This window comes from Bos taurus, chromosome 4 (genome assembly GCF_002263795.3).
Source record: "Bos taurus isolate L1 Dominette 01449 registration number 42190680 breed Hereford chromosome 4, ARS-UCD2.0, whole genome shotgun sequence".
NCBI classification, from domain to species: domain Eukaryota; kingdom Metazoa; phylum Chordata; class Mammalia; order Artiodactyla; family Bovidae; genus Bos; species Bos taurus.
Genome location: NC_037331.1, coordinates 88,321,097 through 88,393,185, shown reverse-complemented (window position 1 = coordinate 88,393,185; position 72,089 = coordinate 88,321,097). Strand labels below are relative to the sequence as shown.

The 72,089-nt window shown below is 38.6% G+C and overlaps 1 protein-coding gene across 1 annotated transcript; it reads right to left on the bottom strand.

Annotated features, from left to right (window-relative positions):
- Positions 1-15,076: 15,076 nt before the first annotated feature.
- LOC509761 (hyaluronidase PH-20) lies at positions 15,077-49,930 on the bottom strand. Its single transcript, XM_002686914.6, has 4 exons — positions 49,813-49,930; positions 21,631-22,787; positions 20,831-20,920; positions 15,077-16,287 (listed from the first exon to the last, which is right to left on the bottom strand). The coding sequence occupies exons 2-4, from the start codon at positions 22,579-22,581 to the stop codon at positions 15,676-15,678; spliced, it is 1,653 nt and encodes a 550-aa protein (XP_002686960.3). The 5' UTR covers positions 22,582-22,787; positions 49,813-49,930; the 3' UTR covers positions 15,077-15,675.
- Between the last annotated feature and the right edge of the window lie 22,159 nt (positions 49,931-72,089).

Sequence of the window (72,089 nt, the reverse complement as noted above, 5' to 3'; positions counted from 1 at the left end):
AGCTCCTAGTGACTGATATCCCTGATAACTCAGACAGTAAAGAATCTGCCTGCAATACAGGATACTTAAGTTTGACCCCTGGGTCAGGATGATCCCTTGGAGAAGGGAATGGCAACTCTGTCCAGTATTCTTGCCTAGAGAATCCCATGGACATAGCAGTCTGGCAGGCTACAGTCCATAGAGTCACAAAGAGTCAGACACAGCCAAGCAACTAAGCACACGCACAGCACACACACACACACACACACACACACACACAGAGTGACTGATGTGGGCTTCTCTGGTGGCTCAACAGTAAAGAATCCACCTGCTACAGGAAACTTCTTGCAATTCAGGAGACTCGGGGTTCAATCCCTAGGTCAGGAAGATTCCCTGGAGGAGGAAATGGCAACCCACTCCAGTACTATTGCCTGGGGAGTCCCATGGACAGAGGAGCCTGGCAGGCTACAGTCCGTGGGGTCACAAGTGTATGGCATGACTTAGCAACTAAACCACCACCACCATCAGTGAATGATCTGCTTTAAAAATAAAGCAATGAAAACCAAAACTGATGCCACATGAGAAGTAATAGACAGAAGAAATAAAATTTGATTTCTTTGATTTCCTGTTTCATATTGTAATCTATTGATATCTGAAAAAGGTATACCTTACTTTTCAGAAATGGCAACATCTCCTAAAAATAGATTTTGAGTAATATGAGAAACAAAACAAGATTTACTCTTATGAAAAAAAAAATTGTGAAAAGAAAAACAGAATACCCTTAACAAAGTATGAAAAAAAATGTGTACTTTACTTTGTAAGAACCTAGTTCTTAAACTGGGATGCCATTTTTACTTATGGATAACAATACAGAATTTGGCAATCCCCAGCAGTCCATGGGGTCGCAAAGAGTCGGACACGACTGAGCGACTTCACTTTCACTTTTCACTTTCATGCATTGGAGAAGGAAATGGCAACTCACTCCAGTGTTCTTGCCTGGAGAATCCCAGGGATGGGGGAGCCTGGTGGGCTACTGTCTATGGGGTCGCACAAAGTTGGACACGACTGAAGTGACTTGGCAGCAGCAGCAGCAGCAGTGCTGGTAAGGAAAATTGGCCCTCCCATTTACTATTGGTGAGATCCTTAATAGGAACAAACTTTCAGAAGAAAATTTGGCAATAACTCTCTAAGTTAAAATGTATACATCCTTTGCATTAGCCATTCCATTTCACCCTGGCAAGAACATGTATCATCTAAATACAAATACAAATTTTTTCTAAATACAGATCTATCAAATCTGCATTTTTGACACAGGGGGGGAAATTCTCCAGAACGTGAAATATCCGTCAATAAGAACTTTCAAAAACTTTTTCATCTGATATAGTGGAATGTAGCGTGATCACTACGAAATGTCCTGATGTGGACAGACACCTAAAATATATAGTCATGTGGGAGATGTAGATATAGACAACTATGGACTAGGAAAAGGAGTTCGTCAAGGCTGTATATTGTCACCCTGTTTATTTAACTTCTATGCAGAGTACATCATGAGAAACGCTGGACTGGAAGAAACACAAGCTGGAATCAAGATTGCCAGGAGAAATATCAATAACCTCATATATGCAGATGACACCACCCTTATGGCAGAAAGTGAAGAGGAACTCAAAAGCCTCTTGATGAAAGTGAAAGAGGAGAGTGAAAAAGTTGGCTTAAAGCTCAACATTCAGAAAACTAAGATCATGGCATCCGGCCCCACCACTTCATGGGAAATAGATGGGGAAACAGTGGAAACAGTGTCAGACTTTATTTTTGGGGGCTCCAAAATCACTGCAGATGGTGACTGCAGCCATGAAATTAAAAGAGGCTTACTCCTTGGAAGGAAAGTTATGACCAACCTAGATAGCATATTCAAAAGCAGAGACATTACTTTGCCAACAAAGGTCCATCTAGTCAAGGCTATGGTTTTTCCTGTGGTCGTGTATGGATGTGAGAGTTGGACTATGAAGAAGGCTGAGCACCGAAGAATTAATGCTTTTGAACTGTGGTGTTGGAGAACACTCTTGAGAGTCCCTTGGACTACAAGGAGATCCAACCAGTCCCTTCTGAAGGAGATCAGCCCTAGAATTTCTTTGGAAGGACTGATGCTAAAACTGAAACTCCAGTACTTTGGCCACCTGATGGGAAGAGTTGACTCATTGGAAAAGACTCTGATGCTGGGAGGGATTGGGGGCAGGAGGAGAAGGGGACTACAGAGGATGAGATGGCTGGATGGTATCACTGACTCGATGGACATGAGTCTGAGTGAACTCCAGGAGTTGGTGATGGACAGGGAGGCCTGGCATGCTGCGATTCATGGGGTCGCAAAGAGTAGGATACGACTGAGCGACTGATCTGATCTGATCTGATCTGATGGACCATAGCCTTATTTGTGTTAAATATGTTGTTTAATAATTAAACAAAGAGGCCATTAGAGTACGGTGGTTCTTAGCATATATAAGCAAACCAAAAACCTAAGCCTGTAAGTGCCTCCGTGTTACACAGCCAAGACACTAAGGACAACCAATCACAAATAGCCATCTAGGCGTTAAGCTCCAACTTTAAAAGAATAAAAAAGCTTTAAACCAACATAATATAAAATACTATATGTGTTTCTGGGTTTCCATTTATATATTGGAGCTTAATATTTAAAAAGGGTGAACAACAAAGTCCTAGTGTATAGCACATGGAACTCTGCTCAATGTTATATGGCAGCCTGGATGGGAGGGAGGTTTGAAGGAGATTAGATATATGTATGGCTGAGTTTCTTCTCTGTTCACCTGAAACTATCACAGTATTGTTAATCGGCTATATCCCAATACACAATAAGAAGTTCAAATTTAAAAAAATTATTGGAGATTAAAAATGTAAAATAAGACTTTGAATCATCTTGATTACTCCATCTCAACTCAAATATTAAACAAATTTTAGACATAAAAAGACAAGTTCTGTAGTAAAACTTTTTCCTCACAGGAACTATAATGCCTCAAAGAGTTGACTTTTTAAATTTTTATTGGAATAGAGTTGCTTTGCAATGTTGTGTTAGTTTCTGCTGTGCAGCAAAGTGAACCAGCTACACGTATCCTCTCTTTTTTAGATTTCCTTCCCATTTAGATCACCACTGAGTAGAGTGCCTTGTTCTTTATAGCAGATTCTTATTAGTTATCTATTTTATACATAGTACTGTATACATATCAATCCCAATCTCCCAGTTTTTATTAGTTATCCCAATCTCCCAATTCATCCTCTTCCCTACATTTGTGTCTCTGTTTCTGATTTGCAAACAAGTTCATCTGTACCAGTTTTCTAGATACCAGATTCCACCTTTGTAAGTGATATTATACAATATTTGTTTTTCTCTGTCTGACTTACTTCACTCTGTCTCTAGGTCTATCCACATCTCTGCAAATGGCACTCTATGACTGAATAATGTTCCATTGTGTATAGGTACTTTTTTTTAAATTAACTTTAAAAAAATATTTTATTTGACTGTAAATCTTAGTTTAGGCATACAGGGTCTTAGTTGAGGCCTGTGTGGGATCTTAGTTCCCCTGCATTGCCAGGCAGATTCTTAACCACTGGACGACCCAGGAAGTCCCCATGTGGACCAATATTCATTAGCCTTTCCTCTGTTGATGGACATTTAGGTTGCTTCCATGGCCTGGCTATTGTAAATAGTGCTGCAATGAACATTACAGTGCATGCATCTTTTTGAATTATGGTTTTATCCAGGTATATGCCCAGGAGTAGGATTTCTGGGTTTTACAGGAGTTATATTTTTAGTTTTTTTGAGAAACTTCCATACTATTCCCCAGTACGGAGATTGTACCAATTTACATTTCCACCAACACTGTAGAAGGGCTCCCTCTTCTCCACATCCTCTTCAGCGTTTATTGTTTGTAGATTTTTTGATAATGCCATTCTTATCGATGTAAGTGAAGTGAAGTCGCTCAGTCGTGTCCGACTCTTTGCGACCCCGTGGACAGTAGCCTACCAGGCTCTGCCATGCATGGGATTTTCCAGGCAAGAATACTGGAGTGGGCTGCCATTTCCTTCTCCAGGGGATCTTCCCAACCCAGGGATCAAACCCGGGTCTCCTGCATTGCAGACAGATGCTTTACCGTCTGAGCCACCAGGGAAGCACTTAATTGTAGTTTTGATTTGCATTTTTCTAACAGTTAGTGATGTTGAGCATCTTTTCGTGTGTCTGTTGGCCATCTGTGTCTCTTTGGAGTACTTTTAAGATCTTAATGACTTTGTACCACAACCTGCAAGTATAAGGCCCCTTGTGAATTTGGTACATCCCAAACAGCCACCACTTTGTGCCTTCATCACTTTTGCCTCTTAAAGGAAGTCTGCGGCAAGGGAAGAAGGAGACATTTATTCAGGTGAGCCCAAGTAGGGCATTCAAGTACAACTACTCTTGGCTTTTACAGGGAATTGAAGGCTGATTGTGTCTGTATCAGATGTTTCTTTTAATCCTGTGCAAATTACAGTCCTCAGTAGAATCAGAGAAAACATTCTAGCTCTTTTTCCTTATCTCTTCTCTCCTTTTATTTTCTTCTCTCCCATTCTTCCCCACCCCCTTCCTTCCCTTACCCTCTGTCTGCAAGCAGAGGAGAAAAGATAAGAATCCAGGTTCTCAATTTTATTGATGGGTTTTATCAATAGATTTTTCACTTTCCAAAGTTTAAACACACTATATGAAATTTCAGTGTCATCAAAATGTCAGTATCTTGTGCAGGATGACTGTGTTGGCACAATCCCAGCAGCTTTGCCTGTGAAACAGATCATGTAAGTCTTAATCCTCTAAGCTGGGGCCACTGGTGGGCAAACTGCTGAGTCCTGAAATATCAGTCCTGGACCCAGGGTTGAGATTGCACTGCTTGTCAAATTCAAAAGGAAATTGCCATTCACCAGGTATAGTAATTCAAAAAGTCTTTCCAAAAATGACCTCTCCATGAGAGATGATCCTTTTAGAGTTAGTCTACAAAGAACACTTTAAAATGGGCATATTGTTCATTTACTCTGATAGGTAGACTTACGAGTTTACACAGAAGAACGAAATACTACAAAGAGATAAAACATTTCTGCTTCCCCATTTGTTCTGTGAGTCTTCATTTATAAAGGTGACTGAGTGGCTATGCAGAGAACCATGTGAGGAACACCAGGTTTTGGACAAAACACAGATGCAGGAGTAGGGCAGAACTTATTCCAGGGTCAACTGGCTCATTTGAATAACTTTAGCAGGCTTTGGGCTGCATGGAGGAAAACATTCTATTTGATCCTCTTATTGTCCTTGCGTGTGTGTGTGTGTGTGTGCATGTGTGTGTGCGTGAATGCGAGCGTGCTTAGTGGCTCAGTCGTGTCCAAGTCTTTGTGATCCTATGGACTGTAGCCCACCAGGCTCCTCTGTCCATGGGGATTCTCCAGAGAAGAATGATGGAGTGGGTTGCTATGTGCTCCTCCAGCTTGGAGTCCTTCAGTTCAGTTCAGTTCAGTTAAGTCGCTAAGTCATGTCTGACTCTTTGCCACCCCATGAATAGCAGCACGCCAGGCCTCCCTGTCCTTCACCAACTCCCAGAGTTTACTCAGACTCACGTCCATCGAGTCAGTGATACCATCCAGCCATCTCATCCTCTGTCATCCCCTTCTCCTCCTGCCCCCAATCCCTCCCAGCATCAGACTATTTTCCAATGAGTCAACTCTTCACATGAGATGGCCAAAGTACTGGAGTTTAAGCCTCAGCATCATTCCCTCCAAAGAAATCCCAGGGCTGATTTCTTTCAGAATGGACTGGTTGGATCTCCTTGCAGTCCAAGGGACTCTCAAGAGTCTTCTCCAACACCACAGTTCAAAAGCATCAATTCTTCGGTGCTCAGCCTTCTTCACAGTCCAACTCTCACATCCATACATGATCACAGGAAAAACCATAGCCTTGACTAGATGGACCTTTGTTGGCAAAGTTGAGTCTAAAAATTAAACTGACAAAGGCAGATTAGCAGGAGAAAAGCATACAAATCTGTTTTATGTTTAATATGTTTTATGGGACACCAGTGCCTTCATCAAAAATATGAAGACCCCAAGAAAACAGTTCAACCTGTGTAGTTAAATTCTAGGCTGGATGAAGAAGGGCAGTGGGGGAGAAATATGATGAGTTAAAAGGAGTATGAGGTAATTGTAGGAAACTGGAGGAAACAGCAAGGTGAGTTGGTTAGATCCTTTTTGGCATTCTTTGGTCTTCAGAGAAAAGTCTGCTTCTTTCCTCCAGGTCCACAGGGGACACCTTTCACATGAAGGTCTTTTGGCCTATTCAGGGAAGAAAAGTGGAATGGGGAAGGACTTATAGTGATCTTCTTGCTTCCACTCTTTTTCAAACTCTTTCAACTTAAAATATTCAGTAACCAATGTGCCATAATTTGGGGTTGTGTGTCCAGAACCCCAACAGGGCTAAAGAAGTGCTCTCCAGTTCTCTGGAATCAGGCCCTAGGATGATGAAGGCAGAAGAGTATAGCCTCCTGGTGTGTGCAGGTCCATAGAGGAGGTAGGACTTGGATTGGTTAGTTTACATATCAAATTTCACGCTTTTTGCTATTTGTGAGAATTGACTAGTCCTGGAAAGTGCAGTCCATTTCCTGCCAGAAAGGTGTTTTAAGATGTTAGAACATCCGCAGACACAGAAAATGAATGACTGTTACTATTATTATTAAACAGGAAGATAGGAGTAAGATCATTTTCAACATGTACCCCCCCAAAACAAAGAAGAGTGATGGGGAGCATTTCCAAAGTTGAAAATAATTTTAAATGAAGTGTTCCAAAATAAATACCCTCTGGCAAAGTAAAGCAAAAATGCATTCAACACAAGGTAGCTAAACAACTGAATTAAAAACATCAAATTTACTTTTAATCTGTAGTTATTATATTCAATAGTCACTACAACCTTTTTTATACAACTTTTATTGAGCACATATTCTGTGCCAGGAATTGTGCTGTGTCATAGGATCCCAGCATGTGGTTGTCCCTTCGCTAAGCTTATCTGGGAGTGGGTTAGAAAGAATACAGGCTGGAAATCACTTTAAAAGTGCAGCATAAAGATACATGGCAAGTAAATGTCCTCACAGTCCTCAACTATCTAGTCACACAACAACAGGGCATACCTAATAGTAGTCTTCCTCATAGAAGGTCAAACATCTTCTAAAGATCAATTAATTTGCCAACAGCCAATTTATTAAAATTTGAGAAATTCATTTTTTATTACTACTACATTACCAAATAAAGAAATGAAGAAGCTCTATATAGTCAGCAAAAACAAGACCGGGAGCTGACTGTGGCTCAGATCATGAACTTATTGCCAAATTCACACTGAAATTGAAGAAAGTGGATAAAAACCACTAGACCATTCAGGTATGACCTAAATCAAATCCCTTATGATTTTACAGGGGAAGTGAGAAATAGATTTAAGGGACTAGATCTGATAGACAGAGTGCCTGATGAACTATGGATGAAGGTTCGTGACATTGTACAAGAGACAGGGATCAAGACCATCCAAAAGAAAAAGGAATGCAAAAAAAAAAAACCAAAATGGCTGTCTGAGGAGGCCTTACAAATAGCTGTGAAAAGAAGGGAAGCAAAAAGCAAAGGAGAAAAGAAAAGATATTCCCATCTGAATGCAGAGTTCCAAAAAACAGCAAGGAGAGATTAAAAAAGAAAAAAAAAAAAAAGCCTTCCTCAGCAATCAATGCAAAGAAATAGAGGAAATCAACAGAATGGGAGAGACTAGAGATCTCTCCAAGAAAATTAGAGATACCAAGGGAATATTTCATGCAAAGATGGGCTAGATAAAGGACAGAAATGGTATGGACCTAACAGAAGCAGAAGATATTAAGAAAAGGTGGCAAGAACACACAGAAGAACTGTACAAAAAAGATCTTCATGACCCAGATGATCATGATGGTGTGATCACTGACCTAGAGCCAGACATCCTGGAATGTGAAGTCAAGTGGGCCTTAGAAAGCATTACTACAAACAAAGCTAGTGGAGGTGATGGAATTCCAGTTGAGCTATTTCAAATCCTGAAAGATGATGCTGTGAAAGTGCTGCACTCAATATGCCAGCAAATTTGGAAAACTCAGCAGTGGCCATGGGACTGGAGAAGGTCAGTTTTCATTTCAATCCCAAAGAAAGGCAATGCCAAAGAATGCTCAAACGACTGCACAATTGCACTCATCTCACATGTTAGTAAAGTAATGCTCAAAATTCTCCAAGCCAGGCTTCAGCAATATGTGAACCATGAACTTTCTGATATTCAAGCTGGTTTTGGAAAAGGCAGAGGAACCAGAGATCAGATTGCCAACATCTACTGGATCATGGAAAAAGCAGGAGAGTTCCAGAAAATCATCTATTTCTGCTTTATTGACTATGCCAAAGCCTTTGACTATGTGGATCACAATAAACTGTGGAAAATTCTTAGCGATGGGAATACCAGACCATCTGACCCATCTCTTGAGAAACCTGTATGCCAGTCAGGAAACAACAATTAGAACTGGACATGGAACAACAGACTGGTTCCAAATAGGAAAAGGAGTACGTCAAGGCTGTATATTATCACCCAGCTTATTTAACTTATATGCAGAGTACATCATGAGAAACGCTGGGCTGGGAGAAGCACAAGAAGAAATCAAGATTGCCGGGAGAAATATCAATGGCCTCAGATATGCAGACAACACCATTCTTATGGCAGAAAGTGAAGAGGAACTAAAAAGCCTCTTGATGAAAGTGAAAGAGGAGAGTGAAAAAGTTGGCTTAAAGCTCAACATTCAGAAAACTAAGATCATGGCATCTGGTCCCATCACTTCATGGCAAATAGATAGGGAAACAGTGGAAACAGTGTCAGACTTTATTTATTTGGGCTCCAAAATCACTGCAGATGGTGACTGCAGCCATGAAATTAAAAGACACTTATTCCTTGGAAGGAAAGTTATGACCAACTTAGATAGCATATTTAAAAGCAGAGACATTACTTTGCCAACAAAGGTCCATCTAGTCAAGGCTATAATTTTTCCAGTAGTCATGTATTGCTTTGAGAGTTGGATAGTGAAAAAAGCTGAGCACTGAAGAATTGATGCTTTTGAACTGTGGTGTTGGAGAAGACTCTTGAGAGTCCCTTGGATTGCAAGGAGATCCAACCAGTCCATCCTAAAGGAGATCAGTCTTGGGCGTTCATTGGAAGGACTAATGTTGAAGCTGAAACTCCGATACTTTGGCCCCCTCATGTGAAGAGTTGACTCATTGGAAAATAGTCTGATGCTGGGAGGGATTGGGGGCAGGAGGAAAAGGGGATGACAGAGGATGAGATGGCTGAATGGCATCACCTACTCCATGGACATGGGTTTGGGTAGACTCCTGGAGTTGGTGATGGACAGGGAGGCCTGGCGTGCTGTGATTCATGAGGTTGCAAAGAGTCAGAGATGACTGAATGACTGAACTGAACTGAACCAAATAAAGGCTACTGTTTTGGAAATTTTTCTTATTTCACCTCTTTCTGCTTTTCTTTTTTTTTCCTATATATTCCTGTGGGCTATTTCCTGTTAGTCATTTTTGCACTTGCATAATATCTGCATAGATTAAGAATCCAAGAATTAATTTTCCTAAATGGACATATTGATGCAAAGTTCACTGGCAATAGCTTTTTTAAAAAAATAATTAGTTTTTTAAATTTTTCCTGTGCTGGGTCTTTATTGCTTTGCGAGGATTTTCTCTAGTTGGGGTGCATGGGCTTCTCATTGTTGGGGCTTCTCGTTGCGGAGTACAAGCTCTAGGCATGTGGGCTTCAGTAGTTGCAGCACACAGGATCACAAGTCATGGCTTGCAGGCACTAGAGTGCAGAATCAGTAGTTGTGGCACACGGGCTTAGTTGCTCGGTGGCATGTAAGATCTTCCCAGACCAGGGAACAAACCTGTGTCTTCTGTACTGGCAGGCCATCCGTGCCCACTGCACCACCAGAGAAGTCTTTAAGGGCATTTTTTAACACCACTTTTCATGATTTCATTATTGCTTAGCAAATATCCTTAAATCATTTTTCAGCATCTCTTAGAAATGTCTATTTAATTCTCATGAATCAGTTCAGTCACTCAGTCATGTCTGACTTTTTGCTACCCCATGAACTGCAGCACACCAGGCCTCCCTATCCATTACCAACTGCTGGAGTCTACCCAAACCCACATCCATTAAGTCGATGATGCCATCCAACCATCTCATCTCTGTCGTCCCCTTCTCCTCCTGCCCTCAATCTTTCCCAGCATCAGGGTCTTTTCAAATGAGTCAGCTCTTCATATCAGGTGGCCAAAGTATTGGAGTTTCAGCTTCAGCATCAGTCCTTCCAATGAACACCCAGAACTGATCTCCTTTAGAATGGACTGGTTGGATCTCTTTGCAGTCCAAGGGACTCTCAAGAGTCTTCTCCAACACCACAGTTCAAAAGCATAAATTCTTCAGTGCTCAGCTTTCTTCACAGTCCAACTCTCACATCCATACATGACTACTGGAAAAACCATAGCCTTGACTAGATGGACCTTTGCTGACAAAGTAATGTCTCTGCTTTTTAATATTCTGTTTAGATTGGTCATAACTTTCCTTCCAAGGAGTAAGTGTCTTTTAATTTCATGGCTGCAGTCACCATCTGCAGTGATTTTGGAGCCCAAATAAATAAAGTCTGACACTGTTTCCACTGTTTCCCCATCTATTTCCCATGAAGTGATGGGACCAGATGCCATGATCTTCGTTTTCTTAATGTTGAGCTTTAAGCCAAATTTTTCACTCTCTTCTTTCACTTTCATCAAGAGGCTCTTTAGTTCTTCTTCACTTTCTGCCATAAGGGTAGTGTCATCTTCATATCTGAAATTACTGATATTTCTCCTGGCAATCTTGATTCCAGCTTGTGCTTCCTCTAGCCCAGCATTTCTCATGGTGTACTCTGCATATAAGTTAAATAAGCAGGGTGATAATATACAGCCTTGATGTACTCCTTTTCCTATTTGGAACCAGTCTGTTGTTCCACGTCCAGTTCTGATTTGTGCTTCCTGACCTGTATACAGGTTTCTCAAGAGGCAGGTCCAGTGGTCTGGTATTTCCATCTCCTTCAGAATTTTCCACAGTTTTAAATATTATTTAAATATTGAATATATGTGAAGAACTGACTTATTAGCAGAGATTCTGATGCAGGGAAACATTGAAGGCAGGAGGAGAAGGGGCAACAGAGGATGAGATGGTTGGATTTCATCACCAACTCAATGAACATGAGTTTGAGCATGTTCTGGGAGTTGGAGATAGACAGGGAAGCCTGGCATGCTGCAGTCCATGGGGTGGCAAAAAGTCAGACATGACTGAGACTGAACTGAACTGAATGCAATAAATCCAGTGGTCTACTATATGTTATTCTCCTTTCAAATTCACTTACAGAAATAAAGGCATATGTTTTCTCTAATAACTTTGGGACTGAGCCCTCTGCTGGTAAAGAGACAGGTTTTGTATGATACTGAAAGTTTAACAATGTTATCTGCATCTAACAAACTAATTCCCTATCTTTTAAAACTAAATTACTCAGGTCCTTTAGTGAGTGCATGTGTATGTGCCAAGTTGCTTCAATTGTGTCTAAATATTTGCAACCCTATAAACCATAGCCTACCAGGCTCCTCTGTCCAAGATTCTCCAGGTGAGAATACTGTGCCCTTCTCCAGGGGATCTTTCTGGCCCAGGGACTGAATCCACATCTCTTATGTCTCCTGCATTGGCAGGTGAATTCTTTACCACCAGCACCACCTGCAAAGCCCCAGTTCCATATACTACTCTCTGTTAATTCAGACTTAAATTGAAGAAAGTAGGGGAAACCACTCGGAGAAGGCAATGGCACCCCACTCCAGTACTCTTGCCTGGAAAATCCCATGGATGGAGGAGCCTGGTAGGCTACAGTCCATGGGGCCGCTAAGAATTGGACACAACTGAGCGACTTCACTTTTCACTTTTCACTTTCATGCATTGGAGAAGGAAATGGCAACCCACTCCAGTGTTCTTGCCTGGAGAATCCCAGGGACGGGGCAGCCTGGTGGGCTGCCGTCTATTGGGTCACACAGAGTCGGACACGACTGAGGTGACTTAGCAGCAGTAGCAGTAGCAGGGGAAACCACTAGACCATTCAGAGATGATCTAAATCAAATCCCTTACAATTATACAGTGGAAGTGACAAAAAGACTCAAGGGATTATATCTGACAGAGTGCCTGAAGAACTATGGACAGAGGTTCATGACATTGTACAGGAGACAAGAATCAAGATGATCCCCAAGGAAAAAAAAATGCAAAAAGGAAAAATGGTCATCTGATGAGGCCTTAAAAATAGCTGAGAAAAGAAGAGAAGCTAAAGCCAAAGGAGAAAAAGAAAGACATATCCATTTGAATGCAGAGCTCCAAAGAATAGCAAGGAGAGATAAGAAAGTCGTCTTCAGTGATCAATGAAAGGAAATAGAGGAAATCAACAGAATGGGAAAGACTAGAGATCTCTTCAAGAAAATTAGAGATACCAAGGGAATGTTTCATGCGAAGATTGGCTCGATAAAGGACAGAAATGGTATGGACCTAACAGAAGCAGAAGATACTAATCAGAGGTGGCAAGAATACACAGGAGAACTATACAAAAAAAGATCTTCATGACCCAGATAATCACGATGGTGTGATCACTCTCCTAGAGCCAGACATCCTGGAATATGAAGTCAAGTGGGCCTTAGAAAGCATCACTACGAACAAAGCTAGTGGAGGTGATGGAATTCCAGTTGAGCTATTTCAAATCCTGAAAGATGATGCTGTGAAAGTGCTGCACTCAATATGCCAGCAAATTTGGAAAACTCAGCAGTGGCCATGGGACTGGAGAAGGTCAGTTTTCCTTCCAGTCCCAAAGAGAATGCCAAAGAATGTTCACTACTACCACACAATTGCACTCATCTCACATGCTAGCAAAGTAATACTCAAAATTCTCCAAGCGAGGCTTCAACAATACCTGAACCATGAACTGCTGGATATTCAAGCTGCATACAGAAAAGGCAGAGGAACCAGAGATCAAATTGCCAACATCTACCGCATCATCTAAAAAGCAAGAGAGTTCCAGAAAATCATCTATTTCTGGTTATTGAGTATGCCAAAGGCTTTGACTGTGTGGATCACAATAAACTGTGGAAAATTCTGAAAGAGATGGGAATACCAGACCATCTGACCTGCCTCTTGAGAAATCTGTGTGCAGGTCAGGAAGCAACAGTCAGAACTGGACATGGAACAACAGACTGGTTCCAAATAGGCAAAGGAGTAGGTCAAGGCTGTATATTGTCACCCTGCTTATTTAACTTATATGCAGAGTACACCAAGAGAAATATCAATAACATCAGATATGCAGATGACACCACCCTTATGGCAGAAAGTGAAGAAGAACTAAAGAGCCTCTTAATGAAAGTGATTGGAAGGACTGATGTTGAAGCTGAAGCAGAGTACATCATGAGAAATGCTGGGCTGGAGGAAGCACAAGCTGGAATTAGGATTGCCAGGAGAAATATCAGTAACTTCAGATATGAAGAGGACACTACCCTTATGGCAGAAAGTGAAGAAGAACTAAAGAGCCTCTTGATGAAAGTGAAAGAAGAGAGTGAAAAAGTTGGTTTAAAGCTCAACGATACTGGATGCTTGGGGCTAGTGCACTGGGACGACCCAGAGGGATGGTATGGGGAGGGAGGAGGGAGGAAGGTTCAGGATGGGGAACACATGTATACCTGTGGTGGATTCATTTTGATATTTGGCAAAACTAATACAATTATGTAAAGTTTAAAAATTAAATAAAATTAAAAAAAGAAAAGAAAAGAAAAAAAGAATTAAAAGCACTAAAAAAAAAAAAAAAAGCTCAACATTCAGAAAACTAAGATCATGGCATCTGGTCCCATCACTTCATGGGAAATAGATGGGGAAACAGTGGAAACAGTGTCAGACTTTATTTTTGGGGGCTCCAAAATCACTGCAGATGGTGACTGCAGCCGTGAAATAAAAGACGCTTGCTCCTTGGAAAAAAATCTATGACCAACCTAAACAGCATATTAAGCAAATATACTACTTTGCCAACAAATTTCCATCTAGTCAAAGCTATGATTTTTGTCTTTTATTTGTTCAACAAATATTTAGTGGGCACCTATTAAGTCTCAGACGCTACCCATTACTCTGTGGATACAGCAGCAAGAAAAACTAACACCTGTCCTTTGGATGTTTACCTTATAGGAAGGTGATGGGCAGTTAAAAGAGAGAAATTTTTGTGTGATAATTGTGCATGGGGAAAATGGGGCAGGTCAAGAAGTTTGGCAGCATCTTCCTTGTAAGGCCCAAACTTTTTGGTATGGTCTACAGCAGCCTTCACCATGTGGCCGTCTATTGAATACAACTCTCATCATCACAATCAGCATTCTGTTCTAATAAGGTTTCCTCTATCTCATATCTCCAGATGCACTAATTGCTATTCGGCCTTCAAGGTAATGGACACTTTATATCTCTCATGGTATCTTTGAAATCCTTCCTCAGTCTCTTGTTTGTATACAAGAGCATGCTGAACTATAGCACTTCTCACACGTTTTGCTATAAGTTTCCACTTTCAGTGTCTGTCTTTTTCAAATATACAACAAGCTCACAGATAGCAAGAAGCATGCTGCTTCACCTTGAACCTGCTTAATATTTAGCCTAACAGAAAGAAACACTCAACAAAGGCTATATGAAGGATGTGAATAACTGCTTAGATGAAACAAGGCATTTTAGGTACACAAGATTGTCAAATTTGACATCAAGAATTAAAATTAGAATAATTTATATGTGAACTTTGAAGACACAGTAAACTGTGTACAAAAGTTAACAGGATTATTTGTAGTTTATCTTTCTATAAAACACAACTCGAACAAATTATCAAGATGAAATAGCTAAAAAATATAGTTCTGTGCTGACATAGACTAGTACACTTAGGATATTACTTAAAAAAATATGATGTTGAGCTTTAATATTTTTGATATTTTTATTGAAAATTACCCATAAAGACATTCATTTGCAGTAAATTGACATTATTCAAACTTTTACTTTTTGCAGAAGAACATAGTATCTCTAAGTATCATAGGCCTTATAATCAGTCTCTGATAGAACCAAGAATATAACAGGCATCTCTCAGTATGTATTAATCACACTATGTGAAATATTTGCCATAATTTTAAAAAATGGGTATCATCTTACAAAGTAAATTCTATGCTATCTTAATTATCAAAAGTCTACTTTGACTTTCAAAAGTAAAATGTAGCATCAATGGATTTAGTAATAACACTGCCCTATGATTTTGAATATTAAAGGTGCTGATCACAATTCTTTATCAATCAATACTAACTTCAAGTTAAATTTGATCATGAAAATGCAATCTTTGCTCAAAAAATTAAAATACTATCTTGGCCATGAGTTTTGATTCACATTTCAAATGTAAAATTTCAAATATATAGGTATCATTATTTGCCTAAAAAGTCATTGAAGTTATAAACTATTATAATGTAAAAAAAAATCAAAACATAAAACATGCAGATAGGAAACCTAATAATCACTGAATTTATATTTTAATAGTTTGTTTCATTTTTAATGTTTTGAAAGTATAACTGACGGAATATATTTTTCCAGTCAACACTCTTATGGCCCCTTTGGATGGTGTTGGAGAGGGCTTCCCCTGGAAGCCTGATTTTGAGGGACACATGATCTTTCCCAGGAACACGTGCAGACACTTTGGCAGTCGGTGTGGAGGATGAGACAGTGCTAAAAGTGGTAGAAGATATATCTTTCTGGCTAGAAGAGTGCTTACTGCGGTCTGAGTTTAGAGAAGCGTTTATACAAACATCTTCAGCAAAACATACATTAATAGTATGAATGTTTTTTATATCTCTTTTTTTACAGTGGATGTTGGCATAACAACTGCAATAAAAATTTTCAGAAAATTGTAGCAGGTCTTCAAGTGTGGGTTTCCCATGTATGGTGTATTTTCCATATTTCCGCCTTTGAATAGCAAAATTCATTGGGTTCAGGTGAAGATAGTCGGTTGAATTCCAGTGTTTCCTTGTACACACTCCTTCCTCGTGGCACAACACTTGGCTACACATTTTGGCTGCTAGAGTGACGTTGATTATATAAGGATTCAGTATAGTATTCAAGTAATTGCTTAGGTTCATGCAAGATTGCTGTAAAATCGTAAGAAGATCAGATTATTAAGATCCAAGTGAGTTCATATGTGAATTAATTCACTATGTTAAGCAATTTTTTTCATGGAATTCTCCAGGCAGGAATACTGGAGTGGGCTGCCATTTCCTCCTCTAGGGGATCTTCCCAACCCAGGAATTGAACCCAGGTCTCCTGCATTATAGGCAAATTCTCTATCATCTGAGCCACCAGCGAAGGCCAAACAATTTCTAAAGAGGCATACACATAAAAACCAGACTCAGTGAGAGTAGGAAATATTTTTATCTTTCTTTACTTTAATAAGCAAGACAATTCCAACTGTTCTTTGTAACATTTGTAAGTTTCACATGCTATTTCATGTCACTAAATAACTAATGAGTTGAAGTTTAATATACCCAGCCTTGGGCTTCCTCAGTAATTCCTACACTAACAGGGGTGGAAGTGTGGGTGGAGGGATTAGAGCATGGGGTCTGGAGTCCTTCTGCCCAGTTTGGAGTCACAGATCCATGAATAGCTAGCTGTGTGAGCTTGGGAATCCCTTGAGCTTTCTTCATTTCCTTTCTGGGTGACCTTGTAGAAAGTAATTAAACTGGCTATGACTCAGCTTCATCATTGCAAAATACAGATAATTATAGCACTTACCTCATAGAGTTATTGTGAAGATGAAAGGATGCAATGTATGTAAAACAGCTAAGCACAGAGCCCAAGATATCATTGATTACCTCTCAAAGTATAATCAATATAAAGTACAAATAAATGTAATAAATATCACATTTGTCAGATATGTTCGGGCATTGTGAAGAGTGGTTTCTAAACTGCTAGCTCAAAACAACTAAATAGGTTCAACTGAGTTTTTTGTTGTTAGTAGCCAAGTTGTGTCCCATTGTTTGTGACCACATGAACTGTAGCCCACCAGGCTCCTCCGACCATGGGATTTTTCAAACAAGAATAATGGAGTGGGTTGCCATTCCCTTCTCCAAGGAATCTTCCCAACCCAGGTATCAAACACATGTCTCCCTTGTCTCCTGCATTACAGGCAGATTCTTTACTACTTAGCCAACAAGGAAGCTCTCAACTGAGTATATCTTAAGTGTTATGTATAATTCAAGTATGGTTGAACCATGACAGCTCTTTTGAAGATATACTTATTTGGCAGAGTATGAGTCACTAAAATGATTCATCTTGAAACCGATATTTTCCAAAACTGGAAAACTGTCCTTTTCAAAACATGGAAGGTAGTTGCTTTCTTTCAAGATCAACAGTTCCATTGAGTGAATTGGCCGGTTTGTTTGTGGTAGGTTGGCAGGCAAGTTGAGGAACCTTGGCAGCTTCCACTTGAATCTATTTCTTGTTACCTTCTTGAAATGACACCATCAGTGGCAGGCAGAATAAGAGCCTTCCAAGGATATTCATTCTCCAGTCCCATGGAACCTGTGGCTGTGTTACTTTACATGGTGAAAGGGGCTCTCCAGATATGATTAAGGTTGTGGATCTTGAGATGGGGAGAGTCTACAGCCAAACCACCCTGAACGTGACTGATCGCGTCTGATCTTGGAAGCTGAGCAGGGTCGGGCCTGGTTAGTACTTAGATGGGAGGAGATGGGAGAATATCCTGAACCATCTGATGGGCTCAATCTAACCACGAGTCCTTAAAAATGTAGAAACTTTTTATATTTGGATTTTTAAAATGAGCTGGGAGAAGGAGGACAAATACAAAGGTAAGGGACACTCAACCTGGCATTTCTGGCTTTGAATGTAGATGAGAAGACCAAAAACTAAAGAATACAGTGACCTTTTGAAGCTGGAAATCGCCGTAACCATAGCCAGTCAGAAATAGACATCTTGATGCTACAAACACGAGGAAATGAATTCTGCCAGCAACTCAAACAAGTAAATGAGGGTCTTTCCGTAGAAAGGAATGTAATCCTGCTGATATCTTGATTTTAGTGCATTAAGGTCCATGTTGGACTTCTGAAGTACTGAATTGTAAGATAATAATTTTCTGCTGTTTAAACCACTGTTGCTATTTTTATGGCAGCAATAGAAAACCTCTTAATTCTCCAGTAGCTTTACATAGCATTTAGAATACAATTCACTTGTATACTGCCTGCTGGGGTGAAACCTCTCCTTCCTCTTGTCCAGCCCCCTGCACCCGCTCGGCCTTGTTTCACAAGCACTGCAGGTACTAGTTGTTTCTCAAGTGTGGCAGGTCCATTCAAACTGCGCTTACTGTCCCCTCTGTCTAGAATTCTCTTTCCTCCCATTTTTAACATAGCTGACTACATCTTGTCATTCAGATTGCAGTTTTAATTAGATAAGATCCTTTTCAGACACCTTTCTTATCCAGTTTCTCACAACTATTTTAATTTTCTGCATAGTACTTATCACATAAAATATTTTTGTTGTTTTGTATTGTTTCTATCCCTCCAAGATTCACAAAGGCAGGGACTTTATCAGTATTATTCAACATAGTAACACCAGTATCAAGAATATATAAGGACTTATTCCAAGATCAGATGATATTGGAGTTGGGTACAGAGACAAGAACTAGATGAGAAGAGGAGAAAAAGAATGAGAATGTTGGAGAATCATTAGCCTGCACAAGATGTAGTCTTTGGAAAGATCTAAACCTGGCTCTCTAAGAGAAAAAAAATCTGTTTTATAGCGTTTCTAAAGACCCATGGTGTAAATACTCCTACCATGGCCCATTTTAAGCTACCAACCTGACATCACTGAGTGCAGAGTTAGGAATCAGGTACCCCACCATTACACTGATGGAAGTATGGTGTGAACTACATATCACTATATAATACCATTTCCATTTATACAGGCACAATAGATGTAAATAACCCTAAAAGTATAAATAATAGGAAAATAAATAATCGATGCATTTTTAGTATTTATTACTTTTGTTTTTAACATAATTTTATTCTAAGCTTTCGTAATTTAATTTTTAATAATGACTGTGTTTAACAAACAGTTCACAAAATTTCTGAATATTTATCAGGTCTCATGAATTGGGACCAGGAGAAGCTGGCCCGGTCATAGCACTGGATCTACTAAGATGGAATGGAAGGAATGGTTTGCCTACATTCAATAGCCATTGTTTTAAGTCAATTCCAGTCATTGCAAGTAAACCTGCAGTTACCAGTTTCTCAAGTTGTCAGTGAATCAGAGGAAACACAAGCAATCCATGATTCTATTGATTTCCAATGACATAGGAAAAAGCAAAGTAACGCCAGAATTAACTTTCAAAATGATAAATTTGGAAAAGTAGCAGAGATGTGCAGCATAAAGTCCATGGGGAACAATTTCCAGACAGTGTTATTTCAATCCAGTAGAAAATCATCATATTAAAACTGAAGGACTGTCCCTGGGTAAATAATACTGGAGGTGATTTAAGAATCATAGTAGAAGAGTGTGAATCTAAGATTAAAGTGCAATTAAAAACAAAACAAATGTGACAATTGACTAGTTTGCCATGTCATCCTACTAATCGGAGAATGCCTGATTTATTCCTCATCAGAGTTCTTAATTTTAAAAGAAGGAGTTCTTAATCTTTAAAAAAAGGAAGTCGTATAGGGAATTTATAAATTGTTCCATCATAGAATTACCAGGATCCTGAAGAAAGAAGTTTATAGATTTGAGAAAACAACTAATAAAAGTTAGAAATATTCTTAGGAGAATTATAATTCTTAAATAATTTTCTGACATGTAAAAGATTTTGCAAAAAGGACATATACCTTTCTCTGAACTTAGTTTCTATTACTTCCCTTAACTGGTGATCAAACCAGAGACAATAGAATCTACTAAATGGGTTGTATGGCTCAGATAACCTTGAAAGAATTTCACAAAGCCAAATATCTTTATAAATGAAGGGAAAATATGGCTAGTCTATCTGAAGGACAAGATATCAAAAGATCTCTTCTGGTCTTTAGAGTATAAGGTTTGTTCTCTGTACATCCTAGGATAAAACCTCTGAGCCAAGAGCTTTATTAGACACCATGGCACCCACATCACCAGTATTCCCACATTGATTAGAGAAGGAAAAGTTTAGCTCTAACTCAGCAGTGTCCATGTAATAGCTTTACTCATGCTTTGAGTCAAGAATATTGAAGAGGTGAAAGATTAAAACCTGACATGGAAAATTGTTTTAAAAAGATGAGAATAAAGGAAGAGAGAAAAGGATTAGGTTGTGATAGTTAAAAGCTTTTTGAATAAAATGCATTAGGAGAAAAGTAATACAATTATATAGTAGAGAAAACACCAAAGACCACATAAGGAAACCAAGACTGTAGTCCTGTTTTTGCTACTTCTTAGTCATGTAGCCTAGGCAATTTCAATCTCATCAAACTTCTGTTTCCTCGCTGGAAAACAGCCTTACAATACAACCACACAAATGGTAGTTTGATTTAGCCACTATTAATTGAGCACCTACTACTGTGTGCCAAAGATCATGTCTATTTTATTATTCAATCCCACAGAAACCCTGAAAAACATTAAAAGCAAAAATATTTTCATCTATTTCCTACCATTTCAACTTACCTTAGTTAGGCTTAAGTTGAAGCTTCCCCACATTATAATTCCAGAAGCACCTAGAGCAATGCTCTCACCAATTGTACTCACAAGGTCATCCTGGCAAAGGTGAAGAGTTAACAGGGAGGAATAAAATGAAGTGTTATACGTCAGACAGTAACACCAAAGCCAAGAATGCTGACCCTACAATAATTATGTAAATATTTCTCCACTATTCATTTCTATCTTTTAAGCCACCACTGCCTACTATAACAAAAATTCAGATTTTCTGCTATTATTTTAATTACTTCTGACAAGAGAGTAGGTCTGTAAAATAAAAAAATAAATAAAAAGAACTGAATTAATACATTATCTATATTATGAAATCCTCCATGGTTGCTAAGACATTATATGATTACATTAAAATGAAATATAGTCTTATTTATTTTAAATCCATATAATGAGGCAGAACTACCTGAGTGCATATTTCCTAAAGATTGAAAAGTGAAAGCGAAAGTGTTAATGGCTTAGTTGTGTCTGACTCTTTGAGACCTCATGGACAGAGGAGCCTGGTAGGCTACAGTCCATGGGATTCTCCAGGCAAGAATACTTAAGCGAATTGCCATTCCCTTCTCCAGGGGACCTTCCTGACCCAGGGATCAAACTTGGGTCTCCCGCATTGCAGGCAGATTCTTTACTGTCTGAGCCACCAGGGAAGCTTAAAGGTTATTAAACCTAAATTTCACTTCTTTCAAAAATGATGTTCAATTCCACTAAATGCCACTAAATGCAGACAATATTCCATAGCCTTCTCTCCTTGATTTTCTTACCTGAGAAAGGAATTTTGAAGACATATCACTAAAAACTGGACGGGTATATACAAAAACCGGAAGTGGACTTTTAACATTGGCAACTTTAGACAATCGAATGGCTTCCTGAACACGATTACGAACAAAGAGTCTAGCTTGTGGAGAAGATTTTAGCTTGGTATTCAAATAAACAGAGGGGTAAAGGGCAGTGCTTTCCTTCCACAACCAATTGAGTGCATCATTTCTTCTTTTCTCTTCATCAAAGCAACTTCCATTGTAATTAGCTTGGTTATAATGATGATTGTAACAATCAGGAAAAAGATAATAACCCCATAAGTGGTTTGGCCGAAGAAACTTTCCCAATTTTAAAGTCTCTTGCATGAAGCTCTTTGCTGCCTTTTCAAAATCCGCTTTCGCTCTCTTGGTAGCCTCTTTCAAAGTAAAGTGTCTATTTTGTTGCAGAACCAACTCAATAGACGCCTTCTTGTAAACATCTTTAGGTTTCCAGTTTCTTACCCAGGTAGGCCTCCAGTTTTCCCAGTCAATGACCGCCAAGCCCACGTTGTCGATTGGCATGTAATAGGCAATGTCTTTTTCAGCTTTGTCCAAATGTTTTTTTAAGGAAGCCACCTGAGGAATTCCACCATTCTTATGGACACCTGTTCTTTCATTTATCTTAGGATAGTAGCCAAGCCTATCAGCATAAAATAATGTAATAGGTTGTCCTGTAACATCTTTTTGGGGGCTTCCTACTAAGGAGAAGAGGCCCAGATCTGGAGGCATGCTAAATATTTCAGCACAATGGTTAGTTGGGGCATTCCAGGCCCACAGGAAAGGAATATTTGGAATGAGAGGGGGTGCTGTAAAGTTCAAAGCCAAACAACATGGAACCAGAAGGAAGGTGAACACTGCCTGGGGTGCTCCATTGGACCCAACAAAGTTCCTAAAAGAGATATGCTGGTGCCTTAGCATTCCCACTGCAAAAAGTAATGATTTGCACTTTTTTTCTCCTACACACTTTGGTTTATCTAATATTTGATGTAAGATATAAACACAGAAGAGAAAGTATGGAATGAAGCCACTTTGATGGATAAAAATGTATAATGATGATATGTATTTAAATATTATTCTTCTTGCTTCTTGTTTTAGCAATGTTTTGCAAGTTGCTTCATCTGTAACTGAAAAAAGAAAAAAAGAAATGTAGAATATATTGTTATACTCATTTCTGCATAAGAGACTGTACGCTTTACCAAGTTCTCAGCTTCAAGTGCAGGGAGTTTAATTCAATGTTTGAAAATGGAAGACTCCTGTGTTTGAATCCATAAAATCATTTTCTATGCATGATATAGATCATTTCTTATGTATGATACAAAACCTATAATAGCTAACCATTTTCTAGTTGTTCCAATCATTATTGAATCACAGAGAAGTGAATGAAGCTATTTTTCCTTTTGCTTTCCTAGTTGTGAAGAATGCTGTATCAAGCAATGCCTTAGCAAAAGACTGTTAAGTAAAAATAAATTCCAAGTTGAGCCTCTTAAGCTTGTTTGTTATTTCCTGAAAGACCACTTTATAGTGGTCTGCCAAAAAAAAGTAAAAACAACTTCAGAGAATTTTGAGGTTTTATATATATATATATATATATATATATATATATATATTTGCTTTTTAAGGGAGGAGGAGGCAAAAATCACTTCTGCCAGAGGTAATAATGCTAAAGTTTGCTTGAAACTATTAAATCAAACAACACCTCCCACTGAGGGGTAAGTTGAAGTGCTATTTAGAATGATGCTCCATCAGATGTCAAAGAAAGTGAAAGTCAAGTCCCTCAGTTGTGTCCAACTCTTTGCAACCCCATGGACTGCAGCCTACCATGCTCCTCCATCCATGGGATTTTCCAGGCAAGAGTACTGGAGTGAGTTGCCATTTCCTTCTCCAAGGGATCTTCCCAAAAAAGGGATCAAACCCAGGTCTGCCGCGTTGCAGGCAGACACTTTACCATCTGAGTCACCAGGAAAGCTCACTCTACTGTATGTCAAAGTAATGTCCAATCATGTTTACAGTTGATAAAATATCTTATGAGATTATATCTTCCACTGAAAGAACTGGTTCTGGTCTTGCTTAATAAAAGCGACATATGAATTTTGTTATTTTATAGCCTTTGATAATTGAGATTATAGTGTCATTCTTATTGTCACAGCATGAAATGTTAAGGTATATTTTGTGGTAAAATAAAATAGTCAAGGACAAGAAATTAGCTATGTGTTATTTAAAACTTAGTATCTGCAAAAATTACCTATAAGAAGGCATATTTAAATATGCTACATTTCTAGGAGAAAACTAGAATGTCTATTTTAATTAGATTAGTAGCATATGCTATATAAAGGTACAATGAGAATTGTACCATTTTTTCCCACAAACATTTGACCTTACCATAGCAAATTATCCACTTATCCCCATTTCTATAAAAGGAATTACTCTAAAGAGGACATCATAAACAGAATAAAATAAAACCCTAAGAATTGTTATAGTCTCATTCTTTGAAGATAATGGATTTTTTTCCCCCTTAATGTTTAGAACATATAAAGGAACTAAAGATTTTCACAGTTTAAGCCCTTCTAAACTTCCTTATTTAGGACCTAGATAATCTTCACCTAAAATAATGGTGGAGGAAAAACTAATTCCTTCCAACTACCAATTACCAACACAAATGCCTGAATGGTAGCTAGTGAAACAAGTACATGGAACTAAGAAAGGATCAGATGTCCCTATATCTCAGTGAAGGAGTAAGTTAGGCTTATTGAAATAATTAACATTCAAACCTAATTTCCACATGGTCATTTTATATAAGGAAAACATGGGACAGAATGAGCCTATTAGGAAGAATTCTACCCACAGAAATCTTCAAAAAAGAATGGACATGTGTGTCTTCCTTATGAAGAAATAATGAAAGAGAGCAGATTGTTAAAAAAAAAAAAATAGACACTTCTATCCTTGAAAATTGTGAATCTAAAATTTAAAAAGTAATAATGTTGTTGACATTTAAAGAAGGCTGGTACTTTACTGGGTTTAACATGCCCCTCCCAACCCAAATACACTTCCACCTCAAACCCCAGAATGTGACCTTACTAGAAAACAGAGTCTTTGCAGATAAAAATAATTAAAGATATTAAGATGATATCAACTTGGATTTAGAGTTGGACCTAAATCCAGTGACTGGTACTTAAATAAGAAGAAGAGAGGACACAAAGATAGAAAGATACAGGGAAGAAAGCTGTGTGACTATGGAGACTGAAATAATGCAGTTATGGACCAAGGAATGCCAAGGATTTCCAGGAGCCAACAGAAGCTAAGAAAAACCAAGGAAAGGCTATTTTCTGGAGTTTTGAGAGGAAAAATGGCCCTTCTGACTCCTTGATTTAGAACTGCTATCCTTCAGAATAGTGAGATAATAAATTTCTATTGCTGTAAGCCACCAAGTCCTTGGCAATTCATTATGGTAGCCCTGGGAATCTCATTCTAATCACCAAATGTGAAGAACAGATTGTAATTTCTATAAGTCTGTTTTCTCAAACTGGTTTCAAGAGAAAGATTAGTATATTTATATGTATCAGGAAGTAACTCATTTACCCAAACTGACCTAAAAACAACAAACCAGTGACAGATCCAGAACCTGCATCTTTCAGACTCATTTTGTGGAATAAAACCTTCTTGAAGTCTTCAGAGTTTAAGGGGAAAAGGAGAATTCCTTCATCCTTTGGGCCACCTGATGATTGTCAACATAACCTCCTCAAATGTCACTGTTTCACACATAGCAAGGCAACTGGTATCTGTGTGAGCCAAGGTAATGATCAGAATCCAAAGCACACAAGGCCAGAAGACTCACTTGAACTTGAATGCAGGTTTGAGTCCCAGAGATGAGAAGAGTTCTAGAGAAATTTAATATCTCTGGGCAAATAGACAGACAGTTCAGAGACTAGGGTGTTAATATATAAGTGAGAGAAAAGAAAGGAAGCAGAGATAAACAGTTTTAGGTCTAAAGTACAAAGCAAGATCTCAAAATCACAGATCATAGATTTGTAGTCAAAGACTTAAATGAATCCCAGCTAAACTGTTAGCAGAATCTTAGGGATTCTCAACATTCATTTCTGAGGCCCAGTTAGAAGAACCTGCATAATTCCAGAGCAATATGAGTAGGAAAGGTACATTTGGGCTGGCTGAGGTTTTAATTGTCCCAAATACCTCTCAACATACTCAGGGCCTTATTACCTAAAGATAATAATAAAATCAGCCAATCATGCATGCAACATTCACTGAACCCCCATAGTATGCCAGGTACTGTGGCAAGCAGTAGTAAGAAAGAAGAAGAAGAGGGGTGAGGGGAAGGAGAGGGAAGAGGAAAAGAAAAAGAAGGAAGATGAGATGAAGAGAAAGATGATAGCACACACTTGCTGACAGGTATTAGGAATGCAGAAATTGATGGCCAGATGTGAAAAGCACAATAGTGCTTTAGGATATGTCTAAAGCACCAAGAGAGTCAAATACCAAAGATCTCTGGGTAGGTGAGCTATGGCTCCACACAGAGAAGAATGCTCAAGCTGGACAAACCCAAGTAGGAGTAGGGGCTGGGAATGGAAGCAGGGATTAGATACAGAGGAGTAGTGTTCGGAGCAATATATTCAATAATCCAGTAGGGAGAAATTTGAGGACCTGAGAAAGAAAGATAATGTTGACAATGAGGAGGCTCAGATATCATACCAAGGGTTTCTGACTGTAGCCCTTAGGCAAGTGACAGAATAAATGAGAATGCAAGATGTGTGGAACTATGGCCAAAGTCAAAGGTCATATCCTGTTCTAAATGAACATCTGCTATTTGGCTTGAGTTGTTTGGAATGGTGCCAAATCCTTCAAGGTTTAATACGAAAAATTTTTAAATGTGGACATAATTTTACATTAGGACAAATGTCTGTATGTATAAATGTTGGTAGTGTTCAAACATTGTGGAGAGGGGGTAAAATATATCAGCTAACAGAGCTTTGGGTTGTCTATCCGGGATCTTTGCTTCAAAATAGTGTTTTGTTAGGGTAGTGACATGATCAGATTTGTTTCATAACAATTATTATAACCATGCTATATAATAATAATTGTTACGAAACAAATCTGATCATGTCATTACCCTAGAGATGCAAGACAAAAGGAGTAGAAATAAGTTAGAGAGTAGAAGAGTAATAGGGGGATTTCCCTGGTAGTCCAGTGGTTAAGACTGCACTTCCAATGCAGGAGGTGAGGGTTCAGTCCCTAGTTAGGGAGCTAAAATCCTGCATGCTTCATGGCCAAAACATTAAACAGAAGCAACATGGTCACAAATTCAATAAACACTAAAAATGGCCCAGATCAAAAAAAATCTTTAAAATTTTACATTAAAAAAGAAGAGTGACTCTGGGGGAGAGGGAGAGGGTGGGAAGATTTGGGAGAATGGCATTGAAACATGTATAATATCATGTATGAAACGAGTCGCCAGTCCAGGTTCAATGCACTATACTGGATGCTTGGGGCTGGTGCACTGGGACGACCCAGAGGGATGGTATGGAGAGGGAGGAGGGTTCAGGATGGGGAACACAGGTATACCTGTGGTGGATTCATTTCGATATTTGGCAAAACCAATACAATATTGTAAAGTTTAAAAATAAAATAAAATTTAAAAAAATAAAAATAAAAAAAAATAAAGAGATAATTTAAATCATCTGGGATAGTGTCAGGTATTAAGCAGACACTCCATAAATGGAAGCTACTGTCATTGTCATTGATATTTACTTGTACGAAACCCACGTTGACTTCTCTGTGGTGAAATAAACCCAAGAGTTTAATGATGTATGTAGAAATGTGTGAAAACTGTCAGTAAGGGTCCAACTGAGCCACCAGGAGGGCTTTGTAAGATGCAACAGGGACTGTTCACTTGCATGTCTGGTGTGGCACAGTGTGTTCAGCTCAGTTCAGTTCAGTTCAGTCACTCAGTCGTGTCCGACTCTATGCGACCCCATGAATTGCAGCATGCCAGGCCTCCCTGTCCATCACCAACTCCCGGAGTCTACTCAAACTCATGTCCATCGAGTTGGTGATGCCATCTAGACATCTCATCCTCTCTCATCCCCTTCTCCTCCTGCCCCCAATCCCTCCTAGCATCAGAGTCTTTGCCAATGAGTCAACTCTTCGCATGAGGTGACCAAAGTATTGGAGTTTCAGCTTCAGCATCAGTCCTTCCAATGTACACCCAGGACTGATCTCCTTTAGGATGGACTGGTTGGATCTCCTTGCAGTCCAAGGGACTCTCAAGAGTCTTCTCCAACACCATAGTTCAAAAGCATCAATTCTTTGGTGCTCAGCTTTCTTTATAGTCCAGTGTGTAGCCACAAGTAAACCAGAAGATATTTCCTTCCCTTTTTTTTCTTAGATGCTCAGCCCTCAAGTGGCTTCTGGCAATCGCCTCCTCTGAACCTCAGTGATAGAGATGTTCTTCTTTAAAAGTTCAAAAATCTAAGAATAGTTTTAACTACAAATAAAGTTTCCCTTTTACTAAAAAAAAAAAAAAGAAGAAGAAGAAGAAGAGTTATAATGACTGGAAAAGAACAAGACAACAGCCATTGGTCACCAATTGCATTTGGAAGATTAAGGAAGCTGGTAACTTGAGACTCCTTGGTTTCTGGCTTGAACAGTTAGAAGGGATCAAACTGAATCAAAAAGAGTCACTCAGTCTCTTTATCCCCATAATTCTCCGTTTGTTAGAAAAATAGTAACAAACTTGATAAAGATAATGGTAGTGAAATTTCCTATAAAAAGTAAAATATCTTAGATATCTTAAATATTTTAAGCTGTTTTTTAGATGTCATTTTATGCCCTGTTCAGATCTGCTACAAAATAATTTGGGTTGGGGAAGGGTGACTAGGTGGGAAGGAGAAGATTTGAGTTTAGGTGGAAATGATTGGCCATGGATTAATAATTGTAGAAACTGGTGATGAGGATATGAAGGTCAATTTTTTCTACTTCTGTGTATGTTTGAATTGAAGGAGATGAGGATGTGCCATCTTCAAATATGCCCCTTCAGCGTATTGATGATTTTGAGCTGAAGATACTTGAGAAAGAGCAAGTATAGGAAAGCCTTTCTGATCTCCCTATTTCTACCTAAAAGCAGGACACAAAATTTTCCATAAGAAAGATGCCCTCTTTGGTACCAGAAAGATAACATTCTTATCACTGGCAATGGGGAAACAGTGCCAAGATGAAAATCTCCTATATTGTCTATGGGTTTCCTTTTATGTCTTCTTTCCTTAGGACCTCCTCAGTCTCCATTACTCACAGTCCCCAGATCAACCAAGCATGATAAAGGCACTGTTACAATACCCAGCAAACAGCCTCTAGCCTCATGATACTAAAAGGGATTTTATATATATATATATACATATATACATATATGTATATATACATACATATACATATATGTGCATGTATATATACATATATATGTATATATATATAAAAGGGATTATATGTATATGTAATGTATATGTATATATACATATATATACATATATGTATATATACATACATATACATACCCAGCAAACAGCCTCTAGCCTCATGATACTAAAAGGGATTATATGTATATATATATATATATATATATATATATATATATATACATACACACACACACACACATATATATGTATATATATATATATAAGGGATTATATGTATATATATATACACATATATGTATATATACATACATATACATATATGTATATGTATATATATGTATATATATTATATATACACACACACACATAATATATAAATTATATTCATAAAAACTCTGGGAACCATTCTTTAACATGACAAATAAAAAGCATAATTCCAAGTGAAGCAGCAGTTCCCAGATGTATTGCCCTCATAGCACTTATACACTAACCATATCAGAAGGGCATGTGCCCTTTCTGAACTGTTTAGTTTATCACTTCAATGCAAAGGCTGACTTCTACCTCCAGTAACAAGTAACCATGAATCCAAACTGAATTCTGAGTAAACTTCTGAAATAAGAGACCAGTGTAATATCCTCAAAGCAGAAAAATCCCCAAAGCAGGTTCTTCTTTTAAAGCAGAAACTTATGTTTTCAGGAAAGAAAGGTGCTTTCAAGCAAGACATTTTTCCTAGAAAATTTCACATTAAACTGATATTTTATAATGTAACTTGGCCAGAAATAGATAAGCTGATAAACTTGGCTCAATAAGAGAAGTTAGTAGCATTTTTGCTGGCATTCCATCAACTCCTTTTCCTTCCCCATTCCTATCATTATTATTACTATTATCATCAGCATTTCTTATTATTGGTTCCTTACACTTTGTCTCAACTTTGTCAGTTTCTCCCGCAGATAAATTTTACACAGGTTGGAGATCCTCAAGACTAAAAAATATTGCTAATCCTTAATCTGTGTATTCCCTATAAAGCACAAGTAAATGCAGAAAAATTTTCCTCCTAAAGTCAAAGATGTAGCTTTAAAAACACAGCACATTATACAACTTTTAATTTTTTTTTTTTTTCACAGAAAGGCATACCTCATGTTCCCTATCAGGCTACGCAGCAGAAATTTGAAAAGACTACTTACTTTTGAAGCGAAATTTAAGTTTTCTTCTAAAAAGTCTTTAGGTCAGAAACAGTTCCAGATAATCTAATAGGTCTGCAGTATTTAACCTGCTGGATGATAAAAGACAGCTCTTTGCCCAGTCAGTTAAAGAAAGACTTAATTTTTTGAGATGTTATTGTGTGATGGGGGAAAGGGGAATTTTGTATGTGTGGGTGTGTGTATTTTGTATGTGCGGGTGTGTGTATTTCAATATGTGTGTTTGAATTCCAGCAAATTCAAGTGCCTTCCTAATAGAAAGAATTAGCCAGGATGATAAGTTAATATAAGAATGCTATAAATGTTTCATTGACATTTGAAGTGAGTTTAAGAACCCAATGATAGAACAAACTCTTATGGCAGTTGTTTTGATGGTTAAACATTTTGTATATAATGACAGATTTTTGCAGTGTAATATAGATGAAGAATCAACTTTAAGACACTGGTTTCAAGGAAATATAGCATTCAGTGTAAAGTTAATCTTTTACTACAAAATTTAGAAAATGAATTAGACTGAATATTTTCAAAATGATGAAGAAAGCCATGTTTGATATTTGTTAGCCATAGGAAAATAATTTTCTGAGTTCTGTTTTGTTCCATAAGGTGGGACTGGAGCGGGAAGAAGAGAAAAAGAAGAGTCAAATAAATAACACAGTTCCTCAAGAGAAGTCCCCCAAATCTAATTTTATTTAATTGCTGTAGTGGAACAAAGAGATATAATTTATACATGCTCATCTTATGCAATAAAAGCTTGTCCCATTGAGCCATGGCATAATCAGAAAGTAATCTAGTTAAGAAGCTAGGGAGGCGGCCCTAAGATGGCGAAGGAATTGGACGGGGAGACCACTTTCTCCCCCACAAATTCATCAAAAGAACATTTGAACGCTGAGTAAATTCCACAAAACAACTTCTGAATGCCAGCAGAGGACATCAGTTCAGTTCAATTCAGTTCAGTCGCTCAGTCATTTCCAACTCTTTGCGACCCCATGAATCGCAGCACACCAGGCCTCCCTGTCCATCACCATCTCCCAGAGTTCACCCAAACTCACGTCCATCGAGTTGGTGATGCCATCCAGCCATCTCATCCTCTGTCATCCCCTTCTCCTCCTGCCCCCAATCCCTCCCAGCATCAGAGTCTTTGCCAATGAGTCAACTCTTCGCATGAGGTGGCCAAAGTACTGGAGTTTCAGCTTTAGCATCATTCCTTCCAAAGAACACCCAGGGCTGATCTCCTTTAGAATGGACTGGTTGGATCTCCTTGCAGTCCAAGGGACTCTCAAGAGTCTTCTCCAACACCACAGTTCAAAAGCATCAATTCTTCATCACTCAGCTTTCTTCACAGTCCAACTCTCTCATCCATACATGACCACAGGAAAAACCATAGCCTTGACTAGACGAAACTTTGTTGGCAAAGTAATGTCTCTGCTTTTGAATATGCTATCTAGGTTGGTCATAACTTTTCTTCCAAGGAGTAAGCATCTTTTATTTCCATGGCTGCAGTCACCATCTGCAGTGATTTTGGAGCCCAAAAAATAAAGTCTGGCACTTTTTCCACTGTTTCCCCATCTATTTGCCATGAAGTGATGGGACCAGATGCCATGATCTTCGTTTTCTGAATGTTGAGCTTTAAGCCAACTTTTTCACTCTCCTCTTTCACTTTCATCAAGAGGTTTTTTATTTCCTCTTCACTTTCTGCCATAAGGGTGGTATCATCTGCATATCTGAGGTTATTGATATTTCTCCCGGCAATCTTGATTCCAGCTTGTGCTTCTTCCAGCCCAGCATTTCTCATGATGTACTCTGCATATAAGTTAAATAAGCAGGGTGATAACATACAGCCTTGATGTACTCCTTTTCCTATTTGGAACCAGTCTGTTGTTTCATGTCCAGTTCTAACTGTTGCTTCCTGTCCTGCATATAGGTTTCTCAGGAGCCAGGTCAGAGGACATCAGGCACCCAGAAAAGCAGCCCATTGTCTTCGAAAGGAGCTAGGAAAAAATACAAAAGATAAAAAGAGAGACAAAAGAGGTAGGGACAGAGATCTGTCCTGGGAAAGGAGTCTTTAAAAAGGGAGAAGTTTCCAAACACCAGGAAATACTCTCACTGGAGAGTCTGTGGTGAACCTTGGAACCTCAGAGGGCAGCATAACTGGGAGGAAAAATAAATAAATAATTAAAACCCACAGATTACATGCCAAACTGTAACTCCCAGTGGAGAAGCAGCACAGATGCCCTCATCCACCACTAGCAAGCAGGAGCTGGGCAGGGAGGCGCGGGTTGCATTGCTTAGAGTAATGACCTGGCCTGAATGCCCCAAGGGCAATCTGAGGGAACTAACTTTAGATAGCAAACCAGACTGTGGGATAGCTACCCCGCGAAAAGCCCTAACCTAAGACACCGCCAGGCCTTACAGAACAAAGGACTGACTAGAGCTAGCCGGCTGCCGACAGGTCCATCCACCACAGCAGACAGGCAGGCGAGGGCAGCCAGAGCCAGAAGGGGGCAGTCGCGGCCCCAGCGAGGCATCATCTACCAAACTGCAAGCAGGCTTCGCTGCTAACCAAAACTTCTTGGGATTCTGGACGGTTGACATCTGCCTGTGAAGGTGTGCCGGTTGTACACCCAGAAAACCAAGCAGCAGGGACCAGGGAGGCAATATGTCACAGCAATCTCGCTTCCCAAACACCTGGTCACCTGAGCTGCTCTGACCTGGGAAGGCACAAAACGCAGGCCCAACCGAATCTGTGCCTTTGAGGAGTACTTGAGTACCTGAACCTGAGGGGCTTAGACCTGGGAAGTGCATACAACCCAGGGCCAGCCTCAGACAGTTCCTAGCAGAGCAGCCTAGAGGCTAAGCAGTGTAGACAGGGAAAGCACACACATTGTGAGGGGAGGCAAACCCAGTGTGGCTGAGACACTGCGAACCCCCACACAGGCCAGTGTTATTTGTTTGCCGCACTCCTCCCTGCCCACAGCACAACTGAACAAGTGAACCTGAAGAAGTGTCCACCACCGCCCTCTTGTGTCAGGGCAGAAATTAGACACTGAAGAGACCAACAAACAGAAGAAGCTAAAACAGAGGGAACCTCCTTGGAAGTGACAGGTGCGATAGATTAAAACCCTGTAGTTAGCACCGACTACACAGGAAGGGGCCTATAGATCTTGAGAAGTGTAAGCCGGATCAAGGAACTATCTGAAAATGAACTGACCCCACACTGTCCACAACACCAGAGAAAGTCCTAGATACATTTTTACTATTATCATTCTTTAAATTAAAAATCTTTTTTTTTAATTTTTAAGTCCTCTACTACTCCTTTAATTTTCATTTTTATAATGTACTATTACTTTGCAAAAAAAAAAGACCCTATCTTTTAAAGCAAACTTCATATATATATATATAATTTTGTGACTTTGTCTTTTTTTTCTTTAATATTGTATTTTTGAGAATCCAACCTCTACTAAGATTTTTAATCTTTGCTTTTTGGTATTTGTTATCAATTTTATACCTTTAAGAACCCAATCCTCAGTACCCATTTTTACTTGGGAGCAAGATTACTAGCTTGACTGCTCTCTCCCCCTTTGGACTCTCCTTTTTCTCCACCAGATCGCCTCTATCTCGTCCCTCCCCCTTCTCTACCCAACTCTGTGAATCTCTTTGTGTGTTCCGGACTGTGGAGAACACTTAGGGAACTGATTACTGGATGGATCAGTCTCTCTCTCTCTGTTTGATTACCTGCTTTATCCTCCTGGCCACCTCTGTCTCCTTCCTCCCTCTTCTCTTCTCTGTATAACTACGTGAACATCTCTGAACAGTCCAGACTGTGGAGAGCACATAAGGAAGTGATTACTGGCTAGCTTGCTCTCACCTCTTTTAATTCCCCCTCTTCTCCTCCTAGTCACCTCTATCTCTCTCCCCTCTCTTCTCTTCTCCATGTCACTCTGTGAACCTCTCTGGGTGTCCCTCACTGTGGACAAACTTTTCATCTTTAACCTAGATATTTTATCATTAGTGTTGTATAGAGGGAGAAGTCTTGAGGCTACTGTAAGAATAAGATGGAAAACCAGAGGCAGGAGGCTTAAGTCCAAATCCTGAGAACACCAGAGAACTCCTGACTCCAGGGAACATTAATCAATAGGAGCTCGTCAAACACCTCCATACCTACATTGAAACCAAGCACTACCCAAGGGCCAACAAGTTCCAGAGCAAGACACACCATGCAAATTCTCCAGCAACATAAGAACATAGCCCTGACCTTCAATATACAGGCTGACCAAAGTAACTCCAAACCCACTGACATCTCATAATTCATTACTGGACACTTCATTGCACTCCAGAGAGAAGAAATCCAGCTCCACCCACCAGAACACTGACACAAGCTTCCCTAACTAGGAAACTTTGACAAGCCACCTGTCCAACCCACCCACAGCAAGGAAATTCCATAATAAAGAGAACTCCACAAACTGCCAGAATATGGAAAGGCCACCCAAACACAGCAATATAAACAAGATGAAGAGGCAGAGAAATACCCAGCAGGTAAAGGAACAGGATAAATGCCCACCAAACCAAACAAAAGAGGAAGAGATTGGGAATCTACCTGATAAAGAATTCCAAATAATGATAGTGAAAATGATCCAAAATCTTGAAAACAAAATGGAGTTACAGATAAAGAGCCTGGAGACAAGGATTGAGAAGATGCAAGAAAGGTTTAACAAGGACCTAGAAGAAATAAAAAAGAGTCAATATATAACGAATAATGCAATAAATGAGATAAAAAACACTCCGGAGGGAACCAACAGTAGAATAACGGAGACAGAAGATAGGATAAGTGAGGTAGAATGGTAGAAATAAATGAAACAGAGAGGAAAAAAGAAAAACAAATTAAAAGAAATGAGGGCAATCTCAGAGACCTCTGGGACAATGTTAAATGCCCCAACATTCGAATCATAGGAGTCCCAGAAGAAGACGACAAAAAGAAAGACCATGAGAAAATACTTGAGGAGATAATAGTTGAAAACTTCCCTAAAATGGGGAAGGAAATAATCACCCAAGTCCAAGAAACCCAGAGACCCCCAAACAGGATAAACCCAAGGCGAAACACCCCAAGACACATATTAATCAAATTAACAAAGATCAAACACAAAGAACAAATATGAAAAGCAGCAAGGGAAAAACAACAAATAACACACAAGGGGATTCCCATAAGGATAACAGCTGATCTTTCAATAGAAACTCTTCAGGCCAGGAGGGAATGGCAGGACATACTTAAAGTGATGAAAGAAAATAACCTACAGCCCAGATTACTGTACCCAGCAAGGATCTCATTCAAATATGAAGGAGAAATCAAAAGCTTTACAGACAAGCAAAAGCCGAGAGAATTCAGCACCACCAAACCAGCTCTCCAACAAATGCTAAAGGATCTTCTCTAAACAGGAAACACAGAAAGGGTGTATAAACTCGAACCAAAAACAATAAAGTAAATGGCAATGGGATCATACTTATCAATAATTACCTTAAATGTAAATGGGTTGAATGCCCCAACCAAAAGACAAAGGCTGGCTGAATGGATACAAAAACAAGTCTCCTATATATGTTGTCTACAAGAGACCCACCTTGAAACAAGGAACACATACAGACTGAAAGTGAAGGGCTGGAAAAAGATATTCCATGCAAATAGAGACCAAAAGAAAGTAGGAGTAGCAATACTCGTATCAGATAAAATAGACTTTAAAACAAAGGCTGTGAAAAGAGACAAAGAAGGACACTACATAATGATCAAAGGATCAATCCAAGAAGAAGAGATAACAATTATAAATATATATGCACCCAACATAGGAGCACCACAATATGTAAGACAAATGCTAACAAGTATGAAAGGGGAAATTAACAATAACACAATAATAGTGGGAGACTTTAATATCCCACTCACACCTATAGATAGATCAACTAAACAGAAAATTAACAAGGAAACACAAACTTTAAATGATACAATAGACCAGTTAGACCTAATTGATATCTATAGGACATTTCACCCCAAAACAATGAATTTCACCTTTTTCTCAAGCACACGTGGAACATTCTCCAGGATAGATCACATCCTGGGCCATAAATCTAGCCTTGATAAATTCAAAAAAAATGAAATCATTCCAAGCATCTTTTCTGACCACACTGCAGTAAGATTAGATCTCAATTACAGAAGAAAAACTATTAAAAATTCCAACCTATGGAGGCTGAACAACATGCTGCTGAATAACCAATAAATCACAGATGAAATCAAAAAAGAAATCAAAGTGTGCATAGAAATGAATGAAAATGAAAACACAACAACCCCAAACCTATGGGACACTGGAAAAGCAGTACTAAGGGGAAGGTTCAGAGCAATACAGGCATACCTTAAGAAACAAGAAAAAAGTCAAATAAATAACCTAATTCTGCACCTAAAGCAACTAGAAAAGGAAGAAATGAAGAACCCCAGGGTTAGTAGAAGGAAATAAATCTTAAAAACTAGGGCAGATATAAATGCAAAAGAAACAAAAGAGACCATAGCAAAAATCAACAAAGCCAAAAGCTGGTTCTTTGAGAGGATAAATAAAATTGACAAACCATTAGGCAGACACATCAAGAAACAAAGGGAGAAAAATCAAGTTAATAAAATTAGAAATGAAAATGGAGAGATCACAACAGACAACATAGAAATACAAAGGATCATAAGAGACTAGTATCAGCAATTATATGCCAATAAAATGGACAATTTGGAAGAAATGGACAAATTCTTAGAAAAGTACAACTTTCCAAAACTGAACCAGGGAGAAATATAAAATCTTAACAGACCCATCACAAGCATGGAAATTGAAACTGTAACCAGAAATCTTCCAGCAAACAAAAGCCCAGGTCCAGATGGCTTCACAGCTGAATTCTACCAAAAATTCAGAGAAGAGCTAACACCTATCCTACTCAAACTCTTCCAGAAAATTGCAGAGGAAGGTACCCTTCCAAACTCATTCTATGAGGCCACCATCACCTTAATACCCAAAGTTGACAAAGATAACACAAAAAAAAAAAGAAAAAGAAAACTACAGGCCAATATCACTGATGAACATAGATGCAAAAATCCTTAACAAAATTCTAGCAATCAGAATTCAACAACACATTAAAAAGATCATACATCATGACCAAGTGGGCTTTATCCCAGGGATGCAAGGATTCTTCAATATCCACAAATCAATCAATGTAATACACCACATTAACAAATTGAAAAATAAAAGCCATATGATTATCTCAATAGAAATAATTTGTCAAATAGAAATTTGACAAAATTCAACATTCATTTATGATAAAAAAAAAAAACCCTCCAGAAAGCAGGAATAGAAGGAACATACTTCAACATAATAAAGGCTACATTATCCTCAATGGTGAAAAATTGAAAGTATTTCCCCTAAAGTCAGGAACAAGACAAGGGTGCCCACTCTCACCACTATTATTCAACATAGTTTTGGAAGTTTTGGCCACAGCAATCAGAGCAGAAAAAGAAATAAAAGGAATCCAAATTGGAAAAGAAGAAGTAAAACTCTCACTGTTTGCAGATGACATGATCCTCTTCATAGAAAACCCTAAAGACTCCACCAGAAAATTACTAGAGCTAATCAATGAATATAATAAAGTTGCAGGATATAAAATCAACACACAGAAATCCCTTGTATTCCTATACACTAATAATGAGAAAATAGAAAGAGAAATTAAGGAAACAATTTCATTCACCATTGCAACGAAAAGAATAAAATACTTAGGAATATATATACCTAAAGAAACAAAAGACCTATATATAGAAAACTATAAAACACTGGTGAAAGAAATCAAAGAGGACACTAATAGATGGAGAAATATACCATGTTCATGGATCAGAAGAATCAATATAGTGAAAACGAATATACTACCCAAAGCAATCTATAGATTCCATGCAATCCCTATCAAGCTACCAATGGTATTTTTCACAGAGCTAGAACAAATAATTTCACAATTTGTATGGAAATACAAAAAACCTTGAATAGCCAAAGCAATCTTGAGAAAGAAAAATGGAACTGGAGGAATCAACCTGCCTGACTTCAGGCTCTACTACAAAGCCACAGTCATCAAGACAGTATGGTACTGGCACAAAGACAGAAATACAGATCAATGGAACAAAATAGAAAGCCCAGAGATAAATCCACACACCTTTGGACACCTTATCTTTGACAAAGGAGGCAAGAATATACAATGGAGAAAAGACAATCTCTTTAACAAGTGGTGCTGGGAAAATTGGTCAACCACTTGTAAAAGAATGAAACTAGAGCACTTTCTAACACCATACACAAAAATAAACTCAAAATGGATTAAAGAGCTAAACGTAAGACCAGAAACTATAAAACTCCTAGAGGGGAGCATAGGCAAAACACTCTCTGACATAAATCATAGCAGGCTCCTCTGTGACCCACCTCCCAGAACATTGGAAATAAAAGCAAAAATAAACAAATGGGACCTAATTAAACTTAAAAGCTTCTGCACAACAAAGGAAACTATAAGCAAGGTGAAAAGACAGCCTTCAGAATGGGAGAAAATAATAGCTAATGAAACAACTGACAAAGAATCTCAAAAATATACAAGCAACTCCTGTAGCTCAATTCCAGAAAAATAAATGACCCAATCAAAAAGTGGGCCAAAGAACTAAACAGACATTTCTCCAAAGAAGACATACAGATGGCTAACAAACACATGAAAAGATGCTCAACACCACTCATTATCAGAGAGATGCAAATCAAAACCACAGTGAGGTACCATTTCATGCCAGTCAGAATGGCTGCTATCCAAAAGTCTACAAGCAATAAATGCTGGAGAGGGTGTGGAGAAAAGGGAACCCTCTTACACTGTTGGTGGGAATGCAAACTAATCCAGCCACTATGGAGAACAGTGTGGAGATTCCTTAAAAAACTGGAAATAGAACTGCCATATGACCCAGCAATCCCACTTCTGGGCATACATACCAAGGAAACCAGAATTGAAAGAGACACATGTACCCCAATGTTCATCACAGCACTGTTTGGAATAGCCAGGACATGGAAGCAATCTAGATGTCCATCAGCAGACGAATGGATAAGAAGGCTGTGATACATATACACAATGGAGTATTACTCAGCCATTAAAAAGAATACATTTGAATCAGTTCTAATGAGGTGGATGAAACTGGAGCCTATTATACAGAGCGAAGTAAGCCAGAAAAAAAAAATACAGTATAATAACGCATATATATGGAATTTAGAAAAATGGTAACGATAATCCTGTATGAGAGACAGCAAAAGAGACACAGATGTAGATAAAAGTCTTTTGGACTCTGTGGGAGAGGGCGAGGGTGGGATGATTTGGGAGAATGGCATTGAAACATGTATATTATCATATGTGAAATGAATCACCAGTCCAGGTTTGATGCATGATACAGGATGCTCAGGGCTGGTGCACTAGGATGACCCAGAGGGATGGGATGGGGAGGGAGGTGGGAGGGGCTTCAGGATGGGGAACACATGTACACCCGTGGCAGATTCATGTCAATGTATGGCAAAACCAATACAATATTGTAAAGTAATTAACCTCCAATTAAAATAAATAAATTTATATTTTAAAAAAGAAGCTAGAAAACCATAGTATAATTAAATATGAATTCTAAATATTGAAACCTTAAACAAGTTATATTGATATATTGTAAAAGGTATAAATATTCACCTATTGAAAATGCATGGCAGAGTCAATACCAACAGTGTTTAATTGAAAATATGAAAGCAATTCTTCTTATTCTTGGACAACAGTTCCTTTGAAAAGTATGTGAATGTGCCTATTAAGGATTTTCTGTGTCCAAAATATCTTTGTACACCATAGAGGTATTATAAAAGGTGTACATAATATACCTTTAACTGTAGGATTAGTTTATTGTCAACTTTCTAAGCCACTTAGTTGATACTCAATAGATACACACAGGAGTTAGTTATTAAAGGAATGAAATCAACATACTTTGAATCCCAGTAAACTCAAAACCATGGCTTATGGTGACACTTTAAAATGAAGATTTTCAAACAAGAACAAAATGTATCATCCAGAAGCTTCAGAACTATCAAACAAAAACCAGAACGAGACAGCAATTGAAGTAGTAAAAACAAATTTTGTGAAGATAAACTACTGCAATAGGGGAAAAGAGACCTCAGCATACAACTAGGCTCAATTTCTGAATACAACAAGGAATCTGAGAATTTATAACTGAGGAACAGGGGGCTGAGGGTGGTCGGTGGGTACAAAATTACTAAAGGAAATATCAGGGGTGAGGGGAGAAACTGGCTAAAGTCACCTGACAGGATTCTTGCTGAATGCAGGCCAGGTGGTCAGAGGTCATGTGGGGGATGGTGGCAGATGAGGAAGCTGCTACAGGTCCAGGGGATCAGAGAAGGAGGATGGGGGATTCGTGGTAAACTGCCTTCCCAGGGTTCTTGCTTTAATTGGACTCTATGAGGAAGCCCACTGAAGCCCAGGGTTTGAGGCCATGGCAAAAGATACCTCAGTGAGCCTGACACGTACGGTCCAGTGGAGACTCTTTGTCAACCTCCTGTTTGCGGCTGCAGAGTGAGTTAACTAGTTAATGAAATAAATGACTTTGATGTACCTGGAATTTCAGTAAACTCAAAATCATGGCTTGTGGTGACACTTTAAAATGAAGATGTTCAAACATTAAAAAAAAAAAAAAAAAGTGTAGCATCCATAAGCCAGAATTCAAACATTACTCAGAAAACAAGTATGTCTTCTATAGCCAAGCATGACTTCCTGATACACCCAGATATGACTGAAATGAAGTAATTGAACAAATACTTCATGGAATAAAGCCATGAAGAGTCTCTAAATCCTAGAGGCTAATTAGAAGTACAGTAGCTTCCCCAGGGGTGCTCCTGTCAGACCCCAGGCTGAGCGCCATGACGCCTGACTTGCAGTCATCCCACCAACATTCCATCACGTAAAGCTGGGACCAGGGCTGGTTCTTCTGTGGTTCCAGTGCCTCAGCTGCCTGGTACTGATGGACAAAGGGGGCTTAGCAGGTTGGAGTTCAGGGCACACAGCCTGCCCCCAAAGATGCCAAAGCTGCATATTGATTATTTCTAATTAAAGTTACTTGGAAAGCAGAACATATATGAACCCTTTGATCCTTCTTTGTCTCCCTGAATACAGGAGATAAATCTCCCTTGTGAAGAGTACCCTCCCAGTAACTGGATGCTAATAGAGACATCCTTATCACCAGAGATAATTCATTTCAGGGCTGACAAGCCCATATACACAAACCCTGTTCCTTCTTTAATACTTTACTACCCAAGCCTAAACTTTGCTTAATTTCCTTATTTATTAAGGCCTCAAACTTAAGCCTCTTTGTCTTGTCAAATGCTCACAAATGTATTGTTTCTTTACATAAAAAGATGAAAAATCTGCCTACTTCATATCACTCTCTGAGCATCATTTTATGATCTCTCATGCACATGAAATTTTCTCCTGTTAATGTGTCTTGTGTAAATTTTATTACCAGTATAGGCACAAGAACTCAAGAGGGGTAGCAAGGAATAGTTCCACCTCCTGAACAGTACCAGTCAAGTTCAAGTTTAAGAAAAATAATACCTCCATCATTATCAGTGCTTTGCACAATGAAGTTCACAACAGTAAAATAGCTATAACATGAGATATGAGTTTGCATTTGATCTCCTATTAGCCAGAAGACTTGTTTCTCTTCCCCTGAGCAGTCAGATGACATTCACTTTTTATTTCTCTGGATCATCAAAGTCCTGGTTACTATATCTTCTACATATGAAATTATATCAAAGGTCCAAATGGTCACTGTAGTCTAACACAAACAGAAAACACCTGTGTATTCATAAATTTCCTTTGTCCAAAGACAACAAGGACCCACTGGCATTAAATATACCTGAGCACATTTACTAAAGGTGAAGATAAATACCATTAAAGAACAGATGGGCTCAGCTTCAAAAGACAATGCGACAAACAGATGTTTTCTTCTTATCTGTTTAAGATATCTGGAGCCTGTAGAGATACTTCTACATGGAGCACTCAGGGTGCAGACTGATTTTTTTCTTAGGGTAGAGCACTGGTTCAAAAATGTGGTCGAGAGTTTTAAGCGACTTAACATTTATCATCCTAGAAAGCCATGTTCTGCAGTCTGCCTTAAGCATGTATATTTGGGGGACTTTGTTGATCCAGTGGCTAAGACTTCAAACTCCCAATGCAAGGGGCCTAGGTTCAATCCCCAGTCAGGGAGCTAGATCCCAAACGCAGCAATTACAACAGCATTGCCATATAAATGAATAATTTTTTTTAATGGCTATTTTGTGAAAGCAAAACTATGGCTAAAGTCTCAAGCAATCAGTCTTCCCAGCAGGAATGTGTGGCAATCCAGTCTAGGCCAACTTTTCAGCCAGGATGTAAACAAAAATAAAAGTCAAATTTTTCACTACCCATCAAAGTTCCTATTCCTTTGAAGAAGTTTGGGGAGTTACAGGTTCTCATGGACAGAATTAATTACATATGGGAATTCTATATATCTTCTTCCAGTGGGATCCTGTCGTGCACCTCTCAGTTAATTTATTTTTCTTAGATTTTAAAAATCTCTATTCTGAGCCTAAAAATATATGTCTCCATGTCTGTTCCTACTGTGCAGCCTTTCCAAATACCAATAGATATGATTATTAGGACTTCCCTGGTGGTTCAGCAGTCAAGAATCTCCCTGCAATTCAGGAGCTACAGGAGACGCAGATTCGATCCCTGGGTCAGGAAGATTCCCTGGAGAAAGCCATAGCAACCCCCTCCAGTATTCTTGCCTGGAGAATCCTATGGACAGAGGAGCCTGATGGGCTACAGTTCATGGGGTAGCAAAAAGTTGGACATGACTGAAGAGATTTAGCATGCATGACTATTGAAGTGTTAATCGCTGACTGCCACTAAAGTTATTTTAAATCTATCAACACGGTCAGAAAAATTGTACTTTTTTCTTAGCACCAGTCACAGTTTGTGTTCAAATTTGAAATGTCTGCCTCCCTCAGTCAGTTCAGTCATTTCAGTCATGCCTGACTCTTTGCGATCCCATAGACTGCAGCACACCAGGCTTCCCTGTCCATCACCAACTCCCAGAGCTTGCTCAAATTCATGTCCATCAAATCAGTGATGCCATCCAACCATCTCATCCTCTATCGTCCCCTTCTCCTCCTGCCTTTCATCTTTCCCAGCATCAGGGTCTTTTCCAAGGAGTAAATTCTTCGAATTGGCCAAAGTATTGAGATTTCAGCTTCAGCATCAGTCCTGCCAATAAATATTCAGGACTGCCTCCTTTACTCAGTTCAGTTCAGTTCAGTCGCTCAGTTATGTCAAACTCTTTGGGACCCCATGAACCTCAATACGCCAGGCCTCCCTGTCCATCACCAACTCCCGGAGTCTACCCAAACCCATGTCCATCGAGTCGGTGATGCCATCCAGCCATCTCATCCTCTGTCATCCCCTTTTCCTCCTGCCCCCAATCCTTCCCAGCATTAGGGTCTTTTCCAATGAGTCAACACTTTGCATGAGGTGGCCAAAGTATTGGAGTTTCAGCTTCAACATCAGTCCTTCCAATGAACACGCAGGACTGATCTCCTTTAGGATGGACTGGTTGGATCTCCTTGCAGTCCAAGGGACTCTCAAGAGTCTGCTCCAACACCACAGTTCAAAAGCATCAATTCTTCGGTGTTCAGGTTTCTTCACCATCCAACTCTCACATCCATACATGACTACTGGAAAAATCATAGCCTTGACTAGATGGACCTTTGTTGGCAAAGTAATGTCTCTGCTTTTAGATATCCTATCTAGGATGGTCATATCTTTCCTTCCAAGGAGTAAGCATCTTTTAATTTCATGGCTGCAATCACCATCTGTAGTGGTTTTGTAGCCCCCCAAAATAAAGTCTGACACTGTTTCCGCTGTTTCCCCATCTATTTCCCATGAAGTGATAGGACCAGATGCCATGATCTTAGTTTTCTGAATGTTGAGCTTTAAGCCAACTTTTTCACTCTCCTCCTTCACTTTCACTACTGTTCCAATTCCCAGTACTGTGCTTGGCCCCTAAGTTTTTAACTGAGTATGTGAGTGAGTGAATCTATCTGCTAATCCTTTCAACTAATTACTTTCTGCTTATCCTGAGTGTCACTTAAATTACTTTTAATCTTCTATCATTCTCCCAAATCTATTGTATTAAATTCAAGTTGCTGCTAAGTCGATTCAGTCATGTCCGACTCTGTGCAACCCCATAGACTGCAGCCCACCAGGCTCCGCCGTCCCTGGGATTCTCCAGGCAAGAACACTGGAGTGGGTTGCCATTTCCCTCTCCAATGCAGGAAAGTGAAAAGTAAAAGTGAAGTCGCTCAGTCGTGTCCGACCCCCAGCGACCCAATGGACTGCAGCCTACCAGGCTCCTTGGTCCATGGGATTTGCCAGGCAAGAGTATTGGAGTGGGCTGCCATTGCCTTCTCCAAACTATGCTGCTGTGTGTGCTGTATTCTAATCTTGGGTTATATCACATCATTAGGTAGGTGGCAACTCAAGAGAATTCTAAGGGAATAAGATTAGTTAAAGTCCCTGCTAGGGAATTTCCTGGCAGTCCAGTGGTTACAACTTGGCCTTTCCATTGCTCAGCCCTGGGGTTTGATCCCTGGTGGGGGAACTAGTTCCTGCAAGCTCTGGGATGTGGCCAAAAGAAAAAGAAAATAATCTCTGCTAATTGTAACCTCTAAGATACATTTTACTTTTCATATAACAAGGTAACGTAAAACATAGCTATTGTTACTTAAGAATGATAATTGTCACAAAATGTAACAAGGTAACGTAAAACATAGCTATTGTTACTTAAGAATGATAATTGTCACATTTTGTGTAACAAATTAATTAATTGTCACAAAATGTGACAATTATCATTCTTAAGTAACAATAGCTATGTTTTATGTTACCTTGTTATATGAAAAGTAAAATGTATCTTAGAGGTTACAATTAGCAGAGATTATTTTCTTTTTCTTTTGGCCACATCCCAGAGCTTGCAGGAACTAGTTCCCCCACCAGGGATCAAACCCCAGGGCTGAGCAATGAAAAGGCCAAGTTATAACCACTGGACTGCCAGGAAATTTCCTAGCAGGGACTTTAACTAATCTTATTCCCTTAGAATTCTCTTGAATTGCCACCATTCTATCTAATGATGTGATATAACCCAAGATTAGAATACAGCACACACAGCAGCAGTGGAAACATTTTCTGGTGGTTTCCTTTACAAGGAGACATTTTTTCTCTCTACTTACATTTACTTTTAACTTTTTTCTTTCTGTCTTAACTGAGTCTTCCATTCACCAATGGGACCTGAAGGCCGGTGACTTTGGGGATTTAAGAATCTGTATTCAGAAAAGAGTTGAGCATTTATTTCCAGGCTCAGATGGTAAAGATTCTGCCTGCAATGCAGGGGACCCAGGTTTGATCCCTGGGTTGGGAAGATCCCCTGGAAAAGGATATGGCAACCCACTCCAGTATTCTTGCCTAAGAAATCCCATAGACGGGGGAACCTGGTGGGCTACAGTCCATGGAGTCCCAAAAGTGTTGGACACAACTAACACTTTCACACTTTCACTTAGCTTTATTATCCAGTGATTGGATAGCTCAAATCATTCAACCTTTATGTGTTACTCAACTCTTTAAATAAAAATATATGGGTAGCACCTAGATTAGCCTAACTCCCAAGGATGCTGTGATGATGATACCTATGAAGTATTTTTCACAAGAAGCTCTGTATATCTGAAGTGTAGTGTTATTTCCCCTCTCTTACCTATATTATTAAATCTTGCTTATTGTGGTTCACTGCATTTGGCCCCAAACTATAAGAAAGATAGCTGTAACAAGTGTAGAGAGAATTGTGTTTGACTTATACTACTACTACTACTAAGTCACTTCAGTCGTGTCCGACTCTGTGCAACCCTATAGACGGCAGCCCACAGGCTCCCCCGTCCCTGGGATTCTCCAAGCAAGAACACTGGAGTGCGTTGCCATTATCTTCTCCAATGCCTGAAAGTGAAAAGTGAAAGTGAAGTCGCTCAGTCGTGTTCGACTCTTCATGATCCCATGGACTGCAGCCCACCAGGCTCCTCCGTCCATGGAATTCTCCAGGCAAAATATTGGAGTGGGGTGCCATAGGAGCCCATAAAAGCCAATATGTGTAGTTAAATTAGGGATATCTCTAGAAAAAGTTAGGAATTATGAATTCTTAGTCCAAGAACTAGGGGCTTCCCAGGTGGCTCAGACAGTAAAGAATCTGCCTGTAATGTGGGGGACCTGGGTTCGATCCCTGGCTAGAGGAGATCCCTTGGAGGAGAGCATGGCAATCCACTTCAGTATTCTTGCCTGAAGAATCACCACGGACAAGGAGCCTGGAGGGCAACAGTCCATGGTGTTGCAAAGAGTGAATGACCAAGCATAGCAGTAAGCACAGTCCAAGAACAATAAAGAAATGTTTATCATGGCTACTGGCATAACTAGACAATACGGAGAATTTTCAGGGTAATAACAGTAATCTAAGCCTCATTTAAAAAATATAGTCAGTGAAAAGGGAAGAGTCATACCTAGCAAAATTCACTTCAAATGTAGAAATTCAGTACAAGCTGCATTAACAATTTCCTTTTTTTCTCCACCTATAGATTCTGAGACTGCATTGCCTGATGACTGTAAGACTGATCTTTGCCTCAACAAAGATCACAGGGCACCAGTTGAAGGAAATAGGAGAGCTCAGTCAGTGCTTCCACAAGAGAGCACAGCTAATCTCTGCACTGAGATCATCACTGGTCAAAATCTACACACAGAAACTAACATTTCAGAGCAGAAACTAAATCACCTAAGTAGTATGTGCATTTTAGGCACAGGTAACTGTGAACATGATTATCTAAGAAAGTGATGTTGAGTAGGCTTATCTCTAGCATTTTCCCCCAAATTGTAGGTCACAAACTATTAGTGGACCACAGGATTGATTTCATTGTTTGGAATAAGCTTTTTTAAAAAAATAAGTGAAATAGGCAATACTACAGTGAAATAGAAAAAGATAGAATGGGACAGAATAGGAAACACAGAAGGTACTATATTCCCATATAGTAAGCATGAGTATGAATTTACAAATCTTTTCTATACATATTATACATGCATGCAATGGGTCACAGTGTAAAATGTATTTTTTTTTTAACTGTGGAATGGATCAAACCACTTTGATTCTTCAAAGCTTTCAGCCTGACACACCTGGATACTGCATCCTCAGTGCAGCTGTTTTCTAATGATGTGGTCTTGGGTATGTTATTAATTCTCTTTAATCTCTTCAGCAGCCTCAACAAAATTCTGAGCTGTCTCGGGGCTCTTTCATGTCTGTAAATGACTGAACTACTGTTCTAGGCAACTTTGTTTTCTACATGAGGACAAGCAGGACTGGAATCTGGCTTCTCAACTTGGGAGCAATATGGCCTTGCCCAAACTATTTAACTTCACTGCACTTTAGTTTTCCTTTCTTTTTTTTTTTTTTCAATTAAAAAATATGACTATTAATGGCAACACTCTCACAGGTCTGCTGTGAAATTTTAATGAGATAAAATACACAGATAGCTTAGCACAAAGCCTGTGAAGAGGTTCCAGACATGCCACCCTAAATGTGCCCCTTTCCCATATTATTATGACTATTTTGAGGTGAAGGTGATTGAACAACAGCAAATGCAGACAATATTCTGACCTCTGCCTTGCTGTTTGAAGATTTCCCTTGTGAAAGGTGTACTCTGTACCAGGAAGAGGGAAACATCACCAGAGACGGGTAGCTGATGCTAAAATGAATGTGCACAAACAAACTTATGAAAATGACCCTTATCCCCCAGTAGTTTCCCTCAGATATTTCCTAGCCACAATTTACTGTCCCTCAAATCTTAACCCCCTTTCCTTTTGTCTTGTCACTTCACAATTTATCATTCTCTGTTAAAAAGATCTGTAAACTCTTGATCCTCACTGTTACTTTGGGTCACCCTTTTTCCTATAAAAACTTACATGTATGGGTAAAAATATTCAATAAAGTTTGTGTGTTTTTCTCCTGTTAATCTGTCTTTGGCCAGTTCAATTCACAGGCCCCAGCTATAGAACTTAAGAGGATAAAAGAAAGTTTTTTTCTGCCATTACACCAGACACATTGTAAATACCAAATAAATGTAATGTTCTTAATGTTAATAAATTAATAAGAAATAAGAATAAAAATTAATAAATTATCGCCTTTATTATCCTACACCCTCCTCTGTATAAAAGACAAGTACAAAGAAAGGATAGAAACCCAAGACCATGTAATGATTCATAGACCTGCTGGCATTAAAGCTTCCTAGGAAATACCAAAATAAGACTTTAAAAAATCTAAATATATGAGCCATTAAAAAATTGTTCTGTTGGAAATGAAATACTTGGTAGTCATACTGCAGTGAAGCCAGATGTGATGGTGGCGTTGTGCCTGAGGGATGGCACAGTATCACTGCAACATTCTCCCTGAGTTTACTCAGTGGTAAAGAACCCACCTGCCAAGTAAGAGATCTGAGCTCAATCCCTGGGTCAGGAAGATCCCATGGAGGAGGAAATGGCAACCCACTCCAGTATTCTTGCCTGGAGAATTCCAGGGATAGAGGAGCCTGGTGGGCTACAGTCCCTGAGGTTGCAAGGAGTTGGACATGACTTAGTGACTAAACAACAACATCCTCCCTGAAAAGGAGCCTACCTACATGAGATCTCCATGGGTCATGACTCTATTTGCAGATCAGACTGACTCAAGCTTTAGAATGTGTTGCATGTTGCATTAACTTGGCTGCCTCTTTGTGTCCTGTGAAAAGTCCACTTAGAAAACAACATATTCTAGCTCAGACTTAAAACTGTCTTCTCTCAGCCTGACTGAACTGTCAAATGTGATTTCTTTTCAGTCTTTTCAGTTGGATTAGTGAAATAAGCAAGTGGCATATAAGTGACACTTAAAACAAATATTAGCAAAACAATTAATATAGAACACAGATAGTTTTACAATGTTAAGTCATTATATCTTAGTTTGGCTAAACAGGCTGGTTCTGTTTCTATTTCACCAGAGAGGAGAAAGAGCCGTTATCAAAAATCAAAGAAGCAGTAGTTAAGAAGAGTATTTCCTGGAAACTAACTTACTTTGTCTATTGGCAGGTTTATTACATCTACACAATAAGAGTCATCATTAGTAACCATTATTATTGCTGTTATCAAATTAAACAATACACCTAGCACATCATATATATGTATCAAAATAGGCGACTAATGCTATCAAAAAGAAAAATTAACTAAAACATCGACCTTCTAGTGCCATTATAAAGGTATATGAACAATCCTTGTCATCTCTGCCCCTCTCCACTACTCCATAAAAGCCTGACCATATTTACCCTTGTAGATGAGCACAGCAGGAACTGTTCTCTGTCTCCACCAAGAACAGAGGTGAACAGGAGTGCCCGATAATTTTCACCTGAGGCCAGAGAAACAGGAATTCAGAGCGAGTGTGATAGGAGACTAAGAATCTGGCCAGTTTATGACAGGATGGGAGTGTCCTTGAAATTCACCAACTGGGAGAAAGCACAGAAGAGAAGGACCTCTGAGAGGCTGGAGAAATCAGCTATGGAAATATCCAAGAACATACGTCAAGAAAATTGTAGGCCGTTCCACTTCAGAATTTTTGAAGAGACTGAACCTAGTATAAGTATAACCTAGTAAAAGTCTGAACCTAGTATTATTGGGGGATAAACCAAGTATGAGTTTGAGGGATGAGGACAAAATCTTTATAAGACTAATTTTTTTTTTTTTTTTGCTTAAAAAAATAAAGTAAGCCAGATTAGACAGATCACAAGACAATATCAAAGAGTTAAAATTTTAAAGGCACTCGCTCACTTGTCAACATAATTATGAGGTAATGAGTCTCCCAAGGTGGTATTTAATTAATATTTTAGCTACTTAATGAATGTTTATGATCTGGACAAAAAAAAAATCTTTTATTCAGTTGTGTATGGCTTATCTGCTTTTAATTTTTCACACACAATTCTTATAATTGAAAAAAATCCAAGATAATAAGTAATGTTTATGGATGGCCTAAACTGCCTTAATTAGGGTGATATTTATTACATTTTAAATGCTAACATGAGTACATCAAGACTTTCATTAAAATGTCATTAAAAGACAGTGTTTGCAGGAAAACAATTTCAACCAAATCCTTACAATCAGACAATCAACAACTGATTCTGAAATCACCTAAGGGTTTTCTGTGAAAATTAATTATGGGATTTATATCACTCAGTAACACCCTGGAGTAAGAATAATTCTTATTTTCCAAATGAAGAAATAAGCATTAGAAAAAAATTAAAAGATGACCACCATCCCAAAGCTAGAAAACTCAATTCTAGCTAATTCTGATGTTCAAGTTGTGCCCAAGCCTCTCTATTATATAAGCCACTATCATAGAGATGAAAATATGAAATGAACACGGGACATGTTCTTGAGAGTAGGCCCTAATATTTTAATTATCTAGTACTGTATGTAGATGATGGACATCTTTCTGTTTGTATAATTAACCAGCATATGGCTATTAGAATTAACCTCACTTGAAAGAAAGGAATTAAAATTCAGTCTAAATATCTTCAAAGGTATGCATTTAGTTAGACTCCAGTGTAGTTCACTTGCCCCAAAGTATTTCTTGGTTTTGGTTTAGATAACATTTGCAGAATGATTACTTCTTCTATTAATTTTTTTCACTCAACTATTTTTGTGCATATGCTTTAGCTTCAAATGATTACAAGTGTTAGCGTAGCAGTGGTGTCTTATGTTTTAACTTAGTTTACTCAGTCTTGATCAGGAAAATGGAAATGCTGTATTATTTACTAACTTTCCACATACTGCAACCTAAAAGTTAGAATACATCCTTTAAACTAAGAGACCAACACTTTACCTAAAGTAGAAGTAAGTTGAATTATTTGTGGAGGTCTTTCACCTCCTGGTTAATGTATGTGATCTTCTAAGTTTGCCAACAGTGATTAAGTTAGTTATTGAAACTTGTTATATAACTTTCTCAGAAAACTGTCATAGAGAATGGGCAAGTTCAAGCCTAAACACCTTTGGGGTTTAAATCATGATATAGTAACTGGACAAAGTGAGCTAGTTGGAGCCTAACCTCAGCCCCAATCCTCAGACAAGTTGATGACTGCTAATATTTTAGCTTTTCTTTTTCTTCCCCAGCTCTCTTCCTTCCTTCTCAGACACTCTACATGTGTCAACACATTTAATATTAATATCAACCCTATGAAGGAGGCACAAGTATTGTCCCTATTCTACAGATGTCACTCATCTTCTTTATACTTCAGGCTGAGCAAATTTCCATTGAATCCCTGGGATTCAGATTTCAGAACTCTTTCTATTTCATTGGCAAAGTCCTGGAGTGCCTTAATGCAGCAGGTCAGAAGAAGAAAATAAGCCAGTTTCAAGGAGGCCCAGTGGGTTCTTTAGTTTAAGAGATCCATTTCATCAAAATCTGACTTGACTGATGTCTGAGATGTTTCTGGCTATTTTCAAAGATTTAGAATAAAATTTTTAAATCTGAGGAAGAAAACTCAAAAAAGTGCCCAGGGAAATATGACTGGAAGCAAAGTCCCAAAACAGAGGTTTGGCTGAACCCAGACTCTGTCCGGAGCTCTCTTGTCTCCTGGAGCATTGGTCTGCAGTCAAGTGTAGCCCTGGCAGCAGCTGGACTATGACAGAGGGTCATACAAGGAGGGACACACCACACGTTAAACCCTTCCATAGTCCTACACGTGGCAACATTGAGGAGTTTCTATCATTTTTTTCACGTATTTTTGCCAAAATGCCTGATACTTTAAATGTCTCCCACTTCATCCAGAAATACTGCCGTGTATTCTACACTCAGCTTCGCTGGTCTCTCTAGACTCTTGCTCTAACCCGCTACTTCCTTCTGCTTGAACTGTCCTGATACCTTCAGTTTTCCTCTGTGCCTCGCTTTTATTTCCCTGTTTAGAGCATTCTCATGGGCACCGTAGTCCTCCACCTGCTTAGGTTTAGATTCTAGTTTCTCCTCTGAACTGTCTTGAGATGTCTCTTGTCTTATTTGGGTTCTGTAATCTCTACAACCCAAGTGAGGCTCCCCAACTTCCCTCCAATGTCTACATCTACTTGTTTGCAATTGGTTAAAATATACTGTGTGATTCTGACCTTACCTGGTTCACACCCTTAGTTTTAATTATTTACTTCTCTCTTGCTCAAGTTCCTTAGCTAATTTACTTCTGTTTAGATTTTCATGAAGTAATAGTTTAACAGGCTCCCTCAGGGTCTTCGTTTATTGCCTAAGGAAGAATTTCAGACCTTGAAGAGGGCTATCAAGGAGTGACTGGGGCATCTCAAACCACACTGTAAGTGTTGCCTACTTGATTTATTGATTGAACTATTTTAAATGGTGCATGCTAAGAGCAGACATGGGGGATATTACATGCCAAAAGCAGACATGGAGGATACCACATAGACTAGATTTTGTTCTTTTTTTTTTTTTTTTTCATGCAGGATCTTAGTTTCCTGAATAGGGATCATACCACCCTGTTCCCCCTGCACTGGGAGCATGAAGTCTTTTTTTTTTTTTTACTTTTATTTTGTATTAGGGAATAGCTGATTAACAAGCAGTGTTGTAATCATTTCAGGTGAATAGGTGCATAGCAAAATGACTCAACCATACATATACATGCATCCATTGCAAGAGTGGAATCTTAACTGCCTGCCTGCTTGGGAAGTCCTCAGATTCTATTTTTATGTGGTTTACATTCTAGTGAAGGAATCAGATAATAAGCAAAAACCAAACACACAAATAATTTCAAGTGATAAATGCTGAATTAGTCTGTCTGAGCTGCTATAAGAAAATACCACAGATTGGGTAGCTCATGAACAACACAAATTTTTTCTCACAGTTTTGCAGGCTGCAAGGCTTCAGATCAAGTTGCCAGCGTGCTCAGGTGAGGGTCTTTTTCCAGGTTGCAGACCTCTCACTTTGTCTTCACATGGTGGGAGGAGGCTTTCAAGCTCTTCAGGCCTCCTGGATAAAATCATCCATTCTTCATGATCTAAACATCTCCTGAAGACCCAACATCCTAATATCATCCCAACAGGCATCAGCAGTTCAGCATATGAAGACTGAGGGGGTTCAAACATTCAGACTGTAGCAAATGCTATTATAGGACTTAAAGAGAAAAATGAGAAAGAGCAGAGTTAAAAAGGCAATTCTTGTCCATTTTACAGTATACAATATATAAAGTTAATTCCTAAAGAGATTGTACCAATTAATACTTCCTCCAAAAAGTGGTGCTTATTCCCCAGACCCAAACTAATACTGTATTATTATATTTTGCAAGTCTTTGCCAATCCAAGTAATGTAAACAAGCTATGCTATGCTAAGTCACTTCAGTCGTGTCCAACTCTGTGTGACCCCATAGACGGCAGCCACCAGGCTCCCCCATCCCTGGGATTCTCCAGGCAAGAACACTGGAGTGGGTTGCCATTTCCTTCTCCGAATGTAAACATAATATCTCATTATTTATAATTATTATTTTATTTTGAGAAATTGGGTCATGCATCATTTTTTGTCATAATTTTTGGTCCATGTCCGTTTCCCATGTTAGGTTTGAGTTGTTTTGAATTGATTTGCTTCAGAACTCTTTATATATCATCAGAATTATTATTTTGTCATGTATTCCAAATATATTTTTCCAGTTCATGTTCCGACTTGTCCATGGTACTGTTTCCATGTAAAGCAAGCTGTTTTTCTTTATGTTTGTTTCTAAATATTTGGGAAATAAATGGGACTTAATTTAAGTTCCCCAGTAGCAGACCCTAAGATGAGGTTTCACGTGCAAGTGATTTATTAGGAAAGCTTTTTCAGGTAGAAATTCTCAGAGAAAGAAAGCCACAGAAGAAAGGGGACAAAACCAAGAAAGGGTGTAGTTTCAGGTAAAGTCCTACAGAAGGCAGCATTAGCCTGACCACACTGCAGATCCAATTAAGGGCTTCAGGAAGCAAAATCATACTGAATAGCAGGGAGCCATGAGGAAGAAAAGCCACTGAATCTGGGGGAGGGGATGCACACAGACTATAATAGGGACTTTGGGGGATCTGCCAAGTACCTGTTAAATTGTGTGGGTCAAAAGTCAATGAAAGGAAAAAAAAAAAGTCAATGAAAGGAAAGAATCGAGAAGTTCAAATACAGCGTTTGATTTCAATTTTGAAATTTATTATTATTTACTTGTGATCAGGTATTAAGCAAGGTAACAGAAGGAATCCACCCAGTCAGGACAATTAAGTCCACCCTGACCTAGTCACCAGTGACTACTCCTTTTCTTCACCTCTCCCCAGATTTCCACAATCAGGCCTAATGGTGACAAAGCTATTGGGAAAGTCAGTTTTCAAGAAGTTGAAAGCTAAGTAAGTAATTTCAGATGCAGATCTTGAGTGTATATGAAAAGCTGTAATGGACTGAAAGGGGGATGCTTGGTCTTTCAGGGACACAGAGTCCTGCACTGTTACTCATAAAGAACATCCTTGCTTTATTTTTAGAGTAACTAGAAAATAACCCCTGATTTTGATCTTCATTAACATCACAGATTATTTTCTTCTTGGAGGATGCTTAGTCTCCGCTAAGGGAATCTCTTTCTTAATTCTCTTATGGAGTAAAATTTAATGTTGTGAGGTAAATATCATGCTGATAGCATCTGAAAAACTCTTAGGAGTCTTTTAATGACAGACACTTGTCTAGCACAAAGCACTACACAGTTTAGGACTGTCCTTTCCCAACTGTCACTTCCAGGGATGCACGTGTGGATTTTTTTATCTCCCCTAATGATTTTAATATACATCTTTGACTAAAAATAACTGAATTACTGCCCTTTGTTTTAACACATATTTTTCAAGTGTCTCCTGTGTGACTGCTCTGAGCTTCACCTAGGAATACAATGATGAATTCTCTATGACTTAGGAAGTTTTAGTGAGTAGAGGGAGAAGAAGGAAATGAAAAAAACGTGTTTATCATGTAGGACATAGTAATTCAGAGACTGCTTATCATTCCCCACTCTCTTGTTCCCTTTTTTAGTAGTAATAGATTTTAATCTAATCTAATGGATGCCAGAAATACAGATCACATTTAACAGCCTTCCTTGAAGCTAGCTGGGGGTCAGGTGACTGAATTCTGCTGAAAGATATAAACTGATGCATCACGTGACAGTTTCTGGGAAATTTTCTAAAAAGAGTATGAGTTGTTTTCTTAACATTCTTCAGAGGTGGTCAGTGAAGAAGTTTCTTTAGTGTCATTTTGATCTCATGGATTTAAATGTATTTGATGTGTTTCAATCTATTGCAGTTATTTCTTTAGATAGATAGATAGTGAAGTCTCTCAGTCATGTCCGACTCTTTGTGACCCCATGGAGAGTAGCCAACCAGGCTCCTCCATCCAGGAGATTTTCCAGGCAAGAATACTGGAGTGGGTTTCCATTTAGCGATTCTCAAATTTTCTCATCTTTGGCAGTGGCTCTTTGAGTTGTCTAGTGAGTATTTTTGATACAATCCAGTGACCCCCAGCAGAACCCTTGCTTTATAGTATAACAAATTATTTCAGACGCCTTTTGTACTTTTCTTGTCTTAGGCCTGGAATCAGACAGTTTCCTAAGGGATCCTAGTTTCTTTTATGGGTCAATGATATTTAGATGTTTAGAGTGAGAGCTAAGGGTATATTGCTTATAGTTAACAGTTTTATCTCAAATAAATAAATAAAAGGACACTGACTGTGATATCAGAATCAGTCTACTTGCAGGTTATATTTGTCTATAAATTAGTAAGAAGAAATTTGGTGCAATGAGAAAGTAAAAAATGACAAAAAGATAGAACAACCCTATTTAAAATCACATCAAAAAGATGTGAATTGATTTGGAATAAACTTACCAAAGAGATGAAAGATATGTATTCTGAAAACTATAAAACATGGAAGAAATTGAAGAGGACACAAAGAAGTGGAAAGATATCCCTTGCTCTTGGATTGGAAGAATTAACACTGTATAAATGGCCATACTACTCAAAAGCAATATACATATTTAAAGTGATCTCTATCAAAACACCTATGATATTTTTCACAAATAATCCTAAAATTCACATGGAAGCACAACTGACCTTGAATTGCCAAAGCAATCTTGGGAGAAAAGAACAAAGCTGCAGTTATCAGGTTCGCAGACTTCAGACTATGCTACAAAGCTCCAGTAACAAATGAGCCAGGAGGTAGATGGGCTCCCCCAATGTAAAGTGATTGGAGATTCATTCCCTGAAGAATGCTTCATAAAAGTTATTCACACGGGGGGTGTGATGCAACAACTCTGTCTCTGAGTCCATCCGTGTGTCTATCCACACATACTGTACCCTTTTTTCCTCCTAATAAGTAAACACTTTACTTGCTTCATTACTTTCTGTCTTTGTGGAAATTCTTTTCTGCAAAGCCAAAGGGCCAGGACCCTTGTCACTGATCACTGGTCTAGAGGCTGGAATCTGGTAGTCTCACCAACATGACTCAGCCTCAATCTCTACCTGGGAACCCAAGCCCAGCCTCAAGCTGTTGCAGCCCAAGGCCATCCGAGATCAAAAACAGCATGGTACTGGTACAAACATAGAATAGAGAACCTCGAAACACACACACACACTAATGGTTAATTAATCTATGACAAAGGAGGAAAGAATATAGAATGGGAAAAAGTCTCTTTAATAAATGGTGCTGGAAAAATGGGACAGCTACATGTAAAACAATGAGGTTAGAACATTTCCTCACACCATATGCAAAAATAAACTCAAAATGGATTAAAGACCTAAATGTAAGACCTAAAGCCAAAAAATTTGAAGAGAAAATAGGCAGAACATACTTTGACATAAAAGATTGTAGCAATACTATTTTGGATCTGTCTCCTAAGTCAAAAAATAAATATATAAAAGCAAAATTAAACAAATTGCAGCCAATTTAAAAAAAAAAGAAAGAAAACCATTGACAAAATGCAAATATAACATACAGAATAGGAGAAAATATTTGCAAATGATATGATTGATAAGGGATTAAATCCAGGATATATAATTAGATCTAATGAAAACATAACTAGTTTAAGTTCAAAAGAAAAGGGTTCTAAGCCTGGGTATTTCTTCAGGATATTGTCACTTCATTACTCTGAGTCATACAGACTTTTATTTACCTCAAAATAAAGATAGGATTGCCTGTTGCAGCTTTTATGAGGATCAATATTGATAGTGCTTGATGATAATAGCTAACATTTGGCTGGGAACTTCTATGTGCCAGATTTCATGCTAAGTGTTTTATCTACTTGATATGATTAAACTGTATACAAGGAAAAAAGATACCAAAATGATCTTCCTTTTATGAAAGAGAACACTGAAGATTAGTGAACCTGAACACCTTGCTGTTTCCATAAAGGGAAGTTAGGACTGTCCCAAGAAACTGTGGTCATTAAGCATCTTTAGAGGTGGATTTCTTGTCCAGGAGCAGTGAGCCAAATTAAACAGAATCTGCAGCTGGAATATCTGGGGACTGACTGAACATAACCAGTAGTCACAGCCCAAATTAATAAAAATATGTAAAATTCATGGTCAAAACTTGAATGAAAATGTTCAAATTCCACTGCAAGAAGAAAACTAGGCAACTCAGAATCCAGACAGGGCTCTTTTGCAAACTGGCTCTTTGACTTTGCCAAGTAATTTATTCTCCTCAGGCCTCAAGTCTTCACAGAGGAGTTGAACTATGTGATTTCAGAGGCTCATGAACTCCTAGAAGAAGAGAACAATAATGTTGGAGAGTGACTGCGATAACTCACTATAAATGTGCAGAGTTTAAAAAAAAAGAAAACCTGTAACAAATTTATAACTTCCACTGTTCGGGTTTCTGCATCAGTCATTCATTCACTCAAATATTTATTGGGCACCTACTGTGTACCAGGCACTGTACCAAGTAGTATTCTGGCAGTGAACAAAGTGAAGTCTTCATTTTCTTAGTTTAGAAGACAGAAATAAGCAAATGTACAATCTATACTATGTCTTCAGTGATAAATGCTACAGACCAGAGAATAAACAAGGGAAGTTGATGGTGAAGGGAAGGATCCCATCCCAGTGCCCTCTAGATTCTTCTGTGAATATATCAGGCCCACTCCCAAATGTTCACCTCTGATCCATTGGGCTGAAAAACCCTCCCCCAAACATCCTCACAGTCAACTCTCTATCATTCAAACAGTGTCTGCTAAAGCTGCCCAACACATGAAAATCCCACTCTCTCCCATTCTGCTTTTTCTGTTTATTTCCCCATAAATCTAACATCTGAAACAAATTGCTAATTTATGTATTGACTGTCTCCTCCATGAGTTCTAAAAAGGCAAGGTTTTTTGTTTTGTTCAAGGATATATTTCAAAGCCTAGAACAGTGCCTGATAAGAAGTAAGGTTTACTAAATCAATTAATGTACAAGTTGATTAATAGGTGAATAAATGAATTAAGAAGATGATATGTAAAGACTTCTCTGAAGAGGTGACTAGGAAAAACTTGGTATTTAAAACTCAAAAGTTTAGGAAAATTGTTAATTAAATTTTGCCACATGAAGTTGATAGACAATTATGTGGCTTCAAAGTACTTAAATTCTACTTATATTAAATAGCAAAAAAATACTTACAATATATGGTTAAGTGAAAAACATGAGATGCAAGAATACGTGTATATTATTCTTATATATTATTTAGAACCATGTTTTAAAAATGCCTTTATAAGAAAAGCTAGCTTTAGGTGTAGAGTTAGGTTATTTATTTGACTTTTTTCTTGTTTCTTGAGGTGTGCCTGTATTGCTATGAACTTTCCCCTTAGGACTGCTTTTACCGTGTCCCACAGGTTTTGGGTTGTTGTGTTTTCATTTTCATTCGTTTATATGCAAATTTTGATTTCTTTTTTAATTTCTTCTGTGATTTGTTGGTTATTCAGCAGCGTGTTGTTCAGCCTCCATATGTTGGAATTTTTAATAGTTTTTCTCCTGTAATTGAGATCTAATCTTACTGCATTGTGGTCAGAAAAAATGCTTGGAATGATTTCTATTTTTTTGAATTTACCAAGGCTAGCTTTATGGCCCAGGATGTGATCTATCCTGGAGAAGGTTGCATGTGCGCTTGAGAAAAAGGTGAAATTCATTGGGGATGAAATGTCCTATAGATATCAATTAGGTCTAACTGGTCTATTGTATCGTTTAAAGTTTGTGTTTCCTTGTTAATTTTCTGTTTAGTTGATCTATCCATAGGTGGGAGTGGGGTATTAAAGTCTCCCACTATTATTGTGTTATTGTTAATTTCTCCTTTCATACTTGTTAGCATTTGTCTTACGTACTGTGGTGCTCCCGTGTTGGGTGCATATATATTTATAATTTTTATATCTTCTTCTTGGATTGATCCTTTGATCATTATGTAGTGACCATCTTTGTCTCTTTTCTCAGCCTTTGTTTTAAAGTCTATTTTATCTGACATGAGTATTGCTACTCCTGCTTTCTTTTGGTCCCTATTTGCATGGAAAATCTTTTTCCAGCCCTTCACTTTCAGTCTGTATGTGTCCCCTGTTTTGAGGTGGGTCTCTTGTAGACAACATATGTAGGGGTCTTGTTTTTGTATCCATTCAGCCAGTCTTTGTCTTTTGGTTGGGGCATTCAACCCATTTACGTTTAAGGTAATTACTGATAAGTATGATCCCGTTGCCATTTACTTTATTGTTTTGGGTTCGAGTTTATACACTGTTTTTGTGTTTCCTGTCTAGAGAATATCCTTTAGTATTTGTTGGAGAGCTGGTTTGGTGGTGCAGAATTCTCTCGGCTTTTGCTTGTCTGAAAAGCTTTTGATTTCTCCTTCATACTTGAATGAGATCCTTGCTGGGTACAATAATCTGGGCTGTAGGTTATTTTCTTTCATCATTTTAAGTATGTCTTGCCATTCCCTCCTGGCTTGAAGAGTTTCTATTGAAAGATCAGCTGTTATCCTTATGGGAATTCCCTTGTGTGTTATTTGTTGTTTTTCCCTTGCTGCTTTTAATATTTGTTCTTTGTGTTTGATCTTTGTTAATTTGATTAATATGTGTCTTGGGGTGTTTCACCTTGGGTTTATCCTGTTTGGGACTCTCTGGGTTTCTTGGACTTGGGTGATTATTTCCTTCCCCATTTTAGGGAAGTTTTCCACTATTATCTCCTCAAGTATTTTCTCATGGTCTTTCTTTTTGTCTTCTTCTTCTGGAACCCCTATGATTTGAATGTTGTAGCGTTTAATATTGTCCTGGAGGTCTCTGAGATTGTCCTCATTTCTTTTAATTCATTTTTCTTTTATCCTCTCTGATTCATTTATTTCTACCATTCTATCTTCTAATTCACTAATCCTATCTTCTGCCTCTGTTATTCTACTATTTGTTGCCTCCAGAGTGTTTTTAATTTCATTTATTGCATTATTCATTATATATTGACTCTTTTTTATTTCTTCTAGGTCCTTGTTAAACCTTTCTTGCATCTTCTCAATCCTTGTCTCCAGGCTATTTATCTGTGATTCCATTTTAGTTTCAAGATTTTGGATCAATTTCACTATCATTATTCGGAATTCTTTATCAGGTAGATTCCCTATCTCTTCCTCTTTTGTTTGGTTTGGTGGGCATTTATCCTGTTCCTTTATCTGCTGAGTATTCCTCTGTCTCTTCATCTTGTTTAAATTGCTGAGTTTGGGGTGTCCTTTCTGTATTCTGGCAGTTTGTGGAGTTCTCTTTATTGTGGCATTCCCTCACTGTGTGTGGGTTTGTACAGGTGGCATGCTGGAGAGGGTATGGAGAAAAGGGAACCCTCTTACACTGTTGGTGGGAATGCAAACTAGTACAGCCACTATGGAGAACAGTGTGGAGATTCCTTAAAAAACTGGAAATAGAACTGCCTTATGATCCAGCAATCCCACTGCTGGGCATACACACTGAGGAAACCAGAAGGGAAAGAGACACGTGTACCCCAATGTTCATCGCAGCACTGTTTATAATAGCCAGGACATGGAAGCAACCTAGATGCCCATCAGCAGATGAATGGATAAGAAAGCTATGGTACATATACACAATGGAGTATTACTCAGCCATTAAAAAGAATACATTTGAATCAGTTCTAATGAGGTGGATGAAACTGGAGCCTATTATACAGAGTGAAGTAAGCCAGAAGGAAAAACATAAATACAGTATACTAACGCATATATATGGAATTTAGAAAGATGATAACAATAACCCAGTGTACGAGACAGCAAAAGCGACACTGATGTATAGAACAGTCTTATGGACTCTGTGGGAGAGGGAGAGGGTGGGAAGATTTGGGAGAATGACATTGAAACATGTAAAATATCATGTAAGAAACGAGTTGCCAGGCCAGTTTCGATGCACGATACTAGATGCTTGGGGCTAGTGCACTGGGACGACCCAGAGGGATGGTATGGGGAGGGAGGAGGGAGGAGGGTTCAGGATGGGGAACACATGTATACCTGTGGCAGATTCATTTTGATATTTGGCAAAACTAATACAATTATGTAAAGTTTAAAAATAAAATAAAATTAAAAAAAAAAAAAAGAAAAGAAAAGCTAGCAAGAAATATATCATGAGTTACCGGAATATATTATAGTGATTTTTGGTTATTTTGTGGTTATTTCCATTACATTCACAAGTTTTCTATAATGTGTTTTCTAAAAATAAATAATGAAAATACTTCAAAGTTAATCTGCATGATGCTACCTGTCTCCTATGGTATTATAATTTTCATTTGATTTGTATTTTACATTTAGAAATTAGACCTTCACAATGTCAGTAACCCCTGACAAGCAGGGACCCAGAGTTGAAAAGTAAAATCTATATTACAAACACTTCACAGAAAGATGAAAGAGGTGGGAAAGGAGATTGAATCAATTCTCATGCCTTCTATAATAGCATCATAGCTGTCTTGAGTTTACCTTTCATGTAGATCGTCTCTAGGAGAAGGAAATTCTATCAGTTGATATGGTGCCTTTCAAGAGAATGGAGAAGGCAATGGCACCCCACTCCAGTACTCTTGCCTGAAAATCCCACGGATGGAGGAGCCTGGTGGGATGCAGTCCATGGGGTCGCTAAGAGTCGGACACGACTGAGCGACTTCACTTTCACTTTTCACTTTCATGCATTGGAGAAGGCAATGGCAACCCACTCCAGTGTTCTTGCCTGGAGAATCGAGGGACAGGGGAGCCTGGTGGGCTGCCATCTATGGGGTCTCACAGAGTCGGACATGACTGAAGCAACTTAGCAGCAGCAGCAGCAAGAGAATACATGTGTAAGTGATTATACATAGAACATAACATCAGGAAGAGGAACTTGCCCAAGACCTCATTTCATTCTAAGTGTCTCCGTTATTTTGGTGATCCAGAGAAGATAACTGAAGATTTAACAACATGTATTAATAGAGAAAGTATGCATGGGATGTGTTATCTCGCTTATTCCTCAGAATAATTAACTAAGAATCATATTACCAAGTCATATTACCAAATTTCAGATGAGGAAAGGGGGGAATATGAATAACTTTCCCAGAGTCATATAACCAGATGGATAATGAAACAATGATTTAAATTAGATGTAAACTGATTAAAAACCCACTGCTCTAAACTCACATATGGGGACCAAAATACCCAGTATTTCTTGATAGGACCCCTTCCTAGTTGCATTTCTGGGGTCCTATATGTCATGCATTAAAATATTTTTTATTAATGATTTTTGCTTGCAAAAACACCAACCCTACTTTTATTAACATGTCTCCAGTTTCTACATCTAGAGCAGTATCAGCCTAGGTAAGCATGAATACTATCCTGAAGTCTTTCACTTTATTTACATGACCAGTGTCTTTGAGGGAGGGAATTATGGTGGGTGAGAGAGGTGCCATATTGGAATAGATGTCTTTGCAGGGAGTTGATTACATCTCCCCTTGCCTCAGTTCCTGAGCCCTTGTGTGAAGTCACAACAGGAACTGCTCATTGAGCAGTTCTGCACTCATTGAGCCCAGGCAAGGAGAAGAAGCCTGAAAAGTTTGAACATAAGGCTGGAACAGGAATTCTGCATTTAATTCTCTTCAGTGGACCAGGTGACTAGGTCCCTAAGGTGACCCCATTTGTTAAATCAGATAATTGCTTAGTAATATGTCCTTAAGTAAATTGCTAGCTGGAGGGGCAGTCATTGAAATTAATAATTTAACATTTAGATGTATACTTTTATTTATCAGTGGTTATATTAAGACTAAAATATATTAGTTCTAGGTTAAATACAACTTAAACCTTCTAGCAAGGAAGAAAGGTACATTGATTTTACTCCTGGGTCTGGCTTCTTAGCCAAATTGGAGCCAAAGAATGCAATGTTTCCTGTTTATATCAAGTGACACACATGTCTACTTATAGTGCCTCTCAATGGATTTCATGTGAGAAAAAAACTGTCACAGGTTTCATCTCTTCCCTGTGATGACTCTAGAGGCCACACAATTCCCTTTAAGCTCAATTATCTCACCACTGCCGGCTCTGATAACCTGTGGAAACCAGCAGACACAGTGTGAGTAGTGAGCCCGAAAAAGAGGAAGGCCCAGAGCAGCCATCAGCCGTCTTCATTTCCCTGCAGTCAGCCCCTTGGTATCACTGATAACAATGACAGGAGAATCTCTCCGCCAGCACTGCCAGGTCTGTATCAGATGCTCTGCCTTTCACAATAAATTCTCCATCCTTGGAGGCCTCTATGTGGTAACTCGCAGGGTTCAGGTGAAGGTAATCAGGCATTTTCCATACCTTCCTTATGCATCTCCCATTATTCCTGCAGACATGAAGGCTGCACACTTCAGCGGCTCTGGTCACATTGACTATGTAGCTCCCTAAATCAGAACTCACAAACTGCTTCATCTTTAACATAGTTGCCCTAGAAATGTAGAAACAAATAGGATTTAATGTTTTTCTAGCACTGGTAGGGTTAGGGCATCTAGACCCACAAGGCTGCTCTTTGGACTCGATTGACAATGGATTGGTTCCAGCCAGTGAACTCAGGCTCAGGTGCTGTAACACAGGGGACCCAGACCAAAAAAGATAAAGGTGATCATGACAGGAGATGGAAAATATATTGCCTTAGGCTAACTGAGCTTGGAAATGGGCCCCAGCGTCAGCATATATGACCTTGTGCTGTGCTCAGTCACTCAGTCCTGTCTGACTCTTTGCAACCCATAGATTGCAGCCTGCCAAGCTCCTCTGTCCATGGGATTCTCCAGGCAAGAAAAGTGGAGTGGGTTGCCATTTCTTCCTCGAGGGGATCTTCCCAACCCCAGGTATCAAATCCATGTCTCCTTTGTCTCCTACAATGCAGGCAGATTCTTTACCTCTGAGCCATTAGGGAAGCCCCATAAGTGACCTTGCCTTCTTCCAATGTATATTATTTTTTCTTCTTCCTTCTAAAACCCAAGTTAATGGGTGTGAAAAAAAGAGGAACAAACCCAAATTTAGAAATCATGCCAGAGTTGTTGTTCTCTGGCCACCTTTCAGCTATATGTACTTTTCAGGGTTGTGTTGTTGCTGCTGCTGCTGCTAAGTCACTTCAGTCGTGTCCGACTCTGTGAGACCCCATAGACGGAAGCCCGCCAGGCTCCCCCGTCCCTGGGATTCTCCAGGCAAGAACACTGGAGTGGGTTGCCATTTCCTTCTCCAATGCATGAAAGTGAAAAGTGAAAGTGAAGTTGCTCAGTCGTGTCTGACTCTTAGCGACCCCATGGACTGCAGGCTTCCAGGCTCCTCCATCCATGGGATTTTCCAGGCAAGAGTACTGGAGTGGGGTGCCATTGCCTTCTCCGAATTTAAACATAATATCTCATTATTTAATAATTATTATTTTATTTTGAGAAATTGGGTCGTGCATCATTTTTTGTCATAATTTTTGGTCCATGTCCTTTTCCCATGTTAGGTTTGAGTTGTTTTGAATTGATTTGCTTCAGAACTCTTTATATATCATCAGAATTATTATTTTGTCATGTATTCCAAATATATTTTTCCAGTTCATGTTCTGAGTTGTCCATGGTACTGTTTCCATGTAAAGCAAGCTGCTTTTCTTTATGTTTGTTTCTAAATATTTGGGAAATAAATGGGACTTAATTTAAGTTCCCCAGTAGCAGACCCTAAGATGAGGTTTCACGTGCAAGTGATTTATTAGGAAAGCTTTTTCAGGTAGAAACTCTCAGAGAAAGAAAGCCACAGAAGAAAGGGGACAAAACCAAGAAAGGGTGTAGTTTCAGGTAAAGTCCTACAGAAGGCAGCATTAGCCTGACCACACTGCAGATCCAATTAAGGGCTTCAGGAAGCAAAATCATACTGAATAGCAGGGAGCCATGAGGAAGAAAAGCCACTGAATCTGGGGGAGGGGATGCACACAGACTATAATAGGGACTTTGGGGGATCTGCCAAGTGCCTGTTAAATTGTGTGGGTCAAAAGTCAATGAAAGGAAAAAAAAAAGTCAATGAAAGGAAAGAATCGAGAAGTTCAAATACAGCGTTTGATTTCAATTTTGAAATGTATTATTATTTACTTGTGATCAGGTATTAAGCAAGGTAACAGAAGGAATCCACCCAGTCAGGACAATTAAGTCCACCCTGACCTAGTCACCAGTGACTACTCCTTTTCTTCACCTCTCCCCAGATTTCCACAATCAGGCCTAATGGTGACAAAGCTATTGGGAAAGTCAGTTTTCAAGAAGTTGAAAGCCAAGTAAGTAATTTCAGATGCAGATCTTGAGTGTATATGAAAAGCTGTAATGGACTGAAAGGGGGATGCTTGGTCTTTCAGGGACACAGAGTCCTGCACTGTTACTCATAAAGAACATCCTTGCTTTATTTTTAGAGTAACTAGAAAATAACCCCTGATTTTGATCTTCATTAACATCACAGATTATTTTCTTCTTGGAGGATGCTTAGTCTCCGCTAAGGGAATCTCTTTCTTAATTCTCTTATGGAGTAAAATTTAATGTTGTGAGGTAAATATCATGCTGATAGCATCTGAAAAACTCTTAGGAGTCTTTTAATGACAGACACTTGTCTAGCACAAAGCACTACACAGTTTAGGACTGTCCTTTCCCAACTGTCACTTCCAGGGATGCACGTGTGGATTTTTTATCTCCCCTAATGATTTTAATATACATCTTTGACTAAAAATAACTGAATTACTGCCCTTTGTTTTAACACATATTTTTCAAGTGTCTCCTGTGTGACTGCTCTGAGTTTCACCTAGGAATACAATGATGAATTCACTATGACTTAGGAAGTTTTAGTGAGTAGAGGGAGAAGAAGGAAATGAAAAAAACGTGTTTATCATGTAGGACATAGTAATTCAGAGACTGCTTATCATTCCCCACTCTCTTGTTCCCTTTTTTAGTAGTAATAGATTTTAATCTAATCTAATGGATGCCAGAAATACAGATCACATTTAACAGCCTTCCTTGAAGCTAGCTGGGGGTCAGGCGACTGAATTCTGCTGAAAGATATAAGCTGATGCATCACGTGACAGTTTCTGGGAAATTTTCTAAAAAGAGTATGAGTTGTTTTCTTAACATTCTTCAGAGGTGGTCAGTGAAGAAGTTTCTTTAGTATCATTTTGATCTCATGGATTTAAATGTATTTGATGTGTTTCAATCTATTGCAGTTATTTCTTTAGATAGATAGATTGTGAAGTCTCTCAGTCATGTCCAACTCTTTGTGACCTCATGGAGAGCAGCCAACCAGGCTCCTCCATCCAGGAGATTTTCCAGGCAAGAATACTGGAGTGGGTTTCCATTTAGCGATTCTCAAATTTTCTCATCTTTGGCAGTGGCTCTTTGAGTTGTCTAGTGAGTACTTTTGATACAATCCTAGTGACCCCCAGCAGAACCCTTGCTTTATAGTATAACAAATTATTTCAGACGCCTTTTGTACTTTTCCTGTCTTAGGCCTGGAATCAGACAGTTTCCTAAGGGATCCTAGTTTCTTTTATGGGTCAATGATATTTAGATGTTTAGAGTTTGAGAGCTAAGGGTATATTGCTTATAGTTAACAGTTTTATCTCAAATAAATAAAGAAAAGGACACTGACTATGTGATATCAGAATCAGTCTACTTGCAGGTTATATTTGTCTATAAATTAGTAAGAAGAAATTTGGTGCAATGAGAAAGTAAAAAATGACAAAAAGATAGAACAACCCTATTTAAAATCACATCAAAAAGATGTGAATTGATTTGGAATAAACTTACCAAAGAGATGAAAGATATGTATTCTGAAAACTATAAAACATGGAAGAAATTGAAGAGGACACAAAGAAGTGGAAAGATATCCCTTGCTCTTGGATTGGAAGAATTAACACTGTATAAATGGCCATACTACTCAAAAGCAATATACATATTTAAAGTGATCTCTATCAAAACACCTATGATATTTTTCACAAATAATCCTAAAATTCACATGGAAGCACAACTGACCTTGAATTGCCAAAGCAATCTTGGGAGAAAAGAACAAAGCTGCAGTTATCAGGTTCGCAGACTTCAGACTATGCTACAAAGCTCCAGTAACAAATGAGCCAGGAGGTAGATGGGCTCCCCCAATGTAAAGTGATTGGAGATTCATTCCCTGAAGAATGCTTCATAAAAGTTATTCACACGGGGGGTGTGATGCAACAACTCTGTCTCTGAGTCCATCCGTGTGTCTATCCACACATACTGTACCCTTTTTTCCTCCTAATAAGTAAACACTTTACTTGCTTCATTACTTTCTGTCTTTGTGGAAATTCTTTTCTGCAAAGCCAAAGGGCCAGGACCCTTGTCACTGATCACCGGTCTAGAGGCTGGAATCTGGTAGTCTCACCATCATGACTCAGCCTCGATCTCTGCCTGGGAACCCAAGCTCAGCCTCAAGCTGTTGCAGCCCAAGGCCATCCGAGATCAAAAACAGCATGGTACTGGTACAAACATAGAATAGAGAACCTAGAAACACACACACACACACACTAATGGTTAATTAATCTATGACAAAGGAGGAAAGAATATAGAATGGGAAAAAGTCTCTTTAATAAATGGTGCTGGAAAAATGGGACAGCTACATGTAAAACAATGAGGTTAGAACATTTCCTCACACCATATGCAAAAATAAACTCAAAATGGATTAAAGACCTAAATGTAAGACCTAAAGCCAAAAAATTTGAAGAGAAAATGGGCAGAACATACTTTGACATAAAAGATTGTAGCAATACTATTTTGGATCTGTCTCCTAAGTCAAAAAATAAATATATAAAAGCAAAATTAAACAAATTGCAGCCAATTTAAAAAAAAAAGAAAGAAAACCATTGACAAAATGCAAATATAACATACAGAATAGGAGAAAATATTTGCAAATGATATGATTGATAAGGGATTAAATCCAGGATATATAATTAGATCTAATGAAAACATAACTAGTTTAAGTTCAAAAGAAAAGGGTTCTAAGCCTGGGTATTTCTTCAGGATATTGTCACTTCATTACTCTGAGTCATACAGACTTTTATCTACCTCAAAATAAAGATAGGATTGCCTGTTGCAGCTTTTATGAGGATCAATATTGATAGTGCTTGATGATAATAGCTAACATTTGGTTGGGAACTTCTATGTGCCAGATTTCATGCTAAGTGTTTTATCTACTTGATATGATTAAACTGTATACAAGGAAAAAAGATACCAAAATGATCTTCCTTTTATGAAAGAGAACACTGAAGATTAGTGAACCTGAGCACCTTGCTGTTTCCATAAAGGGAAGTTAGGACTGTCCCAAGAAACTGTGGTCATTAAGCATCTTTAGAGGTGGATTTCTTGTCCAGGAGCAGTGAGCCAAATTAAACAGAATCTGCAGCTGGAATATCTGGGGACTGACTGAACATAACCAGTAGTCACAGCCCAAATTAATAAAAATATGTAAAATTCATGGTCAAAACTTGAATGAAAATGTTCAAATTCCACTGCAAGAAGAAAACTAGGCAACTCAGAATCCAGACAGGGCTCTTTTGCAAACTGGCTCTTTGACTTTGCCAAGTAATTTATTCTCCTCAGGCCTCAAGTCTTCACAGAGGAGTTGAACTATGTGATTTCAGAGGCTCATGAACTCCTAGAAGAAGAGAACAATAATGTTGGAGAGTGACTGCGATAACTCACTATAAATGTGCAGAGTTTAAAAAAAAAGAAAACCTGTAACAAATTTATAACTTCCACTGTTCGGGTTTCTGCATCAGTCATTCATTCACTCAAATATTTATTGGGCACCTACTGTGTACCAGGCACTGTACCAAGTAGTATTCTGGCAGTGAACAAAGTGAAGTCTTCATTTTCTTAGTTTAGAAGACAGAAATAAGCAAATGTACAATCTATACTATGTCTTCAGTGATAAATGCTACAGACCAGAGAATAAACAAGGGAAGTTGATGGTGAAGGGAAGGATCCCATCCCAGTGCCCTCTAGATTCTTCTGTGAACATATCAGGCCCACTCCCAAATGTTCACCTCTGATCCATTGGGCTGAAAAACCCTCCCCCAAACATCCTCACAGTCAACTCTCTATCATTCAAACAGTGTCTGCTAAAGCTGCCCAACACATGAAAATCCCACTCTCTCCCATTCTGCTTCTTCTGTTTATTTCCCCATAAATCTAACATCTGAAACAAATTGCTAATTTATGTATTGACTGTCTCCTCCATGAGTTCTAAAAAGGCAAGGTTTTTTGTTTTGTTCAAGGATATATTTCAAAGCCTAGAACAGTGCCTGATAAGAAGTAAGGTTTACTAAATCAATTAATGTACAAGTTGATTAATAGGTGAATAAATGAATTAAGAAGATGATATGTAAAGACTTCTCTGAAGAGGTGACTAGGAAAAACTTGATATTTAAAACTCAAAAGTTTAGGAAAATTGTTAATTAAATTTTGCCACATGAAGTTGATAGACAATTATGTGGCTTCAAAGTACTTAAATTCTACTTATATTAAATAGCAAAAAAATACTTACAATATATGGTTAAGTGAAAAACATGAGATGCAAGAATACATGTATATTATTCTTATATATTATTTAGAACCATGTTTTAAAAATGCCTTTATAAGAAAAGCTAGCAAGAAATATATCATGAGTTACCAGTATATATTATAGTGATTTTTGGCTATTTTGTGGTTATTTCCATTACATTCACAAGTTTTCTATACTGTGTTTTCTAAAAATAAATAATGAAAATACTTCAAAGTTAATCTGCATGATGCTACCTGTCTCCTATGGTATTATAATTTTCATTTGATTTGTATTTTACATTTAGAAATTAGACCTTCACAATGTCAGTAACCCCTGACAAGCAGGGACCCAGAGTTGAAAAGTAAAATCTATATTACAAATACTTCACAGAAAGATGAAAGAGGTGGGAAAGGAGATTGAATCAATTCTCATGCCTTCTATAATAGCATCATAGCTGTCTTGAGTTTACCTTTCATGTAGATCGTCTCTAGGAGAAGGAAATTCTATCAGTTGATATGGTGCCTTTCAAGAGAATGGAGAAGGCAATGGCACCCCACTCCAGTACTCTTGCCTGAAAATCCCATGGATGGAGGAGCCTGGTGGGATGCAGTCCATGGGGTCGCTAAGAGTCGGACACGACTGAGCGACTTCACTTTCACTTTTCACTTTCATGCATTGGAGAAGGCAATGGCAACCCACTCCAGTGTTCTTGCCTGGAGAATCGAGGGACAGGGGAGCCTGGTGGGCTGCCATCTATGGGGTCTCACAGAGTCGGACATGACTGAAGCGACTTAGCAGCAGCAGCAGCAAGAGAATACATGTGTAAGTGATTATGCATAGAACATAACATCAGGAAGAGGAACTTGCCCAAGACCTCATTTCATTCTAAGTGTCTCCGTTATTTTGGTGATCCAGAGAAGATAACTGAAGATTTAACAACATGTATTAATAGAGAAAGTATGCATGGGATGTGTTATCTCACTTATTCCTCAGAATAATTAACTAAGAGTCATATTACCAAGTCATATTACCAAATTTCAGATGAGGAAAGGGGGGAATATGAATAACTTTCCCAGAGTCATATAACCAGATGGATAATGAAACAATGATTTAAATTAGATGTAAACTGATTAAAAACCCACTGCTCTAAACTCACATATGGGGACCAAAATACCCAGTATTTCTTGATAGGACCCCTTCCTAGTTGCATTTCTGGGGTCCTATATGTCATGCATTAAAATATTTTTTATTAATGATTTTTGCTTGCAAAAACACCAACCCTACTTTTATTAACATGTCTCCAGTTTCTACATCTAGAGCAGTATCAGCCTAGGTAAGCATGAATACTATCCTGAAGTCTTTCACTTTATTTACATGACCAGTGTCTTTGAGGGAGGGAATTATGGTGGGTGAGAGAGGTGCCATATTGGAATAGATGTCTTTGCAGGGAGTTGATTACATCTCCCCTTGCCTCAGTTCCTGAGCCCTTGTGCGAAGTCACAACAGGAACTGCTCATTGAGCAGTTCTGCACTCATTGGGCCCAG

What these genes read in the sequence shown, in the direction of transcription:
- LOC509761 (XM_002686914.6), bottom strand. Translation starts at nt 22,581, where the DNA reads ATGCTAAGGCACCAGCATATCTCTTTTAGGAACTTTGTTGGGTCCAAT. An exon ending in CTTCAAAATTCCTTTCTCAG is followed by an intron (nt 20,921 to 21,630) that starts GTAAGAAAATCA and finishes CACCTTTGCCAG; the next exon opens with GATGACCTTGTGAGTACAAT. An exon ending in TCAACTTAAGCCTAACTAAG is followed by an intron (nt 16,288 to 20,830) that starts GTAAGTTGAAAT and finishes ACGATTTTACAG; the next exon opens with CAATCTTGCATGAACCTAAG.